The sequence below is a fragment of the Coregonus clupeaformis genome, unplaced genomic scaffold (genome assembly GCF_020615455.1).
Source record: "Coregonus clupeaformis isolate EN_2021a unplaced genomic scaffold, ASM2061545v1 scaf1939, whole genome shotgun sequence".
In the NCBI taxonomy this organism is placed as follows: Eukaryota; Metazoa; Chordata; class Actinopteri; order Salmoniformes; family Salmonidae; genus Coregonus; species Coregonus clupeaformis.
The window spans coordinates 35237-100178 of record NW_025535393.1 but is presented as its reverse complement, the minus strand read 5'-3'; the positions used below and the strand labels follow the sequence as shown (position 1 = coordinate 100178).

The 64942-nt window shown below is 43.2% G+C and overlaps 2 pseudogenes; both read right to left on the bottom strand.

Moving 5' to 3' along the window:
• Positions 1-4385: 4385 nt before the first annotated feature.
• On the bottom strand, positions 4386-30577 carry LOC123487971 (annotated as a pseudogene).
• A 19484-nt stretch (positions 30578-50061) lies between these two features.
• LOC123487970 lies at positions 50062-54918 on the bottom strand (annotated as a pseudogene).
• Positions 54919-64942: the final 10024 nt, after the last annotated feature.

Here is a 64942-nt window from a genome sequence, read left to right as displayed (position 1 = left end):
GGGTCAGTTTTGAACAGCCTGCTGTCATTTCATGCCCAACCCACCTTGTGAGCTATCCTCAATAGGTTTTCCCTTCATCCTTTACCTACACTACTCATATTGTTTAGCAATGACTATCACATTCATTCAGTAGAGAACAATCTTTCTAACCAAGACAGCAGCTGGTCATCATCCTCTCTACGTGACAAATGTCCTACGCACAATGCCTTCATACAGTGTCAAATAAAATAGAGGAACTCTCAGTGCCACTAATGATTAAGTTACGGGTGTGCAAAGAGGAGAGCCAAGGTAACCTACATGGAACAGAATGGACTCCTGTATCTCCTGTCTCTGTCAGCTGAGCAGAGAACAACTTCACCACCACATATTAGTGACAGTGGACCTGCATGGAAAGAGGGATGGAGAGAGAGAAATGGTTAAAAAGTGATCAAATCTTTATTTAAATCAGATTGTATCTCAAATTATGCGGTTAGCGGCTTACAATATTGGCTATTATTTGGTTCAGAGCCTGACCTCTCTTGGCTCCCCCTCCTTAATCACTGACTTCTTCCCCAGTGATGGACTTCCCTGTCTGTTCTCACCCTGCCTCTTCCCCCTCTTATGCCACCCAGCCATGCTGGTCTTCCAAGTCCTCCTCCTCTACTAAACCTCTCCTTAACTTAAGTACAATGCTCTTAGTTAAACCAGAGACAGTATAGAAAACGAAACCACCTTGTTTTTGGTTCAGACACCACATAAATCTTTAGTTTAACCTCTTAAGGATCGGACACTTTTTTTCAATTTACGCGTAAAATGACATACCCAAATCTAACTGCCTGTAGCAAGGATATGCTATTTGTGATACCATCTGAAAGGAAACACTTTGAAGTTTGTGGAAATTTGAAATTAATGTAGGAGTATATAACACATTAGATATGTTAAAAGATAATACACTGCTCAGAAAAATAAAGGGAACACTTAAACAACACATCCTAGATCTGAATGAATGAAATAATCTTATTAAATACTTTTTTCTTGACATAGTTGAATGTGCTGACAACAAAATCACACAAAAATGATCAATGGACATCAAATGTATCAACCCATGGAGGTCTGGATTTGGAGTCACCCTCAAAATTAAAGAGGAAATCCACACTACAGGGTGATCCAGCTTTGATGTAATGTCCTCAAAACAAGTCAAAATGAGGCTCAGTAGTGTGTGTGGCCTCCACGTGCCTGTATGACCTCCCTACAACGCCTGGGCATGCTCCTGATGAGGTGGCGGATGGTCTCCTGAGGGATCTCCTCCCAGACCTGGACTAAAGCATCCGCCAACTCCTGGACAGTCTGTGGTGCAACGTGGCATTGGTGGATGGAGCGAGACATGATGTCCCAGATGTGCTCAATTGGATTCAGGTCTGGGGAATGGGCGGGCCAGTCCATAGCATCAATGCCTTCCTCTTGCAGGAACTGCTGACACACTCCAGCCACATGAGGTCTAGCATTGTCTTGCATTAGGAGGAACCCAGGGCCAACCGCACCAGCATATGGTCTCACAAGGGGGTCTGAGGATCTCATCTCGGTACCTAATGGCAGTCAGGCTACCTCTGGCGAGCACATGGAGGCTGTGCGGCCCCCAAAAGAAATGCCACCCCACACCATGACTGACCCACCGCCAAACCGGTCATGCTGGAGGATGTTGCAGGCAGCAGAACGTTCTCCACGGCGTCTCCAGACTCTATCACGTCTGTCACATGTGCTCAGTGTGAACCTGCTTTCATCTGTGAAGAGCACAGGGCGCCAGTGGCGGATTTGCCAATCTTGGTGTTCTCTGGCAAATGCCAAACGTCCTGCACGGTGTTGGGCTGTAAGCACAACCCCCACCTGTGGACGTCAGGCCCTCATACCACCCTCATGGAGTCTGTTTCTGACCGTTTGAGCAGACACATGCACATTTGTGGCCTGCTGGAGGTCATTTTGCAGGGCTCTGGCAGTGCTCCTCCTGCTCCTCCTTGCACAAAGGCGGAGGTAGCAGTCCTGCTGCTGGGTTGTTGCCCTCCCTACGGCCTCCTCCACGTCTCCTGATGTACTGGCCTGTCTCCTGGTAGCGCCTCCATGCTCTGGACACTACGCTGACAGACACAGCAAACCTTCTTGCCACAGCTCGCATTGATGTGCCATCCTGGATGAGCTGCACTACCTGAGCCACTTTTGTGGGTTGTAGACTCCGTCTCATGCTACCACTAGAGTGAAAGCACCGCCAGCATTCAAAAGTGACCAAAACATCAGCCAGGAAGCATAGGAACTGAGAAGTGGTCTGTGGTCACAACCTGCAGAACCACTTCTTTATTGGGGGTGTCTTGCTAATTGCCTATAATTTCCACCTGTTGTCTATTCCATTTGTACAACAGCATGTGAAATTTATTGTCAATCAGTGTTGCTTCCTAAGTGGACAGTTTGATTTCACAGAAGTGTGATTGACTTGGAGTTACATTGTGTTGTTTAAGTGTTCCCTTTATTTTTTTGAGCAGTGTACAAACAAAAACGTGCGTGTTTTTTTAAATGTTTTTTTCATCTTTGAAATGCAAGAGAAAGGCCACAATATAATATTGAAGTTTAGGCGGAATTTAGATTTTGGCCACTAGATGGCAGCAATGTGTACAAAGTTTAAGATTGATCCAGGGAAGCATTGCAATACTGGACTATTTTGTATCAAGTCTGCCCAAATGTGCTCCGTTTTCTCCTATCGCAGCCATTAAACTCTGTAACTATTTTAAAGTCATCATTAGCCTCACGGTGAAATCCCTGAGCGATTTCCTTCCTCTCTGGCAACTGAGTTAGGAAGGACGCCTGTATCTTTGTACTGATTGGGTGTATTGATACACCATTCAAAGTGTAATTAAAATCTTCACCATTCAGCATTTTTTTCCCATCTACCAGTAGGTGCCATTCTTTACGAGGCATTGGAAAACCTCCCTGGTCTTTGAGGTCGACTGAGGGACCTTACAGATAATTGTATGTGTGGGGTGCCGAGATGAGTCATTCTAAAACAATGTTAAACACTATTATTGGACACAGAGTGAATCCATGAAACGTATTATGTGATGTTAAGCAAATTTGGGGTTGAATACTTATTGACTCAAGATATTTGATTAATTGTTAAAAAAATTCTACTTTGACATTATGGGGTATTGTGTATAGGCCAGTGACACATCTCAATTTTATCAATTTTAAATTCTGGCTGTACCACAACAACATTTGGGAAAATTCAAGGGGTGTGAATACTTTCTGAAAACACTGTACACTTACCATTGGACACACCTTGCATCTTGAGCTGGATTGACATATTGACTAGCCAACCATTGATTGTAGCTTTGCTGGCCCTTCCATCTCTCTGATGAAGTAGTGCCATTGTTATGCTTTTTTCTATTAGGATAAGAGGAAGAAAAATGCCTACTATACAGAGCTACATTGTTGCAATATCAGGGTCAATGGTAGTGCAATGTTTGTTAACAGACACCTCAAACTAGTTTTTAACCATTTTATTTCAGCGCCAGAGTAGCTACCTCTATTTTGCAACAATATTTGTTTTGCAACAATAGAGTATCACATAAAAGTACAATTGAAAGAACAAGGTTGCCAGTTCTCTACATTGAGTTTCTTGTTAGAGTTGTAGTAATTCACCTGTATTCAGCCACCCCCTGGGGGAATCTAACCTAGATCCTCCAACATTGTCTTATGAGGGCAATGCGACTTTGAGAAAATAAGTTCAACACCAAAGTTAATTGTGAAGGTCAAATAGAATGTTAGTTAACAGCCAATGAGATTTGTGTCTTTGAGGCGTGCTTTGATGTGGGTGTTTCTTGTGTGTGTGTGTGTGTCTTTGCACGTGGGAAGCGTTTGTACATGCAAAACAGTAACACAGTTATAGTCACTCACCTGTCTAGATAACATGAAAATAAGTCTTACCAGCTCTGCTAGGGTGACTAAAATGGTCAGTGAGGTTCTCTCTTTTCTGTCACCCAGACTTATCTCGCTTATTTTCCAAATGTTATAACAGGAGTAGCCAACCCTCCTCCTGGTGAGCCATTGGGTAGCCTACCATATACACTTTCGTTCCAGCCCTGCTCTAACACACCTGATCCTACTAATTAGCTGACCATCTTGACTTTGATTAGCTGAATCAGGTGTGTTAGAGCAAGACTGGAACAAAATATTACCTAGGCTACCCAGTAGCTCTACAGGTTCATTATAAGTATAAAATTAAAACATACAGGTGATGGTCTTAACAGGAGTGTATACCAAACACTTTATTGTGATGTATGGTTTCCTACAAAAAAACTTAAACAATGTTCCTCTATTCCTCCATTGTGAATACAGTACATTTCATCAACCATAACAACTTCTCAGAGGCCTGGGAAGAGGTAAAAGTACTTTGTTAGAGTGGCTCTGTCTTTGGTCGGCATCTGTATGGGGAAATCTTCAAAGTGACCCATGACCTGTATGGAAGAAATTACAAACACGTTATTGAGGCTCAAAGTAAATCAAAACTGATCAGTCATTCCAGGCAGGGCAAATGAGGAAAGAGCATTGTTAACTGTTTTGTGTCCAGATACTTACCTTTCTGAACAATTTGATGTCACGTGTTGGTCCCAGTTTGAAGGTTTTATGTATAGTTGTCTAATGTTGGTGGGGCATATTATTCTGTTTTAATGTTACTCCTGAATCACTTTGATAAATATAATATTCTTTCTTCAGGTTATTTTTAACAGAGCTGAGATTTACTTTGAAGTGCAAAGTGTTTGACTGGCTACCCATCCACATCGCTCCGGCCAAATGACGTTTCTTCTCCACAATGAGTCTGGATTTGCCTCCCTCCCCGACGATTTCTAGAATGCAAACACATTCTCAACGTTCTGATTGGTCCCAGAAACCGATGGTTTGGGTCATGATACTCTGATGGGTTAGATTTGTTAGAGACTGTGAGGGGAAATGTTGTTGTCTGAAGGGATAGCATTGAATTGTACACAGCATCTCCTCTCACTCTTTCTTGGTTCGTGCAGGTGAGTTTGACCTCCTCAGACCAATTGGCAGTATGCCCAGAATATTGCTCTGGGAACCAAAAGGAGTATCTCAGTTTCAAGGTCCCAGCTTTGAGAGAAGAAGCCTCATCAGTCACATGCAGGAACCAACGTTGATAATGAATCATGAATAATGTAAATAATGCTTATATAACTTATTTGTATGGCAGTATATAAGACTGAGAGGGAATGCCATTTTCAGGGTTTTCATCAAGCTTGGAATGAGTTTGTGAACCTCTCCGGCTGGGATAATAAAGATTGATTCATTTAGATTGAGTTTGAGTCCTTAGTGGTGAATTTCCACGACAATTTTGTTTTCAGAGTTTGGTTCAACATTGTTAGTCATGCAAATCAACCCCAACACCAGATAAATGTTCTGCAAACACAGTAAAACCTGCCAACACCGTAAAACCTACTGTACACCAATGTTTATTTACAAGAACCACCATCTGTGAATCCAAGATGGCGTAGCAGTGCGCTCGTGTTTTCTGTAGTGTACTTGTGTAAATAGCCAGTTTTTTAGTTTTTTGTCTACTTTGTATATATTTCTCAATTTTACTTTTCATTCTTTAACTAAATATACTTTTCTGCAACCTGCCTCACGCAACGTGGAAAGGATTCTATTATTTCTTTATAACTTTTATCAAGAAACTTAAGCTGAAACTTGTCTAGCTGCAACCGAATGGCTGTGGTAGCCAGCTAGCTAGCTACTTGCTATTAGCCACTGTTAGCATTCTAAACCATTGTCCGTGGCCTGCACTACCCACCAGCCAGCTCTAGCTCTAGCCTGGACAAGTTGTCAGCCAGTCTGCACAGAGTGCTATCGACCCAGAGCATATCGGATTTTCTGCCGGAATCACTGGACCCTAGCGCCGGATCATCGCAACTAGCTAGCTGCAACCGAATGGCTGTTGTCGTTGGCTAATTACCATTGCCCCTTAGCAAGCACATGTTAGCTTTGACTAGTCTCGAGCCAGGCCCATCTCCCAGCTATCTACCTCTCTGTCAACGGGACAGGACCTCCTAGTGTTGACACGGAGCCCCGCCGATCCAACATGACTGGTCTGCCGATGAAATCGTCTGATGTGGTTTCAACAGGCTTCCCGTTACGACATCGACCAAAAAGATCCACCTGCTAGACCAGCCCGTTAGCACACGCAAGCCGTGGCCTCTTGCTCGCCAGTGCTGTAACATCCCCCGAACTACCTCCGAACTCTCCTATTGCTGTTCACCAGACCTCATGATAACTAAGCTATACAGCTGATGCCTGCTGGACTGTTCCTTTACAAGGGCTGCCAAACATGCCCTTGTAAAACTGACTATCCTACCGATCCTTGACTTCGGCGATGTCATTTACAAAATAGCCTCCAACACTCTACTCAGCAAATTGGATGTTGTCTATCACAGTGCCATCCGTTTTGTCTCCAAAGCCCCATATAATACCCACCACTGTGACCTGTACGCTCTTGTTGGCTGGTCCTCACTACATATTCGTCGCCAAACCCACTGGCTCCAGGCCATCTATAAATCACTGCTAGGCAAATCCCCGCCTTATCTTAGCTCATTGGTCACCATAGCAACACCCACCCGTAGTCTGCGCTCCAGCGGGTATATCTCACTGGTCATCCCCAAAGCCAACACCTCCTTTGGCCGCAATTCCTTCCAGTTCTCTGCTGCCAATGACTGGAACAAACTGCAAAATCTCTGAAGCTGGAGACGCTTATCTCCCTCACTAACTTTAGGCATCAGTTGTCAGAGCACCTTACCGATCACTGCACCTGTACACAGCCCATCTGAAATTAGCCCGCCCAACTACCTCATCCCTATATTGTTATTTATTTTGCTCATCTGTACCCCAGTATCTCTATTTGCACATCATCTCTTGCACATCATTCCAGTGTTAATACTAAATTGTAATTATTTTGCACTATAGCCTATTTTATTGCCTTACCTCCATAACTTGCTAAATTTGCACACTGTATATTAATTGTATTTCTGTTGTATTTTTTTGATTTTTGTTTTGTTTTACCCCATATGTAACTCTGTGTTGTTGTTTTTATCGCACTGCTATGCTTTATCTTGGCCAGGTCGCAGTTGTAAATGAGAACTTGTTCTCAACTGGTTTACCTGGTTAAATAAAGGTGAAATAAAAAATAAAAATAAAATATACGGTACCGCATCTTGTTTATGTTTAGCCTCAGCCCAAACTTTGTCGCCATTACCAGCTGTTGTCTTAGCTCTCTCGAATAACACCTGTGATTGCGTTATGCCTCTTTCCCATGTCAATATGCCTTGCTTATTGCTGTTTCGGTTATTTCTTATTGTACTATTTAACTGTAGATCCCCCAGCCCAGCTCAACCTGCCTTAGATAGCTCCTTTGTCCCACCCACCATACACGCGGAGACCGACTCAATCGGTGCCTCCAGTGATGCTATCTCTTTCATCGTTACCCAACGCTTAGGTTTACCTCCACTGTACTCATATCCTTCTTACTTACTTACTTACTTTATTGTCCCCATGGGGAAATTTTGTTGCAGTGTCATGTACACATTTAAAGTGGCGTTAAATACAAAACAAGATTGACAATACAACTTTCAATAACAGTCACGCACCAATAAAAGTAAGAAATAAGAAATAAAACATTTAAAACATTTAAAACAAAGACTAGCCTGCTGGCCTTACGGGGTCAATGGGAACATTTGCCCGAGCTATTTAAGAGGGATATCACACCTGGCACAAATGATTGTCTCGTTCCATATCCTTGTCTGTACATAATGCCCTGAATCTATTCTACAACGCCCGGAAATCTGCCCCTTTTTTTCTCTGTACCCAACGCACTAGAAGACCAGTTCTTAAAGCCTTTAGCCGTATACTTATTCTACTCCTCCTCTGTTCCTCTGGTGATGTAGAGGTTAACCCAGGCCCTGTAGCCACCTGTATCGCTCCTACTCCCCAGGCGTTATCATTTGTTGACTTCTGTAACCGTAAAAGCCTTGGTTTCTTGCACGTTAACATCCGAAGCCTCCTCCCTAAGTTTGAGTTATTCACTGCGTTAGCACACTCTGCCAACCCTGATGTTCTAGCAGTGTCTGAATCCTGGCTTAGGAAGGCCACCAAAAATTCAGAAATGTCCATCCCCAACTACAACATTTTCCGTCTCGTTAGAACTGCCAAAGGGGGTGGGGTTGCAATCTACTGTAGAGATAGCCTGCAGAGCTCTATCATACTATCCAGGTCTGTGCCCAAACAGTTTTAGCTTCTTCTTCTAAAAATCCACCTTTCCAGAAATAAGTCTCTCACTGTTGCCGCTTGCTACTGTAATGAATACTCGGACAGAGTGGTAAGATCCAATCGCAGAATAGCGATGCTTTATTAGAGTACAGACAAGGGAATAGCTTAATCGTGGTCGGGCGGGCTGTGGTCAAAACCGGGCCAGGCATAGACAGGCAGAGGTACCAATGGAGCGGGCTTAGTCGTAGTCGAGGGCACAGGCACAGGATCAGAGGACGGTAATCACTGGGGTAGACAAGCAGAGGATTAAGCAATTCAGGGAGTCAAACAACAAGGCACAGGTCGGATACACAGGTAGTCAAAAACAACAAACTCTCTCTCTCTCTCTCTCGGAACAAAACGCTTAGCAAGTCACAAAGGAACAATACCTCGCGCCGACTGAGCTTCTGAGCACACCTTAAATCCTACACTAATTAATGACAGGTGTGCTCAGAACTCAGGTGAACCAGATCGAGTCTGATGACTCCCCCTCTCTGTAGATCGGGGAAGTGTCAGACTCTGTCTAGACCCTGCCAACCCCCGATCCCTTACAGTATCCCCCTCCCCAGGGCCGGCTCCTGACGGCCTTCTACCTCTACCGGGTGGTCTTCCTCTGGGTCGGGGTCCTGGATGATCTGGGTGCTCAGCGTGGAAAGTGGCCTTGAGAGCGGGATCCAGTATGTCCTTAGCCGGAACCCAGGACCGTTCCTCAGGTCCATATCCCTCCCAGTCCACGAGATATTCGATGCCCCCTCGTCTCTGTCTTGACTCCAGTATCTCATGGACTGTATAGGTGGTGTCCTGTTCATCCTCCAAAGGTGGTGTAGTAGGTTGTTGAGCGATTGGTGGATACATCGGGCTATAATGGACAGGTTTCAACAGGGAGACGTGGAACGTAGGGTTTATCCTGTAGTGTCGAGGGAGTAACAGACGGTAGGTGACAGGGTTAATATGTCTCTGAACTTTGAAAGGACCAATGTACCTGGGTTGGAGCTTCTTGCAGCTCCGTCGGAACCGCAGGTCTCGGGTAGACAGCCACACTCGTTGCCCGGGTTGATAAGTGGGAGTAGGTCTCTGGCGTCTGTCGGCGTAGGTCTTTTGCTGTTGTGAGGCTTGACTGAGATGTTGATGGGCCGTCTCCCAGACCTGCGCACTCCGACGGAACCACTCGTCCACCGCCGGTACCATCCCTGATGCGGTATCCCACGGGAACAGGGGGGGTTGATACCCTAGAACACACTGGAATGGCGTTAAGCATGGTGAGGTGTGAATGAGTGAGTTTTGAGCATACTCTACCCAAGGAAGGAATCGACTCCACTCTTGCGGCTGCCGCGAACATTGTTGCCGTAGATATTTCCCAATTTCCTGATTGGCCTGGGGATGATATCCGGAGGTTAGACTAACCGAGATGCCCAAGCGTTCGCAGAAGGCCTTCCATACCCGGGATACAAACTGGGGTCCCCGGTCGGAAACAATATCCTCCGGGACACCAAACTGCCGGAACACCTGGGTAAACATAGTCTCAGCCATCTGAGTGGCGTTAGGCAAACGGGTCATGGGTACTAACCGGCACATCTTGGAGAAACGATCGATGACCACGAGAATTACAGTATGGCCCTCTGATTCTGGTAGGTCGGTAACAAAGTCCATAGCAATGTGCGACCATGGTCGTTGAGGAGTTGGCAATGGCATCAGCTTACCCTCCGGTAGTGCACGAGGTACCTTGGACTGAGCACATACTGGACAGGATAAGACATAGTCTCTGACGTCATCTGAGAGGGAATCCCACCAGTATTTTCGGCTGATGAGTCGTGTAGTTCGAGTGATTCCGGGATGACCAGATCCCAGCGACGTGTGGCACCATTCCATCAGTTGAGGTCGAAGAGGAGCTGGCACAAACACCTTAGACCCCGGGGTTTCTGGAGGGGCTGGTTCCGCTTGTAAGCTCTCCTGAATCGTGTCATCAATAGCCCACCTCACCGGACCAGCACGGTAACTCCTGGGGAGAATCGGTTTTGGCTCCACGGGTCTTTCCGTGCGCTCGAACCGTCGGGAAAGCGCGTCCGCCTTACCATTCTTGGAGCCGGGGATATAAGAGACAGTGAATCGGAAACGGTTGAAGAATAAAGACCACCTTGCCTGTCGGGAGTTCAGTCGTTTGGCACTGTGAAGATACTCCAGGTTGCGGTGGTCCGTGAGCACTTGGAACGGATGCTCTGCTCCCTCCAACCAATGTCTCCACTCCTCCAGTGCTAACTTCACCGCCAGTAATTCCCGATTACCCACGTCATAGTTCTGCTCGGCAGAATTCAGTTTCCTTGAAAAGAAAGCACAGGGTCGTGATTTAGGTAGCTCACCTATGCGTTGGGATAACACGGCTCCAACTCCAACCTCCGAAGCGTCCACTTCCACGATAAACGGTAAGGTAGGGTCCGGCTGACATAGAATAGGAGCGGTGGTAAAGCGTTGTTTCAACGTTTCAAACGCACGCACTGCCCCCTCCGTCCAGTTCAGACCGCGACCCTTGTAGCTGGTCATCGCCGACAGGGGTGCTGCGGTTGTGCTGAAATTACGCACGAACCGTCTATAGTAATTGGCAAACCCTAAGAACCTCTGGAGCTCCTTCACCGTCTTGGGTTGAGGCCAGTCTTGTACCGCTTGCACCTTGGATTCATCCAGTTTAACCCAGTCGGGAGTGAGTATGGCCCCAAGGAAGGAAATCGTAGTGACATGGAATTCACTCTTTTCTGCCTTCACGAACAGAGAATGTTGTAGGAGCCGATCCAGAACCTGTCGTACATGGGACACATGTTCACTCAGAGAGTTAGAATATATTAGGATGTCATCAATGTACACTATAACAAATCGATCAATCATGTCCCTGAAAATGTCATTCATGAACGCCTGGAATACTGAGGGCGTGTTGGTAAATCCATAGGGCATGACACAATATTCGTAGTGTCCTCGATGTGTGATGAAGGCGGTCTTCCATTCATCCCCCTCTCTAATACGCACCAGATTGTACGCACTCCTGAGGTCCAGTTTACTGTACATGGAGGCCTGTCCCACCTGTTCAAGGGCTGCTGGAATCAAAGGAAGAGGGTAACGATTTTTGATGGTAATCTCGTTCAACCCTCGATAGTCTATACAAGGACGCAGTCCGCCATCCTTTTTCTTCACAAAGAAAAAACTGGATGCGGCGGGAGACGTCGATGGGCGAATGGCCCCTTGCTGTAGCGCCTCATCAATATACTGGCTCATCGCTTCTCGTTCCGGCTGTGACAACGGGTAGATTATTCCACGAGGAGGTGTAGCTCCGGATAGCAGATCAATCCCGCAGTCCCAGGCCCGATGAGGTGGTAATACGGTAGCCCTCTCCTTGGAGAACACCTGCGCGTAATCCTGGTATTCTGTAGGGACCACAGTAGACACCGCACACTGCGCATCCTCCACAGTAGACATTTTGCACGGTAAATTGAGGCACTCTGCCCTACATACCTCACTCCAAGCTGTGATATCGCCAGATTTCCAGGAGATGACCGGATCATGGAGGACGAGCCAGGGGTGGCCGAGAACTAGTGGCTCCCGTGGAGCGGAGATTACGAAAAAAAAGATGTTCTCCTGGTGTATGGAGCCCACATGTAACTTGATTACCTCTGTACGGTGCGTAATGAACCCAGTGCTCATGGGCTCACCGTCTAGCGCGTTGACTCGCAGGGGAGGTTGAATTGGGATAAGTTGAACTCCCAACTCCTCAGCAAGACCCATATCCAGAAAGCTGGCAGCCGCTCCGGAATCAATAAGTCCTTCCAACCTGCGCACTTTCTCTCCGACAGATAAGGTAACTGGCACATACATTTGTTTCGATGTAATGTTCAAAACTTGATTCTCACTCACCGGTTTGGCAGTTCCGAGGCGATATCCTGGTGTACGGTTAGGTCGTACCGGACATTGACGAACGAAATGACCCGACTGACCACAATACAGGCATAGTCCGTCTTGCCGACGTTGTTGCCTCACCGAACCTTGTAGAGGTGACCGTCCCAGTTGCATAGGTTCCTCCTCAGATTCTCTCCTCCGCTCTGTCGATTGCATAGGACCAGTGATCGAGGACTCCCGGACTGTGGATGCCCTGTGTTGCACTATAAGATGATCAATAGAAATGGCTATTTTGATAAACTCATGTAGCGCAGTGATATCTCCTCGACAAGCCAACTCAGTCTGTACGTCTTTGCGCAGCCCTCTTCGGAAAACTGTGAGCAAAGCAGTCTCGCTCCATCCGCTACCAGCTGCTATAGTACGGAACTCTAAAGCGTAGTCGGCTACTGTGCGACGGCCCTGCTGAAGTTCGCATAGTTGGTCTCCCACACTACGCCCAGATACTGGGTGGTCGAACACCTCTTGAAACAGTCTCTTGAACTGAACTTCCGCATTCAACTCGGGGACCTCAGCTGCCCAAAGCGCCGTAGCCCAATCCAGTGCTCTTCCCGTTAGCAGAGAAATCATGAAATCCACCCTGCTACGGTCATCGGAAAACATAGTATGCGATTATACGACATATACAAGGACGTCTGGGAGTAGAAACCCCTGACATTTGCCAGGTTCCCGTTGTACCTTGTAGGTAGAGAAATCAGAGGTGCATGACGAGGACTGACCGTGCTCGGGGTGGTGCCTTCAGCCGCACCAGCGTTGAGTAGCTGTAGGAGTTCATCCATCCGTTTCTCCTGTATCTCCCATCGCCTCTGTAATTCCGCTGGATCCATGGTATTGGCGAGGTATTCTGTAATGAATACTCGGACAGAGTGGTAAGATCCAATCGCAGAATAGCGATGCTTTATTAGAGTACAGACAAGGGAATAGCTTAATCGTGGTCGGGCGGGCTGTGGTCAAAACCGGGCCAGGCATAGACAGGCAGAGGTACCAATGGAGCGGGCTTAGTCGTGAGTCGAGGGCACAGGCACAGGATCAGAGGACGGTAATCACTGGGGTAGACAAGCAGAGGATTAAGCAATTCGAGGAGTCAAACAACAAGGCACAGGTCGGATACACGGGTAATCAAAAACAACAAACTCTCTCTCTCTCTCGGAACAAAACGCTTAGCAAGTCACAAAGGAACAATACCTCGCGCCGACTGAGCTTCTGAGCACACCTTAAATCCTACACTAATTACTGACAGGTGTGCTCAGAACTCAGGTGAACCAGATCGAGTCTGATGACTCCCCCTCTCTGTAGATCGGGGAAGTGTCAGACTCTGTCTAGACCCTGCCAACCCCCGATCCCTTACAGCTACAGACCCCCCTCAGCCCAAGCTGTGCCCTGGACACCATATGTGAACTGATTGCACCCCATCTATCCTCAGAGTTCGTACTGCTTGGTGACCTAAACTGGGATATGCTTAACACCCCGGCCAACCAACAATCTAAACTAGATGCCCTCAATCTCACACAAATTATCAACGAAACTACCAGGTACAACCCTATATCTGTAAACATGGGCACCCTCATAGATATCATCCTGACAAATGTACCCTCTAAAAGAACCTCCGCTGTCTTCAACCAGGATCTCAGCATTCCCTGCCTTATTGCCTGCGTCCGTAATGTGTCCGCGGTCAAATGACCACCCCATCATCACTGTCAAACGCTCCCTAAAACACTTTAGCGAGCAGGCCTTTCTAATTGACCTGGCCCGGGTATCCTGGATGGATATTGACCTCATTCCGTCAGTAGAGGATGCCTGGTTGTTCTTTAAAAGTGCTTTCCTCTCAATCTTAAATAAGCATGCCCCATTCAAAAAATTCAGAACTAAGAACAGATTCTCCTCAGACTTGACTGCCCTTGACCAGCACAAAAACATTCTGTGGCGTACTGCATTAGCATCGAACAGCTTAACAATCAGTTAGGAAAGCAAAGGCTAGCTTTTTCAAACATAAATTTGCATCCTGTAGCACTAACTCCAAAAAATGCTGGAGACTGTAAGGTCCATGGGGAATAAGAGCACCTCCTCCCAACTTCCCACTGCACTGAGGCTAGGAAACACTGTCACCACCGATAAATCTACAATAATCGAGAATTTCTACAAGCATGATGCTACAGCTGGCCATACTTTCCACCTGGCTACCACTACCCCGGCCACAAGCTCTGCACCTTCCGCTGCAACTTGCACATGCCCCCCCCCTCTTCAAAGGGGGTGAAACTCTAGATCCAAACTGTTACAAACCTATATCCATCCTGCCCTGCCTTTCGAAAGTATTTGAAAGCCAAGTTAACAAACAGATCACCGACCATTTCGAATCCCACCATACCTTCTCCGCTATGCAATCCGGTTTCCGAGCTGGTCATGAGTGCACATAAGTCACGCTCAAGGTCCTAAACGATATTATAACCACGATCGCTAAAAGACAGTACTGCGCAGCCGTCTTCATCGACCTGGCTAAGGCTTTCGACTCTGTCAACCACCGCATTCTTATTGTCAGACTAAATAGCCTTGGTTTCTCAAATGACTGCCTCGCCTGGTTCACCAACTACTTCTCAGATAGAGTTCAATGTGTCAAATCGGAGGGCCTGTTGTCTGGACCTCTGGCAGTCTCTATGGGGGTGCCACAGGGTTCAATTCTCGGGCCGACTCTATTCTCTGTGTATATCAATGATGTTGCTCTTGCTGCTGGTGACGCTCTGATCCACCTCTATGCATACGACACCATTTTGTATACATCTGGCCCTTCATTGGACACTGTGTTAACAAACCTCCAAACGAGCTTCAACGCCATATAACACTCCTTCCGTGGCCTCCAACTGCTCTTAAACACTAGTAAAACTAAATGCATGCTCTTCAACCGAACGCTGCTTGCACCCGCCCACCCGACTAGAATCACTACTCTCGGCGGGTCTGACCTAGAGTATGTGGACAACTACAAATACCTAGGTGTCTGGTTAGACTATAAACTCTCCTTCCAGACTCACATTAAGCATTCCCAATCAAAAGTTAGATCTAGAATCGGCTTCCTATTTCGCAACAAAGCCTCCTTCACTCATGCTGCCAAACATGCCCTCGTAAAACTGACTATCCTACCGATCCTTGACTTCGGCGATGTCATTTACAACATAGCCTCCAACACTCTACTCAGCAAATTGGATGTAGTCTATCACAGTGCCATCCGTTTTGTCACCAAAGCCCCATATACTACCCACCATTATGACCTGTACGCTCTTGTTGGCTGGCCCTCACTACATATTTGTCGCCAAACCCACTGGCTCCAGGTCATCCATAAATCACTGCTAGGCAAATCCCCGTCTTATCTTAGCTCACTGGTCACCATAGCAACACCCACCCGTAGTCTGCTCTCCAGCAGGTATATCTCACTGGTCATCCCCAAAGCCAACACCTCCTTTGGTCGCCATTCCTTCCAGTTCTCTGCTTCCAATGACTGGAACGAACTGCACAAATCTCTGAAGCTGGAGACTCTTATCTCCCTCACTAACTTTAAGCGTCAGTTGTCAGAGCAGCTTACCGATCACTGCACCTGTACACAGCCATTCTGTAATTAGCCCACCCAACTACCTCATCCCCATATTGTTATTTATTTTGCGTAATTTGCACCCCAGTATCTCTATGTGCACATCATCTTTTGTACATCTGTCATTCCACTGTTAATATGAAATTGTAACTATTTTGCACTATGGCCTATTTATTGCCTTACCTCCATAACTTACTACATTCGCACACACTGTATATATATTTTCTGTTTTTTTGACTTTATGTTTTGTTTACCCCATATGTAACTCTGTGTTGTTGTTTGTATCGCACTGCTTTGCTTTATCTTGGCCAGGTCGCAGTTGCAAATGAGAACTTGTTCTAAACTGGCTTACCTGGTTAAATAAAGGTTAAATAAAATAAAAAAATAAAATACAAATCCTTCCTTTTGACACATGGTCTTGATAGAAGATGAAGCAGCCAATTTAGCTGCGCAGTCAGCCTTGGCGTTCCCCAGAGAAATGCTGTCGTTAGAGGAAGAATGTGCCTGACACTTGATTATAGAAATAGAGGAGGGCAGCTGGACAGCCTGTAAAAAAGACGAAACAAGATTACTGTGTGCAATCTGTTTTCTAGACGAGGGCAAAAACCCTCTATTATTCCACAATGTTCCAAAATCATGCACAACACCAAACACATATCTACTATCAGTATCTACAAAAAACTCAAAGTCCGGATTGTCTAACGGGATGTCTCTCAAGTCCACCCTAGGGCTACAGCTAACTTCAATAGCTAAATCACAATCATGGTCTTCACCGGCATCTGCTGTAGGGAGAAGAGTTGAAGGGTTAAGAATTGTACATAGTTTCAGAGTAACATGGGACATTGTCAATAGAATGTTCTGATAGTCTAGCAGTTTCGCAGGCATCAAATGAGCCGTTCTTGCCTGTGAAATAATTGCGTGCACAGCGTGGGGCACATGTACAGTTAGATGAGACATTGCCACAATATCAGAACTTGCCAAAACAGCCTCAGTAGCAGCCACTACTGATCTCAACTTCACTCGCCTCCATCTTTCTCCCATAAATACAATCCTGCAGCGGTTGAACTAATTCATTGCCTCTTATCTATCTTTGGAGAGGGCATAGTAGGTTTAGGCAAAGCTTTAATTGCCTCTAATCTATCTTTGGAGAGGGTGTGACCCTCAGAAGTAATGTCGTTACCCAAATATTTAAAGGAGCTCTGGCATAATAGCATTTTACTGGGGGAAACTTTATGACAATTTTCTTCCTCCAAATAATCAACAATGCCCGAGTGTCCCAGTGACATATATCCTCTGATTGTGAGCAAACCAACAAATCGTCAACATACTTAACCAAAATACTCCCTCCAGGAGCAACAAAAAAAGAGAAGAGAAAAGAAAGAAAGCATGAGCTAAATCAATTACTAAAGAACAACAACTATTAGGAAGCACCTGGGATAAGTTATTGTGCTGACGTTGCTTCCAGAGGCAGTTTGGAACTCGGTAGTGAGTGTTGCCACCGAGGACTGACGATTTTTACGTGCTTCAGCACTCTGTGGTCCCGTTCTGTGAGCTTGTGTGTCCTACCACTTCGCGGCTGAGCCGATGTTGCTCCTAGACGTTTCCACTTCACAATAACAGCACTTACAGTTGACTGGGGCAGCTGTAGCAAGGTAGAAATTTGACGAACTGACTTTTTGGAAAGGTGTCATACTATGACGGTGACACGTTGAAAGTCACTAAGCTCTTCAGTAAGGCCATTCTACTGCCAATGTTTGTCTATGGAGATTGCATGTCTGTGTGCTTGATTTTATACACCTGTCAGCAATGGGTGTGGCTGAAATTGCCGAATCCACTAATTTGAAGAGGTGTCCACATACTTTTGTATATATAGTGTATCTCCTATCATAGCCATTAACCATGTAACTGTTTTAAAGTCACCATTGGCCTCATGGTGAAATCCCTGAGCGGTTTCCTTCCTCTCCGGCAACTGAGTTAGGAAGGACGCCTGTGTCTTTGTAGTGACTGAGTGTATTGATACTCCATCCAAAATGTTATTAATAACTTCACCATGATCAAAGGGATATTCAATGTTTGCTTTTTTTTTACCCATTTACCATCTACTTCTTTGTGTGTGGCATTGTAAAACCTCCCTGGTCTTTGTGGTTGAATCTGTGTTTGAAGTTCACTGCTCGGCTAAAGGAACTTACATATAATTGTATGTGTGGGGTACAGAGATGAGGTAGTCATTCAAAAACACTATTGTTGCACAAAGAGTGACACCATGCAACTTATTATGTGACTTGTTAAGCACGTTTACTCCTTAACTTATTTAGGCCTCCTGTAGCTCAGTTGGTAGAGCATGGAGCTTGCAATGTCAGGGTTGTGGGTTTGATTCCCACGGGGGGCCAGTATGAAAAATGTATGCGCTCACTAACTGTAAGTTGCTCTGGATAAGAGCGTCTGCTAAATGACTAAAATGTAAATTTAGGCTTGATATATCAAAGGGGTTGAATACTTATTGACTCAAGACATTCCAGCTTTTCATTTTTCATTAATTTGTAAACATTTCTAAAAACATAATTCCACATTTGACATTATGGGTTATTGCGTATAGGCCAGTGACACAAAATCTCAATTTAATCAATTTAAAATTCAGGCTGTAACACAACAAAATGTGGAAAATGTCCAGTTTTGTTACTTATAGTAACAATAATTAATGGGGGTAAGGATGGTGAAAATCAGACATGTAAATAATTTGCTAATTTGTAAAATATTGTCATTTACCTTTTATTCACTTGCTGATATTCATTGGTTACTTGTCCCTCAAAGAATTGACTTTAAAATTCTCCTCCTCATCTACAAAGCCCTAAATGGAATTGGACCAGCCTACCTGTTAGACCTACTCTCCCCCTATGAACCTCCACGCACCCTAAGTTTAAGCCACGTCAAACTGCTCCATGTAGCCAGGACCTGGATACACACAATAGAGGGTTGTTTCTTTTGCTCCCACGCACCACGCCTTTGGAACTCCCTTCCTGACAATCTCAGGGCTGTTCAGACTGTTGGGGCCTTTAAAACAGGCCTTAAGACTCAGCTCTATGAGCCTTCCCATCCTCCTAGACTTTGATTGTTGCTTTCATGATTTGGTTATATATATTTTATAGTCTTTTTTTTGTTTATCTTTCATTTTATGCACTTTGAGATTATTATTTTACAATGAAAAGCACTTTAAAAATGTAATACATTTGTATTGTTATTATAAAAAAACTAAAAAACAGAAGCTCATTACTTTGAATTCCTTACTTAAGTTGACAGTTTTGCCAGAGGCTGCTGTATCTATGTAACAAATCAAGAAATGCAAAACTGTCTGGATCGATTGACAACAGTGGATGAACTGATGTAAATGTTCCAAAGGTAAGCCCACCTTATAACCATTACATAACATTTTTACATTTTAGTCATTTTGCAGACGCTCTTATCCAGAGCGACTTACAGGAGAAATTAGTGTTAAGTGCCTTGCTCAAGGGCACATCGCCAGATTTTTCACCTAGTCGATTCGGGGATTAGAACCAGCGACCTTTCGGTTACTGGCAAAACTCTCTTAACCACTAAGCTACCTGCCGCCCCATCCATCCATCCCTAATGGAAAATAGGCCCTGTACGGTAGATACAAGTTTGGGGATTGTTTGACATTTTGACAGAGAAATCTAGGGAAATACTGTAGCATGAAAACAAACTATATTCGGTCTGAGATCTGGATGCATGTCATGTTTTCTGAGGGCCAAATGTTCTATGTAACATGATATCTGTGACAGCTAGCTTTGGTATTTGACATCCCCTTGACCATCATGATACGTCTCCTTGTGGTCATTGAATGTCTCATGGATAACGTCTGACACAAATAGCAATATTTTCATAATGTTCCCTAATGGACATCAAAATACCTTATCATAACATTATACTGTGGCCATACCGGGATCTGTACTGAACGCCCTCTTATGGTCCCGAGGTTAATGTCATGTTTTAATATTCCTAAAATGTTCTCAAAATGTCAGTGGGATAACGTCTCGCTGAAACCCTTAAAGCAAAATGTTCACCCCTTGGGGTCCCCAGGACCGAGTTTGGGAAACGCTGCCTTAAAGGGACCTAATGGGAACATCGCCGAATATCCTTAAGACGGTCCCTGTTTGCTGGGTTAATACTACAATCCCATAGAGTAAATAGAATCAAATGAGTTGCTTGTCATAAACTCAATATAGATCCATCTCTATGGAGTGGTTACATGTTGACACTGAAACTACAATCCCATGTGAGCAAACACTATGATATATTTAGAGGCTAGCAGGACAAGTTATTGGAGCAGTATCCCTCTGTCAAGCAAGAAGACATTTCATGGACACAAGATTCTTTATTTCTTTCACACCTCAGAAGTCTGATCGTGTACAGATATTATCGGGATATTTGTTTTTATTTTCAAGAATAAGAGTTTGAGGGAGGATGTGAATTTGTTTTGTTAAAACTATTGTGGTTAGTCCAAGCCTACTCAGAATCAAATGATTCACACTTGCATTCATCCTCATACATACACACTCAAGTCTTGTAAGGACTAAGAATTGCTGCATTGACCAGAGGAAGAAAACGAACAAAAGCTATGGAGAACTCAACCCAAGTCAAGTTCTTTTATCTCTTTGGCTTACAAGAGACATTTAACAACAAATCGGTCTATTTTATCTTGTCTCTTATCACATACCTTATCATCATCACTGTGAATCTGACACTGATCATAACAATCATTCAGGAGAAAGGTCTCCATGAGCCCATGTATATCTTTCTGTGTAGTCTATTTGTCAATGGATTGTATGGAACTGCTGGTTTCTACCCCAAGTTCTTACTGGACCTTCAGTCAGATGTTCAGGTGATATCTTATGGTGGATGTTTGACTCAAGCCTATGTAATATACACATCTGTCATGTGTGAAATGTCTACTCTAACAGTGATGTCTTATGACAGGTATGTGGCAATATGCAGACCACTACTTTACCATACCATTGTGACATCTTTAACTGTTAGAAAGTTACTCTTATTTTCTTGGTGTTATCCTTTATTTATAGGACTCATAGCAGTTAGTTTAGCCGTCAGACTTCCTTTGTGTGGATCTCGCATTGATAAACTCTTCTGTGACATTCCGTCTATACTGAAACATGCATGTTTACCCATTACCATCAATCAGATTTGGAGCAAATTTGCAGTATCGGTTCATATTTTACAGATACTTTTTATTGTATTTTCTTACTGTCAGATTGTAAGGACTTGTGTAAAGTCAGCTAAGGGAAGGATTAAGTTCACACAGACATGTGTGCCACATTTAACAACAATCGTTATTTTCATCACAGTGACCCTGTTTGACAATTTGCAAGGGTGGAATAATGTAAATATTACTCTAAATATGCGTAATGCAATGGCTGTACAATTCCTTGTTATACCACCTGTGTTAAACCCTGTCATATATGGATTTAACCTCCAGCCGATTCGAAGGGCAGTTTTTAGAAAGTGTAATGCACATAAAATCATTGATATGAGATGCTAGTTACATGATGTTACACAACAAGGATACTTACTACCTGATATCAGAAGTCAACAAAATAAAGGTAAAATCTGCCAAAGCTGTTGCAAGGTTAAATGGTGCCTCATTTCTTGATACCCATCGCCCTCTTCTGGGAAAGTGATTTATAAATAGTAATTGTAGCACACATCATGAGCAGGAAAATGCTTGAATGTGTCCCGAATGACATCCTATTCCCTATGTAGTGCACTACTTTTGACCAGAGCCAAAGTAGTGCACTATAAAGGGAATAGGGAGCAATTGATAGAACAAATCTGTGAATCCTTATGCAGTTAAGAACATTCTGAAGAAGAATAACAATATGCAAAGCTTCTGTTTCAATATACACTACCATTCAAAAGTTTGGGGTCACTTAGAAATGTCCTTGTTTTCAGCAAAAAATGTTTGCTATTAAAATAACATCAAATTGATCAGAAATACAGTGTAGACATTGTTAATGATGTAAATGGCTATTGTAACAGGAAACGGCAGATTTGTAATGGAATATCTACATAGGCGTACAGAAGCCCTTTATCAGCAACAATCAGTCCTGTTCCAACGTTGTGTTTGCTTATCCAAGTTTATCATTTTAAAAGGCTAATTTATCATTAGAAAACCATTTTGCAATTATGTTAGCACAGCTGAAAACTGTTGTGCTGATAAAGAAGCAATACAACTGGCCTTCTTGAGACTAGTTGAGTATCTGGAGCATCAGCAATTGTGGGTTCGATTATAGGCTCAAAATGGCCAGAAACAAATAACTTTCTTCTGAAACCCGTCAGTCTATTCTTGTTCTGAGAAATGAAGGCTATTCCATGCCAGCAATTGTGGGATCGATTACAGGCTCAAAATGGCCAGAAACAAATAACTTTCTTCTGAAACCTGTCAGTCTAGTCTTGTTCTGAGAAATGAAGGCTATTCCACGTGAGAAATTGCAGAGAAACTAATGATCTCGTACAAACGCTGTGTACTACTCCCTTCACATAACTTTTTCTTTGCAACTCTGCCTAGAAGGTCAGCATCCCGGCGTCGCCTCTTCACTGTTGACGTTGAGACTGGTGTTTTGCGTGTCCGCACTGTATTTCTGATCAATTTGATGTTATTTTAATGGATTAAAAAAAATACATTTCTAAGTGACCCCAAACTTTTGAACGGTAGTGTATATTTTCCCCATTGGTTCCTTATTCTTAATACTCTCAGAAAATAAATAATGCTTGTGGTTACAGTACTGTAAAAAGTTTTTTGGGGGTTATTGAGTAGTGATAACGCATCTATGTGCTTATAGCCAGGCCTCTTCCTCAGTGTATCTCTCAAAGTAAATGGATATACACAACCTCTTTGAAAGGCAAATAATTATTTAATTGGTGCAATAACAAGAATATGTTATTGGTGCAATAACAAGAGTATTTGTTAGATACTACTGCACTGTTGGAGCTAGAAACACAAGCATTTCGCTACACCCGCAATAACATCTGCTAAATAATTTCTAAATATGTGTATGTGACCAATAAAATTTGATATGAACTAGTACAGTTGTGGTCAAACGTTTTGAGAATGACACAAGTATTGGTCTTCACAAAGTTTGCTGCTTCAGTGTTTTTAGATATTTTTGTCAGATGTTACTATGGTATACTGAGGTATAATTACAAGCATTCCATAAGTGTCAAAGGCTTTTATTGACAATTACATTAAGTTTGTGCAAAGAGTCAATATTTGCAGTGTTGACCCTTCTTTTTCAAGACCTCTGCAATCCACCCTGGCATGCTGTCAATTAACTTCTGGGCCACATCCTGACTGATGGCAGCCCATTCTTGCATAATCAATGCTTGGAGTTTGTCAGAATTTGTGGGTTTTTGTTTGTCCACCCGCCTCTTGAGGATTGACCACAAGTTCTCAATGGGATTAAGGTCTGGGGAGTTTCCTGGCCATGGACCCAAAATGTTGATGTTTTGTTCCCCGAGCCACTTAGTTATCACTTTTGCCTTATGGCAAGGTGCTCCATCATGCTGGAAAAGGCATTGTTCATCACCAAACTGTTCTTGGATGGTTGGGAGAAGTTGCTCTCGGAGGATGTGTTGGTACCATTCTTTATTCATGGCTGTGTTCTTAGGCAAAATTGTGAGTGAGACCACTCCCTTGGCTGAGAAGCAACCCCACACATGAATGGTCTCAGGATGCTTTACTGTTGGCATGACACAGGACTGATGGTCACACTCACCTTGTCTTCTCCGGACAAGCTTTTTTCCGGATGCCCCAATCAATCGGAAAGGGGATTCATCAGAGAAAATGACTTTACCCCAGTCCTCAGCAGTCCAATCCCTATACCTTTGGCAGAATATCAGTCTGTCCCTGATGTTTTTCCTGGAGAGAAGTGGCTTCCTCGCTGCCCTTCTTGACACCAGGCCATCCTCCAAAAGTATTTGCCTCACTCTGCGTGCAGATGCACTCACACCTGCCTGCTGCCATTCCTGAGCAAGCTCTGCACTGGTGGTGCCCCGATCCCACAGCTGAATCAACTTTAGGAGACGGTCCTGGCGCTTGCTGGACTTTCTTGGGCGAACTGAAACCTTCTTCACAACAATTGAACCTCTCTCCTTGAAGTTCTTGATGATCCGTTAAATGGTTGATTTTGGTGCAATCTTACTAGCAGCAATATCATTGCCTTTTTGTGCAAAGCAATGATGACGGCACGTGTTTCCTTGCAGGTAACCATGGTTAACAGAGGAAGAACAATGATTTCAAGCACCACCCTCCTTTTAAAGCTACCAGTCTGTTATTCTAACTCAATCAGCATGACAGAGTGATCTCCAGCTTTGTCCTCGTCAACACTCTCACCTGTGTTAATGAGAGAATCACTGACATGATGTCAGCTGGTCCTTTTGTGGCAGGGCTGAAATGCAGTGGAAATGTTTTGGGGGGATTAAGATCATTTTCATGGCAAAGAAGGACTTTGCAATTAATTGCAATTCATCTGATCACTCTTCATAACATCTTGAATATATGCAAATTGCCATCATAAAAACTGAGGCAGCAGACTTTGTGAAAATTAATATTTGTGTCGTTCTCAAAACGTTTGACCACGACTGTATGAATGATTGCATGCAGGCTACACAATTGCAGAGATATAAATTGCATCAACAAGATACAAGAAAAACTGAACAGAAATATCACATTCTGAATTTCCATTTAATTTAATCACAACATTTGTATTTGTATCCAAGTTTAACATACCCAGTGCCTTGCACCCCCTTGGCGTTCTTCCTATTTAGTCGTATTACAACCTGTAATTTAAATTGATTTTTATTTGGATTTCATGTAATGGACATACACAAAATAGTCAAAATTGGTGATGTGAAATGAAAAAAATAACTTGTTTAAAAAAATTTAAAAAAATAAATAACGGAAAAGTGGTGTCTGCATATGTATTCACCCCCTTTGCTATGAAGCCCCTAAATAAGGTATGGTGCAACCAATTACCTTCAGAATGTTAATTAGTTAAATAAAGTCCACCTGTGTGCAATCTAAGTGTCACATGATCTGTCACAGGATCTCAGTATATATACCCCTGTTCTGAAAAGACCCAGAGTGTGATACGTGTGATAGAAGGAGTCAGGCGCAGGAGAGTACGCATCCAAAGAGTTTATTCCGTCGATAAACAGTTGCGCAAGCATGCGACAACAAAACTCAGGCACAGGGGAAATATCTACCCTGGCAACAACAAGATAAGGGTAGCTCAACCGAGCTACACACAGCTCACTACAAACAATCACCCATACAGACAAGGAAGCAGAGGGAACACTTATACAATGACTAATTGGGGATAAGGACCAGGTGAGTGTGATTAATTAGACAAGACAAGTGGAGTGATGATAAATGTATCGGCAGCAGCTAGTAAGCCGGTGACGACGAACGCCAAAACCTGCCCGAATAAGGAGGGGAGGCAGCCTCAGCGGAAGTCGTGACAGTACCCCCTTGACGCGCGGCTAGTGCCGCGCGTCGACCCCAGCCTCGGGGACGGCCAGGACGACGCGGAGCAGGGCGAGCCGAATGGCGACGGTGGAAATCCCGTACCATGGAGGGATCGAGGATATCCCTCACCGGTACCCAGCACCGTTCCTCCGGACCGTACCCCTCCCACTCCACGAGGTACTGAAGGCCCCCCACCCGACGCCTCGAATCCAGGATGGAACGGACCGAGTACGCCGGAGCCCCCTCGATGTCCAGAGGAGGTGGGGGGACCTCCCGCACCTCAGACTCCTGGAGCGGACCAGCTACCACCGGCCTGAGGAGAGACACATGAAACGAGGGGTTAATACAGTAATCAGGGGGGAAGTAATAACCTATATGTGACCTCGTTGATTCTCCTCAGGACTTTGAACGGTTCCACAAACCGCGGGCTCAGATTCCGGCAGGGTAGGCGGAGGGGCAGATTCCAGGTCGAGAGCCAGACCCGATCCCCCGGTACAAAGACGGGGGCCTTCCTGCGGTGGTGGTCAGCGTTGGCCTTCTGACGACGCACGCTGCATTGGAGGTGAACGTGGGCAGCATCCTACGTCTCTTCCGCGCGCTGAAACCAGTCATCCACCGCAGGAGCCTTGGTCTGGCTCTGGTGCCACGGTAGAACACACTGGAAAGGCGTTAGGTTAGTGGAGGAGTGGCGGAGAGAGTTCTGGGCATATTCTGCCCATGGCAAGAACACCAACCACTCCCCGGCCGGTCTTGGCAGTAGGACCGCAGGAACCTACCCACGTCCTGATTTATCCGTTCCACCTGCCCATTACTCTCGGGGTGGAACCCAGAGGTCAGGCTGACCGAGACCCCCAGACGTTCCATGAACGCCTTCCAGACCTTGGACATGAACTGTGGACCTCGGTCAGACACTATATCCTCTGGTACCCCGTAGTACCGGAAGACGTGAGTAAACAGGGCCTCCGCAGTCTGCAGGGCCGTAGGGAGACCGGGCAGAGGAAGGAGGCGGCAGGACTTTGAGAAGCGGTCCACAACGACCAGGATGGTGGTGTTACCTTGGGAGAGGGGAAGATCAGTCAGAAAATCAATGCTAAGGTGAGACCATGGTCGTTGTGGAACTGGTAACGGTTTTAGCTTACCCACTGGGTGGTGCCTAGGTGCCTTTCTCTGGGTGCACATCGAGCAGGAGGAGATGTACACCCTCACGTCCTTAGCCAAGGTAGGCCACCAGTACTTTCCGCTCAGGCAGCGCACTGTACGACCGATACCTGGGTGACCAAATGAGGGTGACGTGTGTGCCCAGAAGATCAGACGATCACGGATAAGAGCAGGCACGTACTGCAGTCCAGCTGGACACTGCGGTGGAGATGGATCTGTGCGTAATGCCTGCTCTATATCCGCGTCCATCGCCCATACTACCCAGCCACAATGCGGGAGGCCGGGAGTATGGGGGTGTTGTCTCTGACCTCTCCTCTGTGTCATACAGCCGGGACAGTGCGTCTGCCTTCACATTCTTCGTACCCGGAATGTATGACAATGTCAAATCAAACCGGGTGAAGAATAGGGCCCACCTGGCCTGATGAGGATTCAGCCTCCTTGCTGCCCAGATGTACTCCAGGTTACAGTGCTCCGTCCAGACGAGGAAAGGGTGTTTCGCCCCTTCGAGCCAATGGCTCCACACTGTCAAAGCTTGGACAACAGCCAACAGTTCCCGATCACCAACGACATAGTTCTGCTCCGCCGGGATGAGCTTCTTCAAGAAGAAGGCACAGGGGCGGAGCTTGGGTGGCGTGCCCAAGCGTTGGGTTAGGACAGCGCCCATCCCTACCTCGTATGCATCCACCTCCACTACAAACGGTAGTGATGGATCAGGGTGGGCTAGTACCGTAGCTGAGGTGAACAGACCCCGCAGTCTACTGAAGGCTAGATCCACCTCAGCAGACCAGCGGAGCCAGGACGGCCCACCCTTCAACATGGATGTGATGGGAGCTGCGACCTTGCCAAAGCCCCGGATAAACCTTTGATAGTAGTTGGCAAAGCCAAGGAATCGCTGCAACTCCTTAACCGTGGTTGGAGTCGGCCAATTACGTACGGCTGAAATGCGATCTCCCTCCATCTCCACCCCTGAGGTGGAAATACGGTAACCAAGGAGATGGACTGCTGGAAAAACATACACTTCTCTGCCTTAGCATAAAGGTAATTCTTCAACAGTCGGGCTAGCACCTTGCAAACCAGGGACACATGCATAGTGCAAGTAGCAGAATACACCAGGATGTCATCGATGTAGACCACTACACCGCGATCAAGCATGTCCCGAAACACCTCGTTCACCAAGGACTGGAAAACTGAGGGAGCATTCATCAAACCATAGGGCATCACCAGGTATTCATAATGCCCCGTGGTTGTGCTGAATGATGTCTTCCACTCATCTCCCTCTCGGATACGCACCAGGTTGTACTCACTCCTGAGATCCAATTTGGTGAAGAAGCGCGCCCCATGCATCGATTCAACCACTGAAGGAATGAAGGGGAGAGGATAACTAAATCGGATTGTCTCCCTGTTCAGTGGTCGATAATCAATGCACGGGCGCAGACCTCCGTCTTTCTTCTTCACAAAGAAGAAACTCGAGGAGGCAGGTAAAGTGGAGGGACGTATATACCCCTGACGCAGGGACTCGGTGACATATGTCTCCATAGCCACTGTTTCCGCCTGTGACAGGGGGTATTTATGACTCCTGGGAGGTACAGCGTCTACCCTGAGGTTTATCGCGTAATCCCCCGCCCGGTGAGGTGGTAACTCAGTCACCTGCGTTTTAGAGAACGCTTGCGCCAGATCACGGTATTCGGGGGGAATGCGCACGGTGGAGGCACTATCTGGACTTTCCACCGTGGTTGCACCAACGGAAACATCTAGACACCTACACTGACACTCACGCGACCACCTCGTAAGAGCCCTCTGCGGCCATGAGAAGGTGGGGTTGTGGAGTGCTAACCAAGGGATACCTAATACCACAGGGAAAGCAGGAGATTCAATAATCGAAAAAATCACCTGCTCAAAATGATTCTCCTGGGTGATCATGGTGACTGGTATAGTCACTTCCATATCAAATCCGGACCCTAACGGTCGAATATCGAGTGCTCTGAGGAGACGTGGAATGGAGGGGAACAAATGAAATGCCTTGACGGCGTGCGAATGCCCTATCCATAAAGTTCCCAGCTGCATCGGCTCGAGGCTTCCGGGGTGGAAATGGGCAGACCCCTTCCAGGACGTCCTCTGGCTGCCAGCAGGTTGTCCAACCGAATGGCCATGTCCACCAGTTTATCAAAGGACTACATGGTGTCCCAGGCAGGCTAGCTCCCGTCGGACGTCCTCCCGCAGATGGCACCGGAAATGGTCGATCAGGGCCCGCTCGTTCCACCCGGACCCTGCTGCCAGCATCCGAACTCCAACGCGAAGTCCTGCGGGGTCCTCGTCCCCCTGCCTCAGGTGAACATTGTCGCTCACCCGCCTCTCGACCCTCTGGCGGGTGGTGGAATACCGCCCGAAAGAGGCGAGCGAACTCCCTGTAGTCCTCCAACGTGGCTCCTCCTTCGTTCCACACCACGTTGGCCCACTCCAGGAATTTCCCACAGAGGCAGGAATATGACGACGAACGCCGAAACCTGCCCGAACAAGGAGGGAAGGCAGCCTCGGCAGAAGTCATGATACAGAGTCTGCAACACCACTAAGCAAGGGGCACCACCAAGCAAGCGGCACCATGAAGACCAAGAAGCTCTCCAAACAGGTCAGGGACAAAGTTGTGGAGAAGTACAGATCAGGGTTGGGTTATAAAAAAATATCAGAAACTTTGAACAAACCACGGAGCACCATTAAATCCATTATAAAAATATTGAAAGAATATGGTACCACAACAAACATGCCAAGAGAAGGCCGCCCACCAAAACTCATGGACCAGGCAAGGAGGGCATTAATCAGAGAGGCAACAAAGAGACCAAAAATAACCCTGAAGGAGCTGCAAAGCTCCACAGCGGAGATTGGAGTATCTGTCCATAGGACCACTTTAAGCCGTACACTCCACAGAGCTGGGCTTTACAGAAGAGTGGCCAGAACAAAGCCATTGCTTAAAGAAAAAAATAAGCAAACACGTTTGGTTTTCGCCAAAAGGCATGTGGGAGACTCCCCAAACATATGGAAGAAGGTACTCTGGTCAGATGAGACAAACATTTAGCTTTTTGGCCATCAAGGAATACGCTATGTCTGGCGCAAATCCAACATCTCTCATCACCCCGAGAACACCATCCCCACAGTGAAGCATGGTGGTGGCAGCATCATGCTGTGGGGATGTTTTTCATCGGCAGGGACTGGGAAACTGGTCAGAATTGAAGGAATGATGGATGGCGCTAAATACAGGGAAATTCTTGAGGGAAACCTGTTTCAGTCTTCCAGAGATTTGAGACTGGGACGGAGGTTCACCTTCCAGCAGGACAATGACCCTAAGCATACTGCTGAAGCAACACTCGAGTGGTTTAAGGGGGAAACATTTAAATGTCTTGAATGGCCTAGTCAAAGCCCAGACTTCAATCCAATTGAGAATCTGTGGTATGACTTAAAGATTGCTGTACACCAGCCTGATTGCATATAATTTACGGTTCCATTTCATGCCATGCTGTTCATATAAATAATTAATTCTAATTTACTGGTTTCTCACCGTTTTTTCCCCCGGGAAAATCTCGGTAACCAGGTTCCCGCCATTCAACCCTAATCAGGTTTATGGTCCCCTTCCTTGTAGTGGAGACCATTGAAGGCTCCCAGCTCCCTATGGGACATGAGGACGACAAAGACGCTGTCTGACAAGGAGTGCTCCTCACCTTTAGAGAATGCTTTCACAGCATCGGCCATCTCCTGCAAGAGCACACTAAAAGTTAGTCACACGAGACAAACCATAGACTACTGAACATTCTTCTAGACCTTCCAGGCATTCTTCTAGAAGCAGGAGAGAAGTTTTCCCTGTGTACCTGTCCAGACAGGTTTCTGTGTTTCACCACGTCATATCACAGACCGCTGTGAAGCCTCTCCATGTTCTCTTCGTCCTTCTCCACCCTTCCTCTCAGAATGTTCTCATCATCAAACTCCACATTGTTTATGAGCATGGCCAGGCGATTCCGACCAGACTCACCCATTGGATGGTAAATCTTATAGAGCAAAGCAATGACAGGTGCAAAGGTTATTTATCAGTAATATAGCCTAGCTAAAATGAAACTCGTCAGAAAATTGGTCACACTTTACAAGTGGTGCTAAAACCACTGTGTAATAACAGTGTAGGTACACATTTTTACACAGTTTTTGCAGTTTGTAAAATTACAAGTTGAGACATTGATGTTTGATAACACTGTAGGACTAGATTGTGGCTATGCTTTTTTTAAATGACTTTAGAGTAACTCAAATGACTGCTTCTTAAACTGTGACACTGACGGTCTTGACGCCTTGACACTGCCATAATTTAGAGAGGAGGAGAATCTATATCTGGCCCTCTAGTATGGTGAAAAGAATGCCCTTTGTTTCAGATACTTTTTCTATCAAAAAACTTCAACATCCAACAATGAACACTAGGACAATATATTTCAACATCCGAATGTTGGAAATGAGGAGGAATGGAATATGGAAAATGTATGTATATTTTGTGAGGTCATTAAAAATGGTATAAAGGCGTTATAACGAAAACATTGTGACTTGAAGAGCTTTTACACTGTGTATATCAGGCTTAGATCCTTTACCTTGTGTAGAAAATATCAAGGAGGAAGACAATGTTTTCCTGAAGATAGGAATGTGATTTTCTTACCCGAAAGGGCTGGCAGTTCGGGGCAAGGTATTAGGATTACTGTGAGAGTAGTTCCCAAATGTATCCAAGTGTTGCTTCTCTTCCTCTCTCGCTTTCTCTTTTTCTTTAACTCGCCATCTGTTGTAACAAGTGTCATATTGTGTTAGTCTGCTAGGGACCACGTTTTCGTTGTATTAAGTTCTAATCCCTAACCTATACGTGTATGTGTTTGTATCTTGTGTTATCATTTTTAATTAGTTAGTAAATAAATAATTACATCAATTTGTGTGGTACGGAATTATCAGTAAGACCCGGGTTTGTGCAGATTTAAAGAGTCTAAGACTTTCAGAATGAGACTGATATGAGGTAAATGATTAATAAGTGAATGTTAAATGATATAAAACAGGGTTCCCCAATTAGATTTCCAAAAGGGCCAAATTTGGTCAGGCATGCCAAGCCGAGGGCCAACATGTTTGTTTTTTTGGCGACAGTTTTATGTTTTTATCAGTTTTCACTTCTATTGTGATTTTATAATTATTAGTAGTGGTGTTAGGAGTCACATAAGAGAAAAATGAAAAATACTAAATTAGTCCAAAACCAACTATTTAATTATGAAATGCCCCTGGAACATATTCTGTGCAAACAGTCAGCAAACAAAAAGTCCAGCAAACACATTCACACACACACACACACACACACACACACACAAACAGCGCCCACTTCTGTCTGGAACACCCATGCTTTGGATATATGCGTTCAGGCGGTCTTTCTAAGAGAAGAGACAGAAGGACAAACACAGACAGACAGAGATTTTTAGTTAGGTACTTTTCAAATGCGTTATCAGAATATGCCACATTAGTTTTTAAACTTTTAAAATATGTGAACCAAATAATATCAAGCTGTTAACAACCAAAAGTGTTTGATATTAATGTGACAATATAATTAATTAGCTTTTATTTGTGTATTTTTTTTTTTATTGCTGTGTATTAAGTTCTAAATTTTACTAACTAGTTGGATGCCATTTACTTTTATTTAAGCTGTGTAGCATATTTAGTAGGAAACGTGCTATTAAATATGAAATGGTTATTTCATTGTAATAATTATTATACCACAAGAAGACTGAAAAATAGCAAAACAAATTATTGGATCTGGTTCACTCACCAATCAGTGAGAGAAGTGAGAGCGACGGGATGAGGCAACCTTTCTGATGTCAGGCTTGTATTCTGTTGTGGCAATCCTGAGGCACTGTCCAAGATGTGAATCTGAGAGTCTGTTTCTGTCCTGGCTCTTGATAGCATTCATTGAAGAAAATGCTGATTCACAGATGTATGTTGAGGGGAACATCGTGAGTAGGAGCATTGCAATATCTCTGGTGTTTTTAAAACGAGCTTGGGGAACCACGTTGATCCAAAAGTCACTCACCAGTGCATCCTTGTGTTGAGCTTTGAGCAAATCAGATGTTCCCATCTCCAAGATTTCCATCTGAAGAGCAGCCTCATCTATGGAAGGCACCAGCTTTTTGGACTCTGCAGTCCACTGGCCGTCAGCTGACTCAGAAAACGGCGGTCTTACAAAGAGAAGGATGTCAGCTGAGAGTTTAGGGGAGCTTTCAAATCTTTCCTGTAAATTTTCTGCCAGCCTGGACACAAAATACTTCTTTGCTGGATCTTCCTGTATTTTATTCTTCTCACAATGCTCATGCAGACGTGGAAAGTGCAACTTTCTCCCATGAATGTCTCTCTCCAGGAGGTGCAGCTTTGACCGGAAAGCTTCAATCGCCTCATACATGTCAGCAACAGTGTGGTTCTTGCCATGTAGTCGCAGGTTAAGGTGATTTAGATGAGACATGATGTCACACAAAAAAGTAACATCTGATATCACCTTGTTGTCAGTTAAAAAGCTCAAAAAGTCGCTGGCTTTTTGGCTCTGCAAGCTGGATAAAATGACACAAGTTCATCACGCAGGTCACACACCCTCTCCAACACACGGCCTTTGCTCAGCCAGCGAACGTCATTGTGGAGCAAATTATCCTTGTGTTCAGCTGACATTTCCTCGAGTAATGCTCTAAAAGGCAATGCTGCAGACTAGAGCTCTCACGGACAAAGTTAACCAGTCGAGTCACAGTATCCATGGTCTCTTTCAATTTTCCACACAGTTTTGCGCACAAAACTGACTTGTGAATAATGCAGTGAAATGCCAGGAGTGCTGGGTTAACGGCAGAAAGCCTGCTTACCAAGCCCTGGCGGTGTCCCACCATTGACGGAGCCCCGTCGGTAATAACAGAGACAATTTTACTCACATCTAAGCCATTCCTTTCGAAGAACTGTGTCAGCTCGTTGAACATTATTTCCCCGGTTGTACGCCCGGGTAGAGAAATCAAACGCAGCAGCTCCTCCCGGAATGTCTTCCCATCAAAACATCTTGCGAACACAGACAGCTGTTCCATGTCGGTTCGGTCACAAGACGAGTCTATTGCCAGTGTGGTGTCGAGACAACGATGCTGATATGCTGTGATGACAAGAAATCCGCTGACACTGTCCTTGATTATAATGGTTTATTACATCAAAGATTACAGTATCAATTTACAGACTCCTGCAGAAATCCGGAGAACAACTGACCCAATCTCTAATATGTTATTCTCTCCGTCCTTTGTTCAAAATATGGTATTTATATCCTATGTAATATTAGATGGGTGGTTTTTGATAGACCGATCCCTGGCCTCCCCATATCTCCAAATGTCCTCTATTCCAAGAAGCCTATGTAGTAATGCTTTCCAGATGTTTCAGCAAAGCAGAGTAAAGTTAATCTATCACACCATTTGCAAACGTCAGCAAAATCATAGACTTTCAGATACTATATATTTCCCCCTTCGAGACTAATTAAGTCTCGAAAACAAAAAAGAATAGGATTATGACAAATAACAATTTTTGTTCTTGAGTAACTTTAGCAATAAACGAAAATGTATGGAGAGTAAACACAGATTTATATAGACACATTTTTATATGGAGTGTAAATAAATTGTTATGGGAGTGGAAATAAATTGTTATTGAGTGTAAGAGCGAAAAACCTGTCTGGCAGCTTTCATTCCAAATATCCATCAATCAATCAAGACAGGAAAATTATCTCACAGCCCCTCTGCCCCAGGCGACCACCTAAGTACTCCAGATCAATTTATAAATCTTTATCAAATGCATTTTAAGCTACAGTGGGGAAAAAAAGTATTTAGTCAGCCACCAATTGTGCAAGTTCTCCCACTTAAAAAGATGAGTGAGGCCTGTAATTTTCATCATAGGTACACGTCAACTATGACAGACAAATTGAGAGAAAAAATTACAGAAAATCACATTGTAGGATTTTTAATGAATTTATTTGCAAATTATGGTGGAAAATAAGTATTTGGTCACCCACAAACAAGCAAGTTTCTGGCTCTCACAGACCTGTAACTTCTTCTTTAAGAGGCTCCTCTGTCCTCCACTCGTTACCTGTATTAATGGCACCTGTTTGAACTTGTTATCAGTATAAAAGACAGTTGTCCACAACCTCAAACAGTCACACTCCAAACTCCACTATGGCCAAGACCAAAGAGCTGTCAAAGGACACCAGAAACAAAATTGTATACCTGCACCTGGCTGGGAATACTGAATCTGCAATAGGTAAGCAGCTTGGTTTGAAGAAATCAACTGTGGGAGCAATTATTAGGAAATGGAAGACATACAAGACCACTGATAATCTCCCTCGATCTGGGGCTCCACGCAAGATCTCACCCCGTGGGGTCAAAATGATCACAAGAACGGTGAGCAAAAATCCCAGAACCACACGGGGGGACCTAGTGAATGACCTGCAGAGAGCTGGGACCAAAGTAACAAAGCCTACCATCAGTAACACACTACGCCGCCAGGGACTCAAATCCTGCAGTGCCAGACGTGTCCCCCTGCTTAAGCCAGTACATGTCCAGGCCCGGTCTGAAGTTTGCTAGAGTGCATTTGGATGATCCAAAAAGAGGATTGGGAGAATGTCATATGGTCAGATGAAACCAAAATAGAACTTTTTTGGTAAAAACTCAACTCGTCGTGTTTGGAGGACAAAGAATGCTGAGTTGCATCCAAAGAACACCATACCTACTGTGAAGCATGGGGTGGAAACACCATGCTTTGGGGCTGTTTTTCTGCAAAGGGACCAGGACGACTGATCCGTGTAAAGGAAATAATGAATGGGGCCATGTATCGTGAGATTTTGAGTGAAAACCTCCTTCCATCAGCAAGGGCATTGAAGATGAAACGTGGCTGGGTCTTTCAGCATGACAATGATCCCAAACACACCGCCCGGGCAATGAAGGAGTGGCTTCATAAGAAGCATTTCAAGGTCCTGGAGTGGCCTAGCCAGTCTCCAGATCTCAACCCCATAGAAAATCTTTGGAGGGAGTTGAAAGTCTGTGTTGCCCAGCGACAGCCCCAAAACATCACTGCTCTAGAGGAGATCTGCATGGAGGAATGGGCCAAAATACCAGCAACAGTGTGTGAAAACCTTGTGAAGACTTACAGAAAACGTTTGACCTGTGTCATTGCCAACAAAGGGTATATAACAAAGTATTGAGAAACTTTTGTTATTGACCAAATACTTATTTTCCACCATAAATTGCAAATAAATTTATTAAAAATCCTACAATGTGATTTTCTGGATTTTTTTTCTCATTTTGTCTGTCATAGTTGACGTGTACCTATGATGAAAATTACAGGCCTGTCTCATCTTTTTAAGTGGGAGAACTTCACAATTGGTGGCTGACTAAATACTTTTTTCCCCCACTGTATGATGCAATTGAATACACATGAAAACCTCAGAAAACAAAATACAATCAAAAATTTCCACATTCAGGCTGGTTGACTCCATCGGGACCCTCCTGTGGATTCTCTCTGTCCCTGCCTAGACCCAATATCCCTAAGCTTCAACGAAATAAACAAAAACATCTGAGGTCCCCACATGTACCCAACAACAGAAAACATCATTCTTCAAAAAATTATTATAGAAAGAATATAACACTGGAATGTAGTCCACTACACTGCAGCTCCTCCACAGTGTCGACTTTCAATGCAACGTCAATGATGGAATCTGAACATTTCCACACCTTCCTAGTTCCACTTCCTCCAGTCCATTCATATTGTCCATGTTTGAGTATTTGAATCCTACTCTACACATCCCCATATCTTCTGGAAGAAAAGAAAAGACCAACCAGTATCTTTTTTCAAAGCAACACATGAAAATTAAAACATCAATATCAAAATAATATAAAATGATATATAAATGATATATAAAATTAATCACATTCCATTTCCCCCTTTGATTCATAAGAAAACACTAAATATCACAATAATATGTAAAGACGTGAAAAATTATCTCTCAATCAGATATTACAAATTTCCTAGAGTTACTTCAACCCTAGTTTTCATAACTTTTTTGGTCTGACTTTTTTCCCCAATTTTTTCAAAATCCATTTCCCTGATTTATCCACAAAACACTTTCCCATTTTCTGAGGATATTCGATCGAGAAGTTCCCACCTGCTTATGACTTCTTTACACAAGAACTTTGCAACCGACTGAGCATCTTTTCACCTAGTTGGACATATTATGCACCTCTTGGTGTAGGAATGTAACCAGGAAGAACAGTCACACCCCTGTGAACATTATTTTTAGACAGATTGTGCACCTGCCTATGACATAGTCAACCTGTTAAAGCAAATATGGTTCCCAAAAACCATACTCCTTTGTGATCTTTCTCCTAACCTCCCCCCTTGCAACATTAGCTAACCCATGTGCTTCCTGAATCATCAGACCTAATAGGTCAAGAGGCGCTACTATCAACCCCCTCATGGTTTCTCCAAAGACAACAAAGGATTGTTACTCGGGGATTTTTCATTGTCTTCAAAACACCTGCTTTCGAAAGTCCTTCAATTTGTGGTTCGATCCCTTGGATTGCTTCATCTTTCAATGGATACTGATGCTTCCAAGGAGGTCTGGCTCCTGGACGAAGTTCAACTTTCACCTCAATTGGGCTGATTTCACAAGTCCAATATCAGTACTGTTTTGAGACCACAAACATTCTGGAACTTGTTGCAACATCTCCTCTTTCATAGGGTCTGAATCCATCTTCGAACTGCAAATAGATTAATGTGTCATCCGTACAGCTTGTGGCTCTCCCTTGCCCTTGAGCCGAAATCATGATTTTGAGAAATCGCTGATCTTCACTCCTCCAAATCACCAAATTCTCTTTCATCTGTACGAAAACAGCTTTCTCTGCTTCTGTCATCATTTCTCCTATATGCTTCTGCTCATAGCCTTCAGAAACCAACAAGGTCACATGTGGCACATTCTTCTCAATCTCAAATTCTTTATCCAGATAATCGTCTGTGTTTATCTTCATAGCTGCTCCTTGTGGTCCTAAAATTATGCAACATGAGCTGAGTTGAACTTTCTTTGGATGATGACTCAACCATTCCTCTGAGTTCGATTGGGCAGCATTCTTGAAATACTTGAGCGTACAATGAAATGTATATTCCGGAAGCCTCGCATCTGGCATATTTGCCACAATGAATTTCTCCCATATCTTGGCCTGCTTCAAAAAAATCTTCACTGAGATTTCCAATCCAGAATACTGAAGAAGAATCCATCTCTGTCGTCATCAACAATTGGTAAACCTTTTCCTTTGGCACTTCTACCAGACAGCCGTCTGGTGTACATTTTATTGTACAGTTCAATTTACACAATGCATCTCTTCCCAACAATGCGATAGGTGTATGTTCCGATACCAGTATGGGTATTGTAATTTTCTGATTTTCATAGCAGAGCTCAATTGGTTCCGTAAGAGGAATCAGCTGTTTCACTCCTCAAATCTGATTATCCTAATTAGTTGATTGGACATAGGGAGATGTGTAGCATCTTCAGTCCGAACACAGGTAAAAGCAGCTCCGCTATCCGCCATCACTTCCAATGGTCGCTTGTTTACTTTCACCTCAATTGTTGGATCTTTTTCCGGTCCTGATGCTACCAGCTGACACCCCCCTTTCGGATCTTCTGGGCACCTCTAGAATCCTTGCTCCGGGCCCCTATAAGGGTTCACCGGTCCTCCAGATGATCTTGACTGGCCCCTGTATCTTCCTCTGAAATTCCCTCTGGTGTTTCCTCCTGGCCCATTACACTCACGGGCAAAGTGACCAACCTGTCCACAATTATAACACACTTCTGAAGATTGCTGGAAGTATGGCTTAAATCTTCCTCCTCTTCCTCTTCCTAAGCCTTCTCGTCCTCTTCCTCTCCAATTCTGTGTCCGTCCAGAAACTGGCTGTGGATATGAAACAACTGGTACCACTATTGGTGGCTGGTACAATTGCGGTTGGAACTGGTTCGGTTGAAGCTGTGGCAGTGATTGTTGATTTGGTGGACACTGATTCTGCATAACCAAAGCTTGTTTATTCTCCTTCTTATTCTCCACCAGTTGTATTTGATTGAGTTTTCTGAGAGTTTCTTGGTCCTGTTCTTTCTGGTTGTGTTCCTTTTTCCGGTACAGATCCACTTGATGGGCTATATGATCTGTATAGACACCTTTTGTCATGCTTCCAAGTCCAACCACCTCTGCCAGTTTGCTCCTTACTGGTGAGGGCAGTCCCATCTGCAGTTCAGCTCGCAAAATTGACTGCTCAATTTGACTCACATCTGGATCATTTCCCGGTAATATTTCTCCACATTTGATGAACTCTTGACACATAGGCTCTCGGATTTTCTTGTTGTCCTAGTGGGTCAATCAGAATGTTGTCAGGATGCACATTTGTTGGGAACGTATCTTTCAGTGCTCTCCACAGCCGATTTCTACTTGCAGCCAACAATTCAGGATCATTCACCGCAGTCCCCACATATCGATGAAGTCCAGCTCTCTGAAAAATGTCTTCCATACCTGGAATCCCAAGGAGATTAGCCAAAAGTCTCTTAATGCCTCCTATGGCAGACTGTGTTCCCACCGTAATTTCTTCCAATTTTGAAATCCAAGGATATGCTCCATCTTGAAGAGTAGGCAGCTTCTCAAGTATATCTGACATATCGGTATTCTGCAAAGGCTTATACTCCAGGTTCTGTCCTCGAATTATCACTGGCATCATCTTCTTACTTGTGCTCCCTTGTCTTGGCCTCAATGAACAGTGAGGGAAAAAAGTATTTGATCCCCTGCTGATTCTGTACGTTTGCCCACTGACAAAGACATGATCAGTCTATAATTTTAATTGTAGGTTTCTTTGAACAGTGAGAGACAGAATAACAACATAAAAATCAGAAAAAGCATGTCAAAAATGTTATAAATTGATTTGCATTTTAATGAGGGAAATAAGTATTTGACCCCTCTGCAAAACATGACTTAGTATCTCAGGAGGGATTTTGTCCCACTCCTTTTTGCAGATCTTCTCCAAGTCATTAAGGTTTCGAGGCTGACGTTTGGCAACTCGAACCTTCAGCTCCCTCCACAGATTTTCCTATGGGATTAAGGTCTGGAGACTGGCTAGGCCACTTCAGGACCTTAATGTGCTTCTTCTTGAGCCACTCATTTGTTGCCTTGGCCGTGTGTTTTGGGCCATTGTCATGCTGAAATACCCATCCACGACCCATTTTCAATGCCCTGGCTGAGGGAAGGAGGTTCTCACCCAAGATTTGACGGTACATGGCCCCGTCCATCGTCCCTTTGATGCGGTGAAGTTGTCCTGTCCCCTTAGCAGAAAAACACCCCCAAAGCTTAATGTTTCCACCTCCATGTTTGACGGTGGGGATGGTGTTCTTGGGGTCATAGGCAGCATTCCTCCTTCTCCAAACACGGCGAGTTGAGTTGATGCCAAACAGTTCAATTTTGGTCTCATCTGACCACAATACTTTCACCCAGTTCTCCTCTGAATCATTCAGATGTTCATTGGCAAACTTCAGACGGCCCTGTTTATGTGCTTCCTTGAGCAGGGGGGACCTTGCGGGCGCTGCAGGATTTCAGTCCTTCATGGCGTAGTGTGTTACCAATTGTTTTCTTGGTGACTATGGTCCCAGCTGCTTTAAGATCATTGACAAGATCCTCCCGTGTAGTTCTGGGCTGATTCCTCACCGTTCTCATGATCATTGCAACTCCACGAGGTGAGATTTTGCATGGAGCCCCAGGCCGAGGGAGATTGACATTTATTTAGTGTTTCTTCCATTTGCGAATAATCGCACCAACTGTTGTCACCTTCTCACCAAGCTGCTTGGCGATGGTCTTGTAGCCCATTCCAGCCTTGTGTAGGTCTACAATCTTGTCCCTGACATCCTTGGAGAGCTCTTTGGTCTTGGCCATGGTGGAGAGTTTGGAATCTGATTGATTGATTGCTTCTGTGGACAGTTGTCTTTTATACAGGTAACAAACTGAGATTAGGAGCACTCCCTTTAAGAGTGTGCTCCTAATCTCAGCTCGTTACCTGTATAAAAGACACCTGGGAGCCAGAAATCTTTCTGATTGAGAGGGGGTCAAATACTTATTTCCCTCATTAAAATGCAAATCCATTTATAACATTTTTTGACATGCGTTTTTCTGGATTTTTTGTTGTTGTTATTCTGTCTCTCACTGTTCAAATGAACCTACCATTACAATTATAGACTGATCATTTCTTTGTCAGTGGGCAAACAAAATCAGGAGGGGATCAAATACTTTTTTCCCTCACTGTATACCTCTTCTCCAATTCTTGGGATCCTTTTTTCAGCAGTTTTTTCTTCTGTATCTTCAGCTTCTTGAGTTGTTCTTCCAGTTCTCTTACTTCTTCTAAATTATTGGCCTTATCCAGGCATGATATGCATCGATCTACAGTGGGGAGAACAAGTATTTGAGACACTGCCGATTTTGCAGGTTTTCCTACTTACAAAGCATGTAGAGGTCTGTAATTTTTATCATAGGTACACTTCAACTGTGAGAGACAGAATCTAAAACAAAAATCCAGAAAATCACATTGTATGATTTTTTAAGTAATTAATTTGCATTTTATTGCATGACATAAGTATTTGATACATCAGAAAAGCACAACTTAATATTTGGTACAGAAACCTTTGTTTGCAATTACAGAGATCATACGTTTCCTGTAGGTCTTGACCAGGTTTGCACACACTGCAGCAGGGATTTTGGCCCACTCCTCCATACAGACCTTCTCCAGATCCTTCAGGTTTCAGGGCTGTCGCTGGGCAACACAGACTTTCAACTCCCTCCAAAGATTTTCTATTGGGTTGAGATCTGGAGACTGGCTAGGCCACTCCAGGACCTTGAAATGCTGCTTACGAAGCCACTCCTTCGTTGCCCGGGCGGTGTGTTTGGGATCATTGTCATGCTGAAAGACCCAGCCACGTTTCATCTTCAATGCCCTTGCTGATGGAAGGAGGTTTTCACTCAAAATCTCACAATACCTGGCCCCATTCATTCTTTCCTTTACACGGATCAGTCATCCTGGTCCCTTTGCAGAAAAACAGCCCCAAAGCATGATGTTTCCACCCCCCATGCTTCACAGTAGGTATGGTGTTCTTTGGATGCAACTCAGCATTCTTTGTCCTCCAAACACGACCGAGTTGAGTTTTTACCAAAAAGTTATATTTTGGTTTCATCTGACCATATGACATTCTTCCAATCCTCTTCTGGATCATCCAAATGCACTCTAGCAAACTTCAGACGGGCCTGGACATGTACTGGCTTAAGCAGGGGGACACGTCTGGCACTGCAGGATTTGAGTCCCTGGCGACGTAGTGTGTTACTGATGGTAGGCTTTGTTACTTTGGTCCCAGCTCTCTGCAGGTCATTCACTAGGTCCCCCCGTGTGGTTCTGGGATTTTTGCTCACCGTTCTTGTGATCATTTTGACCCCATAGGGTGAGATCTTGCGTGGAGCCCCAGATCGAGGGAGATTATCAGTGGTCTTGTATGTCTTCCATTTCCTAATAATTGCTCCCACAGTTGATTTCTTCAAACCAAGCTGCTTACCTATTGCAGATTCAGTATTCCCAGCCTGGTGCAGGTCTACAATTTTGTTTCTGGTGTCCTTTGACAGCTCTTTGGTCTTGGCCATAGTGGAGTTTGGAGTGTGACTGTTTGAGGTTGTGGACAGGTGTATTTTATACTGATAACAAGTTCAAACCTGTGCCATTAATACAGGTAACGAGTGGAGGACAGAGGAGCCTCTTAAAGAAGAAGTTACAGGTCTGTGAGATCCTGAAATCTTGCTTGTTTGTAGGTGACCAAATACTTATTTTCCACCATAATTTGCAAATAAATTCATTAAAAAATCCTACAATGTGATTTTCTGGAGAAAAAAAATCTCAATTTGTCTGTCATAGTTGACGTGTACCTATGATGAAAATTACAGGCCTCTCTCATCTTTTTAAGTGGGAGAACTTGACTAAATACGTTTTTTCCCCACTGTAAGTTGAAACAAGCACTTTCATTATGTTGATGACGTCTGGGTTGAGTCCCTTCCACTGGCCATGGTTGTTCAATGTCAGGCCAACGTTTATTCCATTTTCCAGATAACCTTGCAATACCATTAACTAGAGGATTATTATTTTGTACTACATCAACAGGAGTAATTACTTTCGTAGTTTTGATGTCCTTTTTCCCCATTGTAACCACTCTTTTATATTCCTTTATTGTGAATTATTTTATTATTATTATTATTATTATTATTTTAAACCAATTAATTAGTAAACCAAAAAATACTTTAGACTATGTAGTTTATCAATCCCTCCTATTTTGTATTTTTTATTTTGTATTTAAATTAATTAATTAATTAATTAATTAATTAATCAATATATTTCTTTATTTTTTATTAATTTATTAATTATGTTTTATTTTATTTTATTTTACCAAATTATTGAATAGTGGCAATCTTACCACATCCGATCAGGAAAAGTAAAGGAAACCAGTCAACTTCAGAGCAATCCAAAAAGAAAGACCTGTAATCCAGCAACACTACAGCACCGACAAACCAATTGCTTAATAAGCACCCAATTACCTTCATTTTACAGAATAATGTCAGTGCTGGATTTCCAACACAACTCTAATTAAACCAACTCATACACAAAAAACTCCAATGTGCAATTCTTTAATTACATTAATTGATCAGTCTGTTGCCAAGTCCCTGTTAAATTGTCACAACATGAAATATGCTAGGCACACACAATATCCTGTATGGGAAAGTAAGTTTGTGAACAGAACAGTACTGGCCTTGATTGGACTTGATCCGGAGCAGCACACACTGTCGGGTGACGCACTTGTCAGCACCTCCTCTCTCTCTCTCTCTGTCTCCTCCTTCTTGTCTCTCACATGACAGGAGAACAAAGGAAACAGACAACAATTTAGTATTTTATGCATACCTATGTTCACATTCGCGCTAAGAAATAAGCAAACAGCTTAACTCAGGAATATTATAAATAGCGCAATAACATTTTATTTTATTTATTTATTTAATTATTTTTATTTTTAATCCGTCAACATATCTCTCATTTATGAATTCAATAGATCTCAATCAAATAGTTTCATAGTTAAGCAACAGCCACTTATCAAACAGAATACTTTATCCGTGTGTATTCAAAATCTGCCCCTTTCTTCTCTGTCTGCAGCACTAAGTCTGCGTGTCACAGCAGTTCAGTGCAGGCAGGGGAGTGGCATATTTGCTCTACGTAACTCTAATCTCATAAAATCCCACGCATGTGCAGCTCATTCACCAGTGCGATTTCAAAGCAAGAGGAGCTCTCCCAAGCAGCTCTCTCCAGACCAGCTGTCCCTCCGTTATTTCCAACACAGACAAACAGTAACACTTAACAAAACTCACAAACCAACACAGAACATAGAACACAAATCCTACTTCAAGTTTCTGATCTTCACTTATTCTAATCTGCAGATTTATAGTTATTTTCTTATCCATTACAAATAATCGTCCTCCCAGGGGCTCATAGTTTTTTTAACAATTATTAAACGTTCTCTTTTATAGAGACTCATATAAGGTTTTAACCTTAACGTCCTCCCGGTGGCTCATATATAGTTAACAAGTATTAACGTTCTCTCTAATGGAGACTCATAAGATTTTAACCTTAACTAACATATTTCCTTACAAAAAACTAAAAGCCCTGTTGTCATAGCCTTAGTCGACACACAGCAGAGACCGCCCCTTTTACACACACACGCATAGGCTCTCTCTCTCACACACACACAATTCAACAAGAATGCATCCGTTCATACAATACACTAAGCATGCTACCGTCGCTCCTTATTTCTCATTGTTCCTTCCTACATTTCTGCTACCTCGAGTTGCAGATTTTCAATGAGAGGTTACTTCGAACACATACCTCATCAACTATATGTCGAGAGGTAACGTACAATTGAATGCATCTTCCACAAACCCCAGTTCCCAGAACTGACCTTAAAAATCAACCTAGTGAGTTTTCAGGATTTTCGGCCCATCCTAATGATCGCCTCGTTTGAGGGCTTCCTTAAATCAGCGACGTCCTAAAAGTATACTTTTTCCTTATTTCCTGGCCTTATTTCTTCATGCTATTCCTGGACACTCCTTTTAATTTTATTCAAGCCAAATATCCGTGTGCCCAGTGTTAACAATTCCTATAGACACTCACCCCTGTTTGCGTTGTTCCCAACACAAACAAATTTAGAAATTTAGAACGGATTCTCATCCCACAGCAAATAAGAGCAAAGCGCACACACAAGTCCTAAAACGGTACATCTCCTCAACGCACACACACAGAAATGGAAATGGAGCGATGGAAACATGCGTCTCCGAGTCCCTGCACCAGCGGTTCATACGTCCCCTCCACTTCACCCGCCTCCTCAAGTTTATTTTTGTGAAGAAGAAAGAAGGAGGTCTGTACCCTTGCATTGATTACCAAGCACTGAACAAGGGGACAATACGTTATGATTATCCTCAACCCCTCATTCCATCTGTGATCAAGTCAATGCATGGGGCGCGTTCTTCACAAAATTGTGCGTACAATCTGGTGCATATCCGAGAAGGGGACAAGTGGAAGACAGCATTCTGCACAACCACGGGGCATTACCAATACCTGGTGATGTCATACGGTTTGATGAATGCTCCATCAGTCTTCCAGTAATTTGTGAACGAGGTGTTTTGGGACATGCTTGGTCGCGGTGTAGTGGTCTACATCGATGACATTCTGGTGTATTCCACTACGTGCGCCGATTATGTGTCCTTGGTTCGCAAAGTGCTGGCCCGACTGTTGGAACATATCATCATTCCATTAGTTTTGTCTTGTTTATTACACACACCTGGTTCATATCCCCTCATTAATACCTGTATAAGTGTTCCCTCTGCCCCCTTGTCTTTGTGTGTGATTGTTTATTGTGGAGGATAGCTAAGCTTGGTGAGCTCCGTGTATTTTGGTTATTTCCCTGTGTGCCTTGTATTTTCCAGTGCGCCTGTTTTGCGCACTAGAGTGTTTGACGCATTTCTGCATAACTCAGTATTTGCGGAATAAAGCCTGTTATTTACCCTCCTGCGCATGACTCACCTCATCACAAGCAGGTTTTCGTCAAGGATCTCTCTGTACTTTGCTCCGTTCATCTTTCCTCGATCCTGACTAGTCTCCTAGTCCCTGCCGCTGAAAAACATCCCCACAGCATGATGCTACCACCACCATGCTTCACCGTAGGGATGGTGCTAGTTTTCCTCCAGACGTGACGCTTGGCATTCAGGCCAAATAGTTCAATCTTGGTTTCATCAGACCAGAGAATCTTGTTTCTCATGGGCTGAGAGTCCTTTACATGCCTTTTGGCAAACTCCCAAGCGGGCTGTCATGTGCCTTTTACTGAGGAGTGGCTTCCGTCTGGCCACTCTACCATAAAGGGCTGATTGTTGGAGTGCTGCAGAGATGGTTGTCCTTCTGGAAGGTTCGCCCATCTCCACAGAGGAACTCTGGTGCTCTGTCAGAGTGACCATCCAAACTTCTTCCACTGTCTTCTTGGGGACCTTCAACACTGCAGACATGTTTTGGTACCCTTCCCCAGATCTGTGGGACCTTATATTGACAGGTGTGTGCCTTTCCAAATCATGTCCAATCAATTGAATTTACCAAAGGTGGACTCCAATCAAGTTGTAGAAACACCTCAAGGATGATCAATTGACACAGGATGCACAGCAGCTCCATTTCTACATTTACATTACATTTACGTCATTTAGAAACCTGTTTTTGTTTTGTTATTATGTGGTATTGTGTGTAGATTGATGAGGAACAGTTTTTATTTAATCCATTTTAGAATAAGGCTGTAATGTAACAAAATGTGGATAAAGTCAAGGGGACTGAATACTTTCCGAATGCACTGTATATCTTTATTTGTTATCCTCTACAGCATAACAAAATTATGACACCTTAAAGAATTTGTGGCTTAATTCTACTGTCCTGGTTGTATTATTATTTCATCAAAGCCATCATTTTCTCCATAAGTTTGAGACTGCAATTTTGTGGTAACGTTCTAGAGTATTGTGACAATGACTCGGTAGTCAAGCTTGCCTGTTCAAATATTACGCTGAATAACATATGATGTCTTGTTGCCACTTTGCTTTCTTTTTCTTGTACTATATTTCCTACAATATACTCATATGTAAGGAATGTAGAAATATATTTAAAGTCTTCAAAAGAGACAAAACACAAACCATTTAACACTTGTACCCCACATACAGCCTCTTTGCTTAACTTCTCATTTGGCTGTTTATTTGTAATTATACAAGGCAGATATGATACTGCACACCTTCCAGCTATATTTCACACTATTCTATTAGTTTATTTTCTAATATGTCCACCATTTTTCAATCTTTTTATGTATGGTGTTATGATGGTTAAAATCAGGCAGGCTAAAACATAACCTGATTCTTTATTTTTGTAATAATGAATTATGTGTTTTGCTACTTATAGTTGCTGTAATTGACCATACAAATAGGTGTCATTTTGGCATAATTTCTCTGTAGCCCAAAGAATAAAATAAATGTAAAAAATCTAATGAAGTTTATAATGTACTGTAACTGAGAATGTTTTGTGTCATGTTAGCTAGTTAACTGCATAACTACAGAGCAGTTGGGGAGCTGCCCTCCCTACCTTCAGGCTTTGCTCAAACAGATGCAAAGTGGGATCCTTGGGACGACCCTACACCCCAACCTGTTCTGCCACCTCTGGTCTCTTGGCCCACTGTTACATATACATTTCTGTTCTACATATACATTCTAGCAGTGATGGCTCATGACAGGTATGTCTCCATTTGTAAGCCATTGCGATATCAGAGCATTATGACCCCCTTCTAAAGTGAAGATGTTGTTAGCCTTGGTATATTTTATTCCCATAGCTATTTTCTGTTTTCAAATGTTTATCACTTCAAGGCTCCCTTTGTGCAGATACAACATCAATACGTTTTTTTTTGTGATAACTTAGCAGTTGTTAAACTCTCCTGTGTTGGAAGTGCACTGAGCAAGTCTATAATATATGTATCATAGCAAGCCTAGTAGTTTTACCTTTGTGTTAGTTGTGCTCTCATATGTCATAATATTATTTATTTGCTTGAAAGCCTCAAAGGAGTCATGGAATAAGGCTTTTAATATGTGTGCTCCCACTTGATCACTTTCATCAACTTCTCTGCCAGCAATTATTTTTTCTGTTGTTTACAACAGGCACAATAACTGGAGAGGTTAATGTATTAATATCAGTACAGTTCATTCTGTTCCCAACACTGTTGCACCCTATCATATATGGTATTAGTTGAAGAAACATCTCAAGGATGATCAATGATGAGATAGATTAGATCAAATAGATTGATGAGGGAAAAAAACAATATAATCAATTTAAGAATAAGGCTGTAACATAACAAAACAATTTTTCAAGCAATAATTTTTCTAGGACTGTCTGGGAGTGGTCTGAGTGCGGAGGGGAAAACTGAAAAGAAGCTATTATTGGCAGAGAGGTTTGGAACTATTTTTCTTGTTGGATTATTAACTAATTTACCGCCTGGTGATGTCAGCTGGCAGGCTATAACTCCATCCCACCAAAACAGGCTGCAGGCTAAATCTCCATCCTACCAAAACATGCTGAAATTTCATAGTCTTTTCAAACAGCTCTTACTCTAAAAGGGCATTATAATTTTGTACAATTTCACAGTATTATTCTAAACTCATATAGTGGGAATATTTATAAAACAATGGAAAAAACAAGTGTTGGACTGCACTGGTACATTACTTGGTCAGGCAACAAGATGACTCCATGGTTGTGTTCACACAGGCAGCGCAATTCTGTCACGATCGTCGGGAACAGAGGACCAAGGCGCAGCGTGGAAGGTGAACATACTTATTTATTAAATGATACACTAACAAAACAACAAATCGATACGTGCCGTCCACAGGTGCAAAACACAAACCAACACGGAACAAGATCCCACAAACACTGTGGGAAAACCACCTGACTAAATATGGTTCCCAATCAGAGACAACCAGCAACAGCTGATACTCGTTGCCTCTGATTGAGAACCACTCTGGCCAACATAGATATACAAACACTAGACTAGACACAACGAGCACAAAACATAAACTCTACACACCCTGGCTCAACTTAAAAGAGTCCCTAGAGCCAGGGCGTGACAAATTCTGATATTTCTTCCACTAATTGGTCTTTTGACCAATCACATCAGATATTTTCACATCAGATCTTTTTAGAGCTGATCTGATTGGTCAAAAGACCAATGAGTTAAAAAATATCCAAATTTGGCTGCTTGTCTAAACGTATCAAGCGAAGCCAAACACAATCTCAGTCATTAGTAATTGACGCACCCATTGAAATCCGTCAGTTTATGGTAGAGATATCTGTTTATTTTCATTGGCTGCGTCTCAATCCACCGCGATCCGCCTATGTCGGCCTTCTGCATCTGCGGTGGAAGGTGGCCGAGCTACAGCGGTGTTTGTCAGACCATGAGACATCTAAAAAATCGGTCTTCTCACGAAAACATCTGTAGCGTCCGAACGGTTTGGCCTACAAACTAATATGACCACTCTATGTAAAGATGAGACTCTCCATTTTGCTCCACACGGGACTCGTCTGAAGTCGGTAACTCCATTTGGACTACAAACTCCCCTTTCCCACTGTGGAAAGGGGAGACTCTCACAAACACGATGGTGTTCACCATTTTGCTCTATGACCCCCCACAAGTGTCACGGGACTCATCTGAAGTAACCTTTCCTAATGAATGGAAGTATGGAGGTAGTTTAGTGCCAAACATAAATAAGGGGTTAAATATGTGTCCAAAAAAACAAAAATATTTCCTGGGCTTGTTATATCTCCTAGATATAGGACAGACACTTCAAAACCTTATTCCTTATTATTTATTTTTGACTGTCTTCTTTGCCATTCATGAATGTGTTATTCTATATATATATATATATTTATACCTAAAGGGGTCCTAAAATTCCAAATCAAATATCTAAATAATCCATGGTATGACCATCTTAAAACAATTCCATATGCTAGCTTAGTAGAACCCCCCTAACGGCTAAGACTTTTATTAACGACAAATAAGTGGGGCAAAGTTATTCCACATGACGTCCATGAAAAATAATTCTGACGAAGGCCATTGATGGCCAAAACATCATGATTTTAATATTTAGATAAATAAAGTACCAGGTTTTTAATTGTGAGAGTGAGTTTCACCTTTTCCTTCCTGAAGTACATGAAAAAGAACACATGAAAATTGTCAATAGCTTTATGTAAAATAGATCAACAAGAAGGATATGTTGATACACACAAGTGCATCACCACAATACATTTATCTTAGGGCAGCAAATTTACGGTTGAACATCTGTCCAACTCTATTCCGAATCTGAGTGAGTTTCATCCCGTATATGATAGGGTTTACCAGAGGAGGCACAACTAGGAACTCCACCGCCATGATATTCCTCAGGGCCAGCAGACTGGTGTTGCTGCCATAGCGGCGTACATCACATCGAAGGTGATGGATATGGTAAAGTTAGTCAGGGTGATCAGATGAGGCAGACAGGTCTGCATGAACTTTCTCCTCTCCGCCCGGGGAACGCAAAGACGCTTTGATGATGTTCACATAGGAAATCAGGATGAGTATCGTTTGAGAGACGTGAGAAAACGTGAGAATGAAGCCGTAGAGGTTGATCAGTGTGGTGTCCACGCATGAAAGCTTCACGACCGCCCAGTTTGAGCAGTAGAGTTTATCGATGTAGACGCCACAGAGAGGTAAACTAGCTGTTAGTCCCATACCAATGCTACTTTCTAGCCATGAGAAAAGCCACGTAAGAAGAAGCAGTGTCCATACTTTTCGAGTGGTCATGATAGAGTGGTATTGTAACGGCTTGCAGATGGCAACATACCTGTCATATGCCATCACTGTCAAGCTGGTGAATTCACAGAAAGCGTAGGAGTAGATGACAAATATCTGGGTCATGCACCCAATGTATGTTATCACATGAGAGTCAAATAAAAGGTCATAAAGTATCTTTGGGTAGAAAGCTGAAGCGCCATAGCTAGCTTGGACAGGATCGCCCCCACTCAGACATCCAAAGCGTCGGCCTCCACCACGAAATGGCGGGACGGGTCAGAATGAACCAAGATGGGAGCAGTGGTGAAATGGTGTTTGAGGTCCCGGAACGCCCGGTCAGCAGCCGGGGACCATGTGAACGGAACCTTGGGAGAGGTGCGTACCGACAGGGGGGAAGCCAGGGTGCTGTAACGCCGGATATAGCGGCGATAAAGGTTGGCGAACCCCAGGAAACGTTGCAGCTGCACTCTGGACGTAGGCTGGGGCCAATCCACCACCGCTCTCACCATCCCGAGATACAGTGAGGGAAAAAAGTATTTGATCCCCTGCTGATTTTGTATGTTTGCCCACTGACAAAGACATGATCAGTCTATAATTTTAATGGTAGGTTTATTTGAACAGTGAGAGACAGAATAACAACAACAATATCCAGAAAAACGCATATCAAAAATGTTTTCAATTGATTTGCATTTAAGAGGGAAATAAGTATTTGACCCCTTTGCAAAACATGACTTAGTACTTGGTGGCAAAAACCTTGTTTGCAATCACAGAGGTCAGACGTTTCTTGTAGTTGGCCACCAGGTTTGCACACATCTCAGGAGGGATTTTGTTCCACTCCTCTTTGCAGATCTTCTCCAAGTCATTAGGGTTTTGAGGCTGACGTTTGGCAACTCGAACCTTCAGCTCCCTCCACAGATTTTCTATGGGATTAAGGTCTAGAGACTGGCTAGGCCACTTCAGGACCTTAATGTGCTTCTTCTTGAGCCACTCCTTTGTTGCCTTGGCTGTGTGTTTTGGGTCATTGCCATGCTGGAATACCCATCCACGACCCATTTTCAATGCCCTGGCTGAGGGAAGGAGGTTCTCTCGCAAGATTTGAAGGTACACATGGCCCCGTCCATCGTCCCTTTGATGCGGTGAAGTTGTCCTGTCCCCTTAGCAGAAAAACACCCCCAAAGCATAAGGTCTGAATACTTTCCGAAGGCACTGAAACTTGTCCTAAATAATAGAATGTAAACTGACATATGATTAACCAGCTACTCAGTTTAAAGCATGTCAGAGTCAGCTTTATTTAGCCAAATACATTTGCATGTACAGGAATTTGACTCTGTGAAATGGTGCTGCCACAAGAAACAGATGTACAGCATGTACACTATGAACACTATAAGCTACATGATTAATTATGCATGTAATAGATGTGCAGAGTGCAAAGAGCAACATGCAGTTCTGGGATGATAGTGCCAGGTGCATAGTCTGTGGATAAATATTGCAGAGTGCCAAGTCCATGGATGAAAGGGTCATCGTGGACCAGATGGCCGGTTGGGGAAGGCCATGGTACGGGGAAAGAAACTGTTCAGATGGCGGGAGTTTTTGGTCATGATTGACCTGAACCGTTTGCCAGAGGGTAGTATTTGGAAGAGGTGGTAGAACAGGTAAGTGAGGATCTTTCCTGCATGCTTTCTTGTCCTGGAGTTGTGCAGGACCTCGATGGACGGCAGGTGGCAGTCAATGACCTGATCTCAGCAGACCAGACAATCTGTTGCAGTGATGGGAGAGGTGAGGATGGACTCGATGATGGTTGTTTAGAACTGAATCAGTACACACAGCATTCAAAGGAGGACTGAGGACAAAACAACTGAGCACTTGTTGGCTACTTTTCCTTCAATCTGCGGTCCAACTCAACCCAAACCATCTCAGTTGGGTTGAGGTCGGGGAATTGTGGAGGCCAGGTCATCTGATGCAGCACTCCATCACTCTACTTCTTGGTCAAATAGCCCTTACCCAGCTTGGAGGTGTGTTGGGTCATTGTCCTGTTGAAAAACAAATGATAGTCCCAATAAGCCCAAACCAGATGCGATGGTGTATCGCTGCAGAATGCTGTGGTAGCCATGCTGGTTAAGTGTGCCTTGAATTCTAAATAAATCACAGAGAGTGTCACCAGCAAAGCACCCCCACACCATAACACCTCCTCCTCCATGCTTTAAGGTGGGAACTACACTTGCGGATATCATCCGTTCACCCACACCGCATCTCACAAAGACACGGCGGTTGGAACCAAAAATCTCAAATTTGGACTCCAGACCAAAGGACACATTTCCACCGGTCTAATGTCCATTACTCGTGTTTCTTGGCCCAAGCAGGTCTCTTCTTATTATTGGTGTCCTTTAGTAGTGGTTTCTTTGCAGTAATTAGACCATGGAGGCCTGATTCACATAGTCCCCTCTGAACAGTTGATGTTGAGATGTGTCTGTGACTTGAACTCTGTGAAGCATTTATTTGGGCTGCAATTTCTGAGGCTGGTAACTCTAATGAACTTATCATCTGCAGCAGAGGTAAATATGGGTCTTCCGTTCCTGTGGCGGTCCTCATGAGAGCCCGTTTCATCATAGCGCTTGCTGGTTTTTGCGACTGCACTTGAAGAAACGTTCAAAGTTCTTGAAATGTTCCATATTGACTGACCTTCATGTCTTAAAGTAATGATGGACTGTAATTTCTCTTTGCTTATTTGAACTGTTCTTGACATAATATGGACTTTTCCCAAATAGGGCTATCTTCTGTATACTCTCCCTACCTTGTCACAACACAACTGATTGGCTCAAACGCATTAAGAAGGAAAGAAATTCCACAAATTAACTTTTCAGAAGGCACACCTGTTAATTGAAATGCATTCCAGGTGACTAGCTCATGAAGCTGGTTGTGAGAATGCCAAGAGTGTGCAAAGCTGTCATCAAGGCAAAGGGAGCCTATTTGAAGAATCTCAAATATAAAATATATTTTGATTTGTTTAACACTTTTTTGGTTACTACATGATTCCATGTGGGTTATTTCAAAGTTTTGATGACTTCACTATTATTCTACAATGTAAAAAATAGTAAAAATAAAGAAAAACCTTTGAATGAGTAGGTGTGTCCAAACTTTGGACTGGTAGTGTATATATTTTTTACATTGTTTGCAAACTGATATGTGACACGTATTAATGCCAAAATGACTTGCTAAACAGGCAAAACATTCACCTGCCCTGAATGACGGGTCACCACTGGAGTGGTCATAACAATTTCTAGGCCAAACCGTTTGGACACTAAATAAATCTTTAGTTTAACCTCTTAAGGATCTGACCCTTTTTTTTCAATTTACTCGTAAAATGACATACCCAAATCTAACTGCCTGTAGCAAGGATATGCATATTTGTGATACCATCTGAAAGGAAACACTTTGAAGTTTGTGGAAATGTGAAATTAATGTAGGAGAATATAACACATTAGATCTGGTAAAAGATAATACAAACAAAAAAACATGCGTGTTTTTTTATGTTTTTTTTCATCTTTGAAATGCAAGAGAAAGGCCACAATATAATATTGAAGTTTAGGCGGAATTTAGATTTTGGCCACTAGATGGCAGCAGTGTGTACAAAGTTTAAGATTGATCCAGAGAAGCATTGCCATACTGGACTATTTTGTATCAAGTCTGCCCAAATGTGCTCAGTTTTCTCCTATCGCCGCCATTACACTCTGTAACTATTTTAAAGTCATCATTAGCCTCACTGTGAAATCCCTGAGCGATTTCCTTCCTCTCTGGCAACTGAGTTAGGAAGGACGCCTGTATCTTTGCAGTGATTTGGTGTATTGATACACCATTCAAAGTGTAATGAAAATCTTCACCATGCTCAAAGGGATATTCATTGTCAGCTTTTTTTTCCCCATCTACCAGTAGGTGCCATTCTTTACGAGGCATTGGAAAACATCCCTGGTCTTTGAGGTCGACTGAGGGACCTTACAGATAATTGTATGTGTGGGGTGCCGAAATGAGTCATTCTAAAACAATGTTAAACACTATTATTGCACACAGAGTGAGTCCATGAAACTTATTATGTGATTTGTTAAGCAAATTTGGGGTTGAATACTTATTGACTCAAGATATTTGATTAAGTGTTAAAAAAATTCTACTTTTACATTATGGGGTATTGTGTATAGGCCAGTGACACATCTCAATTTTATCCATTTTAAATTCAGGCTGTACCACAACAACATTTGGAAAAATTCAAGGGGTGTGAATACTTTCTGAAAACACTGTACACTTACCATTGGACACACCTTGCATCTTGAGCTGGATTGACATATTGACTAGCCAACCATTGATTGTAGCTTTGCTGGCCCTTTCCTCTCTGATGAAGTAGGATTTTCTATTAGGATAAGAGGAAGAAAAATGCCTACGATACAGAGCTACATTGTTGCAATATCAGGGTCAATGGTAGTGCAATGTTTGATAACAGACACCTCAAACTAGTTTTTTACTATTTTATTTCATGCCAGGGGTAGCTACCTCTATTTTGCAACAATGTTTGTTTTGCAACAATAGAGTATCACATAAAAGTACAATTGAAAGAACAAGGTTGCAGTTCTCTACATTTAGCTTCTTGTTAGAGTTGTAGTAATTCACCTGTATTCAGCCACCCCTGGGGGATCTAACCTAGATCCTCCAACATTGTCTTATGAGGGCAATGCGACTTTGAGAAAATAAGTTCAACACCAAAGTTAATTGTGAAGGTCAAATAGAATGTTAGTTAACAGCCAATGAGATTTGTGTCTTGGCGCCGGAGAAATGGCTGCCGTTTTACAGCCCTCTAACCAATTGTACTATTATGTGTGTTTTTCCACGTTATTTGTAATTTATTGTCTACATAATGTTTCTGCCATCGTCTCTTATAACCAAAAAGAGCTTCTGGATATCAGGACAGCGATTACTCACCTCGTATTGGACAAATATTTTTTCTTCAACAAGGCGGCCGCAAAGGATATCCTACAGACACCCGACAAGGCCCAAATCCCCGTCATTCGCATGAGGAAGAGACAGAGATATCGTGGACGTAGGTCGGGGTGCCTTGTAAGGATCCGACGGCGAGCGAGTAAACTGCCGCTCCCATCAATCCTATTAGCCAATCTTCAATCATTGAAGAATAAATTGGATGACCTAAGATTACGGTTATCCTACCAACGGGACATTAAAAACTGTAATATCTTATGTTTCACTGACTATGTGATCACGCTCTCCGTAGCCGATGTGAGTAAGACTTTTAAGCAGGTCAACATTCCCAAGGCCACAGGGTCAGACGGATTACCAGGACGTGTACTCCGAGCATGTGCTGACCAACTGGCAAGTGTCTTCACTGACATTTTCAACATGTCCCTGACTGAGTCTGTAATACCAACATGTTTCAAGCAGACCACCATAGTCCCCGTGCCCAAGGACTCTAAGATAACCTGCCTAAATGACTACCGACCCGTAGCACTGACATCTGTAGCCATGAAGTGCTTTGAAAGGCTGGTCATGGCTCACATCAACACCATTATCCCAGAAACCCTAGACCCACTCCAATTTGCATACCGCCCCAAGAGATCCACAGATGATGCAATCTCTATTGCACTCCACACTGCCCTTTCCCACTTGGACAAAAGGAACACCTGGCCGTGTGGTGCCAGAATAACAACCTCTCCCTCAACGTGACCAAGACAAAGGAGATGATTGTGGACTACAGGAAAAAAAAAAAGAGGACTGAGCACGCCCGCATTCTCATCGACGGAGCTGTAGTGGAACAGGTTGAGAGCTTCAAGTTCCTTGGTGTCCACATCACCAATGAACTATCATGGTCCAAACACACCAAGACAGTCGTGAAGAGGGCACGACAAAGCCTATTCCCCCTCAGGAGACTGAAAAGATTTGGCATGGGTCCTCAGATCCTCAAAAATTATACAGCTGCACCATCGAGAGCATCCTGACTGGTTGCATCACCGCCTGGATTGGCAACTGCTTGGCCTCCGACCGCAAGGCACTACAGAGGGTAGTGCGTACGGCCCAGTACATCACTGGGGCCAAGCTTCCTGCCATCAAGGACCTCTATACCAGGCGGTGTCAGAGGAAGGCCCTCAAAATTGTCAAAGACTCCAGCCACCCTAGTCATAGACTGTTCTCTCTGCTACCGCACGGCAAGCGGAGTGCCAAGTCTAGGTCCAAAAGACTTCTCAACAGCTTCTACCCCCAAGCCATAAGACTCCTGAACAGCTAATCATGGCTACCCGGACTATTTGCACTGCCCCCACCCCCCACCCCATCTTTTTACGCTGCTGCTTCTCTGTTAATTATTTATGCATAGTCACTTTAACTCTACCCACATGTACATATTACTTCAACTACCTCAACTAGCCGGTGCCCCTGCACATTGACTCTGCACCGGTACCCCCCTGTATATATAGCCTCCCTAATGTTATTTTATTATACTTCTGCACTTTTGTTGTTGTTTTATTCTACTTTTTTATTCAAAATAAATGCACTTTTGGTTAAGGGCTGTAAGTAAGCATTTCACTGTAATGTCTGCACCTGTTGTATTCGGCGCATATGGCCAATAAAGTTTGATTTGATTTGATTTTCTTGTGCGTGTGTGTCTTTGCAAGTGGGAAGCGTTTGTACATGTAAAACAGTAACACAGTTATAATCACTCACCTGTCTAGATAACATGAAAACAAGTCTAACCAGCTCTGCTAGGGTGACTAAAATGGTCAGTGAGGTTCTCTCTTTTCTGTCACCCAGACTTATCTCGCTTATTTTCCAAATGTTATAACAGGAGTAGCCAACCCTCATCCTGGTGAGCCATTAAGTAGCCTACCATATACACTTTTGTTCCAGCCCTGCTCTAACACACCTGATCCTACTAATTAGCTGACCATCTTGACTTTGATTAGCTGAATCAGGTGTGTTAGAGCAAGACTGGAACAAAATATTACCTAGGCTACCCAGTAGCTCTACAGGTTCATTATAAGTATAAAATTAAAACATACAGGTGATGGTCTTAACAGGAGTGTATACCAAACACTTTATTGTGATGTATGGTTTCCTACAAAAAAACTAAAACAATGTTCCTCTATTCCTCCATTGTGAATACAGTACATTTCATCAACCATAACAACTTCTCAGAGGCCTGGGAAGAGGTAGAAGTACTTTGTTAGAGTGGCTCTGTCTTTGGTCGGCATCTGTCTGGGGAAATCTTCAAAGCGACCCATGACCTGTATGGAAGAAATTACAAACACGTTATTGAGGCTCAAAGTAAATCAAAACTGATCAGTCATTCCAGGCAGGGCAAATGAGGACAGAGCATTGTTAACTGTTTTGTGTCCAGATACTTGCCTTTCTGAACAATTCTTTGTAAGATGTCACATGTTGGTCCCAGTTTGTCTAATGTTGGTGGGGCATATTATTCTGTTTTAATGTTACTCCTGAATCTCTTTGATAAATATAATATTATTTCTTAAGGTTATTTTTAACAGAGGTGAGATTTACTTTGAAGTGCAAAGTGTTTGACTGGCTACCCATCCACATCGCTCCGGCCAACTGACGTTTCTTCTCCACGATGAGTCTGGATTTGCCTCCCTCCCCGACGATTTCTAGAAAGCAAACACATTCTGATTGGTCCCAGAAACCGATGGGTTGGGCCATGATACTCTGATGGGTTAGATTTGTTAGAGACTGTGAGGGAAAATGTTGTTGTCTGAAGGGATAGCATTGAATTGTACACAGCATCTCCTCTCACTCTTTCTTGGTTCGTGCAGGTGACTGTGACCTCCTCAAACCAATTGGCAGTATGCCCAGAATATTGCTCTGGGAACCAAAAGGATTATCTCAGTTTCAAGGTCCCAGCTTTGAGAGAAGAAGCCTCGTCAGTCACATGCAGGAACCAATGTTGATAATGAATCATGAATAATGTAAATAATGCTTATATAACTTATTTGTATGGCAGTATATAAGGACTGAGAGGGAATGCCATTTTCAGGGTTTTCATCAAGCTTGGAATGAGTTTGTGAACCTCTCCGGCTGGGATAATAAAGATTGATTCATTTACATTGAGTTTGAGTCCTTAGTGGTGAATTTCCACAACAATTTTGTTTTCAGAGTTTGGTTCAACATTGTTAGTCATGCAAATCAACCCCAACACCAGATAAATGTTCTGCAAACACAGTAAAACCTGCCAACACCGTAAACCCTACTGTACACCAATGTTTATTTACAAGAACCACCATCTGTGAATCCAAGATGGCGTAGCAGTGCGCTCGTGTTTTCTGTAGTGTCTATGGTATCTAAATAACGATGCTGAGATGCTGTGATGACAAGAAGTCCGCTGACACTGTCCTTGATTATAATAGTTTATTACATAGAAGATTTCAGTGTCAATTTACAGACTCCTGCAGACATCTGGAGAACAACCGACCCAATCTCTAATATGCTGTTCCTCCTCGTCCTTTGTCCCAACCATAGTATTTATAATCTGTAACATGATATGGGTGGTTTCCCCATAAACCAATCCCAGGACGCCACATAACAGACTTCGTCTGTTTTAGGGGGCCCCTATAGTAATGCTTTCCAGATGCTTCCACAAGCTGAGTCAACTTCCTCTAACACACCATTTGCAAACATCAGCAAAGTCATAAACTGTTTATACACTACATATTTCCCCCCTTCGAGACTAACTAAATCTCGAAAACAAAAAGAATAGGACTATGACAAATAACAATTTCTCTTATTGAGTAACTTTAGCAATAAACCAAAATGTATGGAGAGTAAACACATTTTTCTATGGAGTGTAAATACATTTCTATGAAATATGAACAAATCTTTATGGAGCGAAAAACCTGTCTGGCAGCTTTCTTTCCAAATATCCATCAATCAATCAAGATAGTAAAATTATCTCACGGCCCCTCTGCCCCAGGCGACCACCTAAGTACTCCAGATCAATTCATACATCTTTATCAATGCATTTTAAACTACGATACAATTGAATACACATGAAAGCCTCAGAAAACAAAATACAATCAAAAAATTTCCACATTCAGGCTGGTCGACCCATCGGACCCTCCTGTGGATTCTCTCTGTCCCTGCCTAGACCTAATATCCCTAAGCATCCACGAAATAAACAAAAACATCTGAGATCCCCACATGTACCCAACAACAGAAACCATCATTCTTCAAAAATTTATACAGAAAGAATGACACAAATTATGTATTACACATGCAAATATGTATATATATCATTGCAGACACTGGAATGTAGTCCACTACACTGCATCTCCTCAGCAGTGTCGACTTTCAATGAAACGTCGATGGTGGAATCTGAACATTTCCACACCTTCCTTGTTCCACTTCCTCCAGTCCATTCATATTGTCCATGTTTGAGTATTTGAATCCCCTCTACACATTCCCCCATATGCTTCTGGAAGAAAAGAAAACACCAACCAGTATCTTTTGCAAAACAACACATGTAAATTAAAACATCAATATCAACAATAATATAAAATGATATATAAAATGAATCACATTCCATTTCCCCCCTTTGATTCATAACAAAATACTAAATATCACAATAATATGTAAAAACATGTGAAAAATGATCGGATATTCAAAATAGATATCTATCCATCAATACTCCATCCAGTCCCACTTGTTCATCTCCATCTAGATCAGTAACAGGAAACAACGGCATCTGAGTGTTTTCTGCAGGCATCACAACTCCAACCCATCTCAATATCATAGCCTTCGCAAAAGTCAATAACAAAGTACAAAAGCAAACATCACACACAGCGCTATAAGAGCTGCTACTAAAATCTGAACTATCACTGCTCCCACTGGGCCTAACTGATCTTGCAACCAAGCCTTTGCTGACCATCTAGCTCCTTCAGATCTACCAAACGCATCCCTTATATTCTTGCATCTATAACACTAGTGATATTATCGGAACTATCAGGTATCAAAGTATAACAATCATCCCCCGTCAAGTTCATAGCCAAACATAATCCACCTTGTTTTGCTAAAATATAGTCAAGAGCCATGTCATGTTTCAACAGCGTCAGTCTGTGACTTCTTTGAGTATTTGACAGAAGGTTAAACCCTCTTATCGTTTCATTTGCAAAACCCTGCAAAGTATAGGTAATATTATCAATGTGATCTGCCAAAAATGTTACACCATACCATGGAAAAAGTCCAAGTCCCCACTTCTCTCCTAGACTTATCCTCCAATGGTAGGCTTCCAGACTATGAAATTTCGCCATGTCCCTTTTCACCATATTTCCAAACCTAGAATCAGATTTATCTGTGTCCGGTGCTTCCCCTCTTTTAATGGTAAAAACCTCATATGGAAGCATCAACGTCGACATGTAACAACATCCTGTCCATCCATAGGGTAAGAATATATATGCTTTATCACCACAAACCCACCAAATATCTCTAAAATTCCCAATAGTCACATTACCAGGCAAAAGCTGATCTTTCACCATCAAAGTCCTGCTCTTCTTACTAACTGGAACATAAAAAGTTACATTATATTTAACCTTACGTTCATGCTTACCCAAAGTCATCATATAATCATCACAATCTGATATTCCCATAAACATACCCTGTCCATCATATGTTTTATTTGAACAAAAACAGCTTTTAGCCCTCACGGGTTTCACCTCCAATGCTTCAGGAAGCGCTGTTAACTGATTTTCCTTCCGATCTAACAAATTCACATAGGGTAATTCATTTAACCAAGAACACTTAATCCTAGGCCTAAACAAATGCTTCGACAATGACATTATTATATCTGTTAATGATTGTTGCTGATACAACAGCCATGATAAAGCATAAGATTGACACGTACTTGATAGAGGTTGAGCCACCGTCTCTAAGATTGAACCCCATTGCCTGGTGCTGGAATTCTCAACAGACATGGACCCTCAAGATTCCTCACTGATCTTACAGAATGAGTTAACTGCTGGAACCATAGATTCCTACCTCCCCATCCATCTTTAATTTGCAAAACAGAAGAATCAAATCCATATGCCTTTCATTTAGTTTCTCTCTTCCCTAACGAGCGGTATTGATCAGATATATCTTCTTGTCTTCCATCAAAATCAAAGAACTCATCCTGTACCTCCAGGATAGTATTCTGCACTATTTCAGATGAATCTACATCATTCTCTACTACCATCTGCTCTCCAATTTCAACACTATCCTTACTACTATTCACAGCACTCTCCATCCGTATCATAAACTCCGTAGTCACTCTTACTACATCCTTTAGTTTCAGAAAAGTTGTTGTTGGTGTCTGTGTCACATTTCCTAAATTTGTTATTGCCTTCGTAACATTAATCTCTTTCAAAGTTACTGTTAAAATAGTTGCTTTAGTTGATGTATTAACACTCTTAATTATTTCCAGTGGGAAAGTGACAGATGTCCTCTGTGTATTATTTACTGTTGGAGTGGCTACTGTAATATACTTCTCCTGAACTCTAAATTTCCCTTCACCACTGTTCTCTCTCGTGCACTTACATGGGAGCTGAGCTGACTGTCCTAGAGTTACTTCAACCCTAGTTTTCGTAACGTTTTTAGTCTGACTTTTTTCCCCAATTTTTTCAAAAACCATTTCACTGATTTATCCACAAAACTCTCTCCCACTAATTTGAGGATATTTGATCGGGAAGTCCCCACCTGCTTATGACTTTTTTACACAAGAACTTGGCAACCGATTGAGCATCTTTTCGCTTAGTTGGACATCCTATGCACCTCTTGGTGTAGGAATGTAACCAAGAATAACAGTCACACCCCTGTAAACATTATTTTTCAGACAGATTGTGCACCTGCCTATGACATAGTCAACCTGTTCAAGCAAATATGGTGCCCAAAAACCATACTCCTTTGTGATCTTTCTCCTAAAATCCCCCCTTGCAACATTAGCTAACCCATGTGCTTCCTAAATCATCAGACCTAATAGGTCTAGAGGCGCTACTATCAACCCCTCATGGTTTCTCCAAAGACAACAAAGGATTGCTACTCTAAGGATTTTTTATTGTCTTCAAAACACCTCCTTTAAAAGTCCTTCAATTTGTGGTTCAATCCCTTGGATTGCTTAATCTTTCACTGGATACTGATTCTTCCAAGGAGGTCTAGCTCCTGGTCGAAGTTCAACTTTCACCGGTTGGGCTGATTTCACAAGTCCAATATCGGTACTATTTTGAGACCACAAACATTCTTGAACTTGTTGCAACATCTCCTCTTTCATAGGGTCTTGATCCATCTTCAAACTGCAAATAGATTCATGTGTCATCCGTACAGCTTGTGGCTCTCCTTGTCCTTGAGCCGAAATCATTATTTTGAGAAATCGCTGATCTTCACTCCTCCAAATCGCCAAATTCTCTTTCATCGGTACGAAAACAGCTTTCTCTGCTTCTGTCATCATCTCTCCTATTTGCTTCTGCTCATAGCCTTCAGAAACCAACAAGGTCACATGTGGCACACTCTTCTCAATCTCCAATTCTTTATCCAGATAATCGTCTGTGTTTATCTTCATAGCTGCTCCTTGTGGTCCTAAAATTATGCAACATGAGCTGAGTTGAACTTTCTTTGGATGATGACTCAACCATTCCTCTGAGTTCGATTGGGCAGCATTCTTGAAATACTTGAGCGTACAATGAAATTGATATTCCGGAAGCCTCGCATCTGGCATATTTGCCACAATACATTTCTCCCATATCTTAGCCTGCTTCAAAAAATCTTCACTGAGATTTCCAATCCAGAATACTGAAGGAGAATCCATCTCTGTCATCATCAATTGGTAAACCTTTTCCTTTGGCACTTCTACCAGACAGCCGTCTGGTGTACATTTTATTGTACAGTTCAACTTACACAATGCATCTCTTACCAACAATGCAATAGGTGTATGTTCTGATACCAGTATGGGTATTGTAATTTTCTGATTTTCATAGCAGAGCTCAATTGGTTCCGTAAGAGGAATCAGCTGTTTCACTCCTTCAAATCCGATTGTCCTAATTAGTTGATTGGACATAGGGAGATGTGTAGCATCTTCAGGCCGAACACAGGTAAAAGCAGCTCCGCTATCCGCCATCACTTCCAATGGTCGGTTGTTTATTTTCACCTCAATTGTAGGATCTTTTTCCGGTCCTGATGCTACCAGCTGACACCCCCCTTTCGGATCTTCTGGGCACCCTTAGAATCCTTGCTCCGGGCCCCTATAGGGGTTCACCGGTCCTCCAGATGATCTTGACTGGCCCCTGTATCTTCCTCTGAAATTCCCTCTGATGTTTCCTCCTGGCCCATTACACTCACGGGCAAAGTGACCAACCTGTCCACAATCATAACACACTTCTGAAGATTGCTGGAAGTATGGCTTAAATCTTCCTCCTCTTTCTAAGCCTTCTCGTCCTCTTCCTCTCCAATTCTGTGTCTGTCCAGAGACTGGCTGTGGATATGAAACAACTGGTACCGCTATTGGTGGCTGGTACAATTGCGGTTGGAACTGGTCCGGTTGAAGCTGTGGCAGTGATTGTTGATTTGGTGCACACTGATTCTGCATAACCAAAGCTTGTTTCTTCTCCTTCTTATTCTCCACCAGTTGTATTAGATTGAGTTTTCTGAGAGTGTCTTGGTCCTGTTCTTTCTGGTTGTGTTCCTTTTTCCGGTACAGATCCACTTGATGGGCTATATGATCTGTATAGACACCTTTTGTCATGCTTCCAAGTCCAACCACCTCTGCCAGTTTGCTCCTTACTGGTGAGGGCAGTCCCATCTGCAGTTTAGCTAGCAAAATTAACTGCTCAATTTGACTCACATCTGGATCATTTCCGTTAATATTTCTCCACACTTGATGAACTCTTGACACATAGGCTCTCGGATTTTCTTGTTGTCCTAGTGGGTCAATCAGAATGTTGTCAGGATGCACATTTGTTGGAAACGTATCTTTCAGTGCTCTCCACAGCCGATTTCTTCTTGCAGCCAACAATTCATGGTCATTCACCGCGGTCCCCACATATCTATTAAGTCCAGCTCTCTGAAAAATGTCTTCCATATCTGGAATCCCAAGGAGATTAGCCAAAAGTCTCTTAATGTCTCCTATGGCAGACTGTGTTCCCACCGTAATTTCTTCCAATTTTGAAATCCAAGGATATGCTCCATCTTGAAGAGTAGGCAGGTTCTCAAATATATCTGACATGTCGGTATTCTGCAAAGGCTTATACTCTAGGTTCTGTCCTCGAATTACCACTGGCATCATCTTCTTACTTGTGCTCTCTTTCCTTGGCCTCAATGTATACTTCTTCTCCAATTC